Source organism: Pistacia vera, unplaced genomic scaffold (assembly GCF_008641045.1).
Source record: "Pistacia vera cultivar Batoury unplaced genomic scaffold, PisVer_v2 Contig467, whole genome shotgun sequence".
NCBI classification, from domain to species: Eukaryota; Viridiplantae; Streptophyta; class Magnoliopsida; order Sapindales; family Anacardiaceae; genus Pistacia; species Pistacia vera.
Genome location: NW_022196298.1, coordinates 312,913 through 383,342, shown reverse-complemented (window position 1 = coordinate 383,342; position 70,430 = coordinate 312,913). Strand labels below are relative to the sequence as shown.

Sequence of the window (70,430 nt, the reverse complement as noted above, 5' to 3'; positions counted from 1 at the left end):
AGCTACATGGCAGAACTTTTAGTTTGGCAACACATGAATCGTTGGGATAATGCAAGAACACTGTCTTTGACACGTTCAATTGTTGTGCTCTTTACTCGATGGGAGGACAAGACACGTTCAATGTCTTGTTGTATTATATTTAAAAGCAAAAATTTATATCAAATAGAATAACATTGTATAGCTTTATATAGTTGTGTTAAATATTGAAGTCTACGACGTCGTTAAGCCAAGTAAAAACGCTGTCCTTTTACCTATAGTCCAAGTTAATCACAGCCATAAATTAAAGAGGATCCAACGGCTCCAGCTCAATCAGTGGTCAACGGTATAAAAGGGAACCTTTTTCAAGCAATTGGCAAAGTTCGGTATTAGGTTTTTTCTCCTTTTCTCTGTAAATGCGATTGTAACCTGGGTTAGGGTTTGATATTCATTCTAGTTCTTCTCTGTTGGAATCTGTCTAGAGTCTTATTTGAGGGCTGGGTGTTCCTTAAAGCGTATAGGGTACCTATGGTTGTTGAGATTTGCGGGATAAAGAGAAGTGGATGAGTGTTGATTGTGTAGTTGATAGAGAGGGAGAGTTGTTTGTAATCGTATTTTGGAAGTGATTAATCATAGTGCAGCGAACTCCATATTCTGGAGCTCAACGTGGATGTAACTTGTTCTATATTGAACAAGCGAACCACGGTAAATTGTGTGTGGTGTGATTTTGTTCTTGTAGTTTTGATTGTGATGATGTGTTGATTGAGAAATTAGGATCAGTTTACAACAGTGGTATACGAGCCTTGACTCTAGGGTTTAGAAATTCTGAAATCGAGTCAATTGGGCAAAGTCGCAAAAATTAGGGTTTTGTCAAAAATGGGGGTTTTCGATTTAGGGAATTTCTTGATCTATAGTCATAAATCTTGAATCCTTAGGCGAGAATCTTGAACATCAGAAGTCGTTTCTGTCTCAAAAGGTGGCAAACCAAGAAACAACTAGTCAAGATCAAAGAATAGAACTAGGGTTTGTTGCGGACAGAATGATGAACACTACCACGGTGTAGAATATCCCAGTACGATGGGAAGATGGATTTAATATGTGGAAGAAGAAGATGAAGGCCCTGTTATCACAATAAGGTAGGAATAGCACTGGAGAAAGAGCAACCAAATGGTCCGAGGAAAAGGTGAAAAGAAAAGCGGAGATAGAAGAAGAAGATAACAATCTGATTACATGAATTTATCAGATAGTGTACTACGAAAGGTGGATGGTCTGCACACACTGATAGAGCTCTGGGGTAAACTTAAAACTTTTATGCTTTACAGTCTGCTCCTAATTTAGCATTTTTGAAAAGTGCTTTGTTTTCTACAAAATGGATGCCTCTAAGTCATTAGAAGAAAACCTAGATGAATTTCTTAAAATGACATGTGTTAAAAGGAACTGATCAGAATTAGGGGATTCGAGTCGCAATGATTTTAAAATTTGTTACTTGATGAAACTTGTAGTAAAAAGCATTGGAGTATACTGGAACAGTCCCTAGTGTTGATCTGATAATAGCTGTTTAAAATCCAGAGAACTTAAGTGAAGATACAAAAAAGAAATGGGAATAATTTTTGTAAAAGGCAAACAAGAAACTGGAAATTTTGGTAAAGAACGGAAAAATTGTCCAACAAAACTTAGGGCCAAAGAATAGGAAGAAAGAAGGAAAGCCTACAATAATAAACCTAGTACGAGACTAGAAAGTGTCCACAGTAAAAAACCTGGACACATCAAAAAGAATTGTTATGATGGATTAGGAAGCAAAAACAGACCAATATTGAAAGCAACATAGCGTCCTCTAGTAATAGCATTGAAATATTGAAGCCTTACTGTGTCTAGTTCTGAAATGCTAATGAGTGGGTACTAGACTCAGGGTGTCTTTTCATGTGAGTCCTAACAAAACCTGTCTAGAATCTAACAAATGGTGAACCTGAAACTGTGTTTAGTGGCAACAATCACTCGTGTAAGGTCCAAGGTGTTGGTAATATCACCATTAGACTTAAAAGTGGCAAACTTTTAATGTTAACCAAAGTAAGGTATATACCAGAACTTTAAGCATAACCTGATATCATTAGGCACACTGGATGAAGTGTGGTGTAGCTATAGGGCTCAAAATGGTGCACTGTCTACAAAAATAATCAAGTTCTTTTGAAGGTGTTAAGAGAATGGTTGTACATATTGTGTGGGCAATATCATTAATTGAATGTTAACTCTGCTTTTATATTACTAACATTTCAACTGCAGAAAAATGGCATCTGAGATGGGCCCTATAGGCCAAATTGGTATGAGCTATCTCAAACAGCAGGGTTTTGGTAATGACAATGTGTAGTTCGGTTTTTGTGAAACTTGTTGTCATGGGCAAACAGTACAGGCTGAGTTTCCCAAAAGGAACTCACATGTCTGTGGGTTGTTTGGAATACCTTCATGCTGACCTTTGGGGTCCTGAAAAGTCAAAACACATGGAGGGAATAGTTATTTCTAGCTATAGTGGATGATTTCAGTAGGAAGGTGTGGGTTTACCTATTTAGATCTAAGGATGAGGCACTAAGTAAGTTTAAGGGCTGGAAGACTGTAGTAGAAAACCAACTAGAGAAAAAAGTGAAAGCACTCAGAATTGACAATGGGTTGGAGTTCTGTAACACTGAGTTTGACACATACTTTAGAGACCAGGGAATTATGAGACATAAGACAGTTAGGAGGACACCTCAGCAAAATGGAGTTGCTGAAAGGATGAATAGGACACTGTTAGAGAAGGTCGGATGCCTCATATTCACTGCTGGGCTACCTACGTCCTTTTTGGGGGAGGCTTTAACCACTGCTGCTATTTAGTAAATAGGACTCCCTCTAATGCAACTGGTTTTATATGTCCTGAAGAAAGATGGTCAGGAGAGAAAACCATCTATTAACCATTTAAGAGTATTCGGATGTGCTGCCTAGCACATACCACAGATGGGAAATTAGAACCAAGGTCCCTAAAATATGTATTTTTAGGATATCAAGAAGGGACAAAGGGATTAGGCTGTGGGAGAGAGGGGCTCCAAGGATTAAGGTCATATCAGTAGAGATGTTGTATTTAACGAGTGTGTGTTTCCTTGCAGGGTTACTAACACTAATGTAAGTACCTCAAGCCACCAAGTGGAGAATCCATAGCAGACCAAAGTACTCAGTTAAGATGGAGTCAACCAACTAACAGGAATCTGAAATCAACACTGATGGACCAAAATCAACCTGTGCACACTACCATTGATACTGAACATGATGGTGAAGATGAGAATGAGGAGAACAATAAGAATGCCCAACAGAGGACATGGCCCAATACAACTTGCTAGGGACAAAACAATGAGGGAAATAAGACCACTTCCAAGGTTCAACTATGCTGACTTATCTACACAGCACTACTTGCTGGTATAGAGATATAGAGGATAGAGCCTGAGTCCTATGAAGATGCCATAAAATCAAAGGATAGTAAAAATGGTCACTGCCATGAATGAGGAGATGGACTCTCTAAGGAATAATAAGACTTGGACTCTGGTTCCAAAACCCAAAGACACAAAGCAGTGGAATGCAAGTGGTTATACAAGCTAAATGAGGGCATCAACAAAACTGACCCACCAAGGTATAAGGCCAGATTGTGGCCAGGCTACACTCAGAGGGCAGGTATAGACTTCACTGAAATTTTTTCCCGGTTGTTAAATTCAAAACTATAAGTTTGATGTTATCTTAGTAGCTCATCATAATTTAGAATAGAGAGTTAGACGTAAAAACGCATTTTTGCATGGGGAATTAGAAGAACAGATATATGGTCAGCCCATGGGATTTAAGGATAAATAGTTTCCTAATCATGTATGTCTGCTAATAAATCATTTATGACAAACAATTACCTGGCAAGGTACAAGAGGTTTGACTATTCATAGTAGGGATAGGGTTTACTAGAAGTGAGCATGATAACTGTTTATTTTGCACAGTGGATACAAATCTGTACATCTGTTACTATACGTTGATGACATGCTTTTAATAGTAAGTCCAAGGCACATATGTGAGTTGAAGGGAAAATTACATGCTGAATTTGAAATGAAGGATCTAGGCTTTGCAAAGAAAATATTAGGAATGCATAGAAAGAAACAGAAAAACTTGCCGTCTAAAACTCCACCAGATGTCTTATCGCAGAACTAGTGCTTAGATTTGGACTAAATGATCTTGAATATGCCTCAATGCAACTAGCTAACCATTTCATCTTAGTAAAGCCCAAAGCCCAAAACAGAATCTGAAAGACTAAAAATGGAATCCATACCCTATGCAAATGCTATTGGCTGTTATGTATTCCATGATTAGTACAATACCTGATTTATAATCTCAATATCACTGTAAGTAGGTTTATGTCAAATCCTAGATGTGAACATTGGAATGCTTTAAAATGGCTTCTAAGATACATTAAAAGCACTGTGCATGTTGGTTTAAATTTTTAAAAGAAACTCCTACTTGATCTGGTTGGTGTGGTAAACTCGGATTTTGCAGTGATAAAGACTCCCGGAAGTCTACAACAGCGTACCATTTTCTTGGGAGGTAACTGTATCAATTGGAAGTCCCAATTACAGCCACTGGTAGCAAGTCCACAACTGAAGTAGAATATGTGGTTGTAACCGATGCATTCAAAGAAGCAATATGGCTTCAAGGGTTCCTGAAATAGGCCCAGCTGCTGGATGGAACTGTGACTGTCTATTCAGACAGTCAGAATGCTATTCATTTGGGAAAGAACCGTGTACCATGAGAGGACCAAACACGTAGATGTTCAGTATCATTTTCTAAGGGATATGATCTCAAAAGGGAGGTGAAACTGATGAAAATCCAAACTGAAAACAACCCTGCGACATGGGAACCAAGGTTGTAAACACTTGTAAAGTTCAAGCACTGGTTGAACTATTGCATGTGGAATAACCAATTAGAGCCAAGAAGGAAATGGAAATGCTTGCTGCACAACAGGAGAACATTGCTGGGAAGACAGCCACAGACTTAAGGTGGAGATTGTTAAATATTGAAGTCTGGGACATCGTTTAAGCAAGTAAAAACCTATCGTTTTTGCCTATTAGTCCAAGTTAAATCACAGCCATCAAATTAAAGAGGATCCAATGACTCCAGCTCAATCAGTGGTCCACAGTATAAAAGGGAACCTTTTTCATGCATTGGCAATAGTTCGCGTATTAGGTTTTTTCTCCTTTTCTCTGTAAATGCGATTGTAACCTGGGTTAGGGTTGATATTTCGGTTCTTCTCTATGTGAATCTGTCTAGAGTCTTATTTTGAGGGCTGGGTGTTCCTTAAAGGGTATAGGGTACTCTAGTGGTTGTTGAGAATTACGGGATAAAGAGAAGTGGATGAGTGTGTGATTGTGTAGTTGATAGAGAGGGAGAGTTGTTTGTAATCTATATTTTGGAAGTGATTAATCATAGTGCAGCGAGCTCCATATTCTGGAGCTCAACGTGGATGTAACTTGTTCTATATTGAACAAGCGAACCACGGTAGATTGTTTGTTGTGTGATTTCTTATTCTTGCTTGTTTTGATCTGTGATTGATGTGTTGATTTGAGAAATTAGGATCAGTTTACAACAAGTTGATCAAGTATAAAAGGAACAGAGAGACATATAAAAGTTTAATATAAAAGATATTCAATAAATTTAGATGAAAGATTTATTAAGAAAAGATTGTAACCACTATTGGTGGCTTGATGGTAAAAGAACAAGTAGGAGGATCTAATATGACCTCCCAAGTAGGAGGATCTAACATGATGTCCCAAGTTCGAGTTCCCTTGATAGTAAAAGAGCTAGAGAAAGATCTAACATGGTCTCCGAATTCGAGTCCTCACGACCCCTAATGAGGGTGACTGATGCTTGATTTCTACAACATGCATAAATAGCTAGTATACTAGTCGCACAAGTAATAGAGTGATGAGTAGAGTATCGTTCCCACGAGGATAGTGTTACTAAGTACCGATTTCCCTAGTTTAAGTCTTAATTGAAGAAACAACAAATTTGATTGATGGAAAATTAACAACTAAATACAAATCAACAAAATATAAATGAATGATTATGAAATTAAAGCAAAACCCAACAACTTAACTAATTAAACAATGGTAAAAAAATGCTAGGGTGTTGATTTCACCTAGATACGCTAACCCAAATCATAGAATCTATTACCCAAGTTCTAATTCCTTGATTGAAAATCGAATTCCCTAAGTTGTAAAACATACATTCTCAGGCTATATTTCCCTACTTATCCCTATTAAGCTTCTGCACCCAACAAATTGAAGATTAATAGTTCAAAGTCTTTTAAGCTTTATGGAATTCTATCTGGATTTCATAGATCGCTAAACCTATCTCTAGCGTTTGCTTAATCTACGGTATTTATCCCAAGAGGCACAATCACAAATCACTTCTCAGTCTCATTGTGAACAAAACACATTTGAAAGATGATCAAGCATCCAAAAGTCATTAAGCAAAGAGATAAACACTCAATCATGAAATTAAAACTCAAAGTAAATCAATTCATATAAATTTGAATCATTGTATCAAGGCTACATCAAACCCTAGCTAAACAACTCAGTTCATACACAAAAAAGAAATAAAACAACAAAAACCAACTGAATCAAGATTCATAATTGAAAAACAAGCAAAAGATGGAGAAATCTTCTCTAATTTGAAGCCAAAATCTTCAATAATCTTCTCCTTCCATGAGCTGCCTCCCAAATGACGAACCAAGACCCTTTTCTCTTCCTTTTCACTCTAATTTATACCTCTTTCACTTAAGGACGAAGCCTTAGCAAGCCAAAATGCGTCGTTTTATTTTTACATCTGATGCAAGTTTCGTCGTGGCGAAGCTTTTTCCTCGCCGCGGCGAAGACTTTCGGGCCAAATTTGAGCATGATAGATTCTGAATCTGGAAAAGTGTTAAACATATGAATTGTAGCCCTTTGAATTATATTTATGTTAGTTTAAGAATCAGCACAATCAAAGGTCTACAGATCAAGTTATAGCAGAAATATTGAAGCACGTCTAAAGACGTTTTTTCTTCAGTTCCCAACGTACTTTTCACGACTTCAAGCCAAGTGTTCACCCTTGTCCAGTCAGAATTAGGAGAAACCCAAAACATGAAAGTTGTAGCTCTTCTTCTTAGCTTTCCAAAGCTTCTAAATTCAAGTCATTCCAAGTTTCTAAGCTCAAGTTACACAATTTACGCTCAAAACTATCATTTATGCTCAAAATCATCTTTTAGGCCTGTAAAGACAAATTAATAGAATTAGGTAGCAATTATGGCCCAAATTGTATGAAAAGTATCCTAAATCCTATCAAAATTCAATGCAAAATCATAGGGTAAAATATGATTATTAGTGACCACTGAAGTTCTTACTCGATCAGTAATTCTAGTGTCTAGCGGGATTAGTTGTGGTGCGCGCAAGCTGGGAGACACCCCGATCATTAAAAAAAATATATTTTAATTAATTAAGTACTTCTAAAATAGCTTAACATGTTTATATAATTATTGACTGAAAACAACAACAAAAATGGCTAGATTATTTATGTTGTTTGTTGACATTTGGTCTCTTGAATATTTAGTCATCACTTACACCAAAAGAACAAAGAAGAACCCAATTCTTATAAAATATATGCACGTTTTCTTAGCATTAGAGTTTTGAAACCCTCCAGATACCAAAAGAACAAAGAAGAACCCAATTCTTATAAAATATATGCACGTTTTCTTAGCATTAGAGTTTCGAAGCCCTCCAGATATACATCTGAAGTTTGGATTGGCCAAAAATTGCGACAAACCATTAACGATTTACACTACACCATTACCATCAAAATATAGATTGCCCAAAATGTTGATATGAAAATTTGTACCAACCAGAGTGATCAGATTGACCTTGACAGAATCGGAACCGATGTGTACGTGATTTAAGGTAAATCAGCAATGTAAATTGAATATGCGGTAAAGTAAAGAACACAAACAAATTTTAGTGGTTCGGCAAGTTAAAACTTAAGCCTACGTCCACTGTTTCTCTTATTTCTTTTTAGAAAGCTTACAAGAGAAATATAAATATGCCTAGAAAAAGTTGCTAACCCCTCTCTCATAGTTTGAGGGGATATTTATACAAGTTTTAGTAAAAGGAAAGACAGATAAGTTCGGGATTGCGATCAGATTGGTATGCAATCCCGTGATCTTTGTGATTAAGCGTTGAGATTGCGCTGTCAATGGTATTGATCTTATCCCTTCCGAAATATCCAAGATTGAAACTTATCTTTGATCTATCAAACAGTTGTTAGGATCGGACGCTGTGACGAACTTCAATTGGATTGAGCTTACTCTAGATCGTACTGATTCTGGGTTGAGCTTACTCTGGATCTTATTGATTCTGGGTCGAGCTTGCTCTAGATCGTACTGATTCTGGGTCGAGCTTGCTTTGGGTTGAACTACATCTCTATGAGCTTCTTAGATCTGCGAGCTTTCTGGCAAAATCACACACAACATCTACCTTTTAGTGTTCGGAGGTCGTGTCGAGCTTTAAAGTTGAAGTTGCTTGATTTGCTACTCAGATCAAATTCTTTCGTTGATTCAACTCGTACATAGGTCGCTGAGATTATCTGACCTTCATCACTTGACCTTAGCTTCATCCGACGTGACTGAGACTTAGCCTCTCGTTGTAATGCTATCGAATTTGAATTTTGAAATGAAGGGCACATGGGTAATTTCTGAGCTGGCATGTCGCATTAAATGGGCTAACTTTTTATAGTCACTTTTCATCGCGCATGGATTATTATAGTTGGCCACGAGCAGAACCAAAGCGACATGCGTTGCTACTCGCAGAGTCGAAGCGATGTGTGCTAGCAATTATCATTACTCGATCCGACGGTTGATCGCCCCTCACAGATCGTCATCACGTGTAACAATTGGGCAATCAAGATTGCTCGGTGAATTGAGGGCTGAGATTTATCGTGAATCAATGGCTTAGATCAACTCTCCCTATTTTGGCTTCCTGCTTGCCACTATAAAACGGGTTGTTTGCCCTTATTTTTATTCGTGCCAAAAATCTTGAGAACCTTCATTTTCACTTTCTCCTTTTCTTTTCTGTTAGCATTTGCGTCTTGATTTCATGGCGACTTTCTGGCTAGCCTTCCAATCACTTGCATATCAGTAAGCATCCTTTACACTCACTGTCTTTGGTTTCTTCAATTTTTTGTTATTGGGGTGGCCATTATCAAGGCCAAGTTAGTTCTTTTGGGTCAAACCCCTCTAACCTTGGGTTTTAAGAGCATCTTGATGAGCGGCCATCGGAATCCTTCGTCGAAATTCTCTGTTAGTTTTGGGAATCTTGATAGCTTGCTCGAGTCTTTGGGTTTAGTTTGTGCGAGCTTTCTCAATGCCTAAACTGGAGGCAAGTGTGGATAGGTCGCCCATTATCTGACATTTGACAGTTGTTTCTTCATGTTTCAAGTATCCACAAGCGAGCTAGTCAAGCATGTATTCCCGCGATTTTAGCATTAAGAGGATGTTTTATGAGGGCTTCCCAACAGCTTCAGTTGGTAGTGGAAAACGAGCTTGGGATGAGCTCGTTATTGAGGCTCTAGAGCGGACTACGAGCAGTGGGGCTGAAAACTCACTAAACCTAAGCGAGGAAACCCCTGACGTGAGCCCCCCAAGACAATCTAGGTTTAGAAAAGATCCGACCTCATCGTCAATCTAGGCAATTGTTATAGGAAAAGATTCATCAATTGTAATTCTCATTTAATAAGAGAAACAGTGGACATAGGCTTAAGATTCAAACTTGTCGAACCACTTTAAAAATTGCCTCTTGTCATCACCCATTTTTGCTATTTAATTATTCCATTATTGATTTCATTAAATCATCACACATCTGTTACGATTCCGTCAGGGTCAATCAGATCATTTTGATTGATGCAAATTTTCGTATCAACAAAAAGCATAACCAAAGGTGCTGTCCCATTTAGCAAAAAAAAATTTAGGGTTGGAATTCAACAATCTCCACCAATTGTTTTAAAAAAAATATATATTTTTAATAAATTACTTAACTTTAAAGTTAAAATTGATGACATTAATCCTCATGAGATACAATATAATAACAAAAATTCTTATGAGGTTTTTAAAATAACAGAAGTTCCCCTTGTCGTTAATATTATGATGAGTTAGTGAATATTACCTACCAACTCTACTACTTTTTATTTTAACACTTAAAATTGAAGGTTTTTGCTATTATAACATGTCTCAAGAGATTGATATTAATAATTCTTAAAGTTTAAGGTAAAATTAGTTTTTTTTTTTAATAGTTATTTAAATTTAAATCAATACTTCTTTCAAAGTTAATTGAAAAATCAATATAAGTTTATATAATATGATACTGCATCAATCACCATATAATATCTTGTAATAGATATAATATTATATGATACAATACAATGTTATATAATAGTATAATACCATATAATATAGTAGAATACGATATAGCGAACTTAGCCTAAATATTAAGATAGCGCTGTGATTTTTAGTTTAATTGAAGATATGGTTATGGCATTGATAATTAATCAATTAATTAAATTTCCTAGTATTAATTCTATGAAAGTATTAATCAAATAATTAATATATAATGACTTGATATTATCACACCACCAACATATAAACATTTCCCTGTATAAAAAAATTTTAAGATTTTAAACTACAAGCTCTCTTTGATTTGAAATTCGTGTATATCCTCGTTAACTTCACATAAAATTTGCATGCCTAATCATAACACATCCTCCTCGATTAGTAAAACAGGTGGAGATACATGTTGAATATCATTGTTATACATTTGGGTCGGATCTAGTTGCGGTCTTTGAACATCTGGTCCTTCTCATTTAGTTCAGCTTGAAGCCTTGAACCGAGTCCGGGGTCGACCCATTTCTTCAGAACAAGTCAAGTCCACTTATTGTCTTTCTAGCTAGTGGCCTGATAGGTTAAAATCCTTGAGTGACTGCTACGTGGTTAAACTTTAAGATGTAACATTTTCATCCTTGAGGTTTGGTCTCACTATCCTGTAGTCTTATAGAATTTTTTAGTAACATTTTGGTCTTTGTCAATAACATTTTGACCCCGGCATCATTAGCAAATCTCAGGGACCAAAACGTTGCTAAAAAGTTTTGCAATACTAAAATTATTTAAGCCCAAAGTTATGAATGAAATTGTTATACATTAACTATATGACAAAAAATGAAAAGATTATTGTACAAAAACCAACTCAATAAATAATTATAAAATGTGAATGAATGACATGTCAATAAAATAAATATGTTATATAAGTTTGTATATAAGAGTGATTTTTTCGTTTGTATATGTAGTGGCTTTCTAAACTTAAACTTATTACTCTACGAGTTGGTAATTAATAATAAATAAATGGTTAAATTTAAGTTTCAAAAACTATCAACCGAATAATGCTTTTCAGGTTTAACTCACCCTCAAAGTTTTGAAAATTAGTCAATAACAACCCTAAGACGAAGCCATCACATAATGGTATAAAATGATTTACCCCTCAATTGTGCATGTTAGGTTTTAGACTAGAAAAATCAAATCAAGGAATAGGAAATTATATTTAACAAATCAACCCTTGAGTGATCGAGTAGTCGAATAGACACTCTTATATGTATTACTTAAGAGGTCATGAGTTCAATTTCCCTCGATTGTCAATAGAGATATCCAACAAAGCATGATCCAACCGTTAACTTCAGGGTCACAAGAGATTAATTAGATGCGTGCAAGTTGACCCGAACACTCCTGGTAAAAAAAAAAAATATTAGATTTAATAAAAAAATCAAATTAGTAGACCAAAAGGGCAATTGGATTTACAAAATTTCAAAACACAAAACCCATCCTTCTCTGTAGATTGGAAGTTTTGCCACCCTTGATGTTTTTTGAAAACACAAAACCTAAAGTATCGGAAAAATAAAAGTTCTCGAAACGAAAACCTAAAGTTCACATATCATATTTTTTTCCAAAAATATTGTTTTATACCCATTCTTTTTTATAAGAAAACCAAAATTTCAAAAGATATTAAAAATTAGTTAAAAATTACACTTGTTAACAGAATCCGTTAGTTTGATGTTAAAAACGTATAATAGCTCACATTGAACATGTTAAGATCAATTCTTGGAAGAAAAGGATGAGATGTTGATTATTGGAAGAGATGGGATTGAGATTTTATTGTTGGAAGATAAGGGGTTGACATGTAAAAGGACTTTCACAAATTCATTATGAAATTCTTATTCAACCCTTAAAGTAATGTGAATTTTTTTTAACCTTCTGTCTTTAATTTGTTTTAAACCGCGTCGCACTAAAATGGTTTTTGATTAATTTTCAAAACCTTAAAGCGCTGTTTGGTTGGGAATAATCTTATATTACTTGATTATCACGTTTGATTGTCAAGTAATATAAGATTCCAATAATCTTCTATAACCACTAGTAATTACTGTGGGTAATATAAGAGATAATCTGATTATCTCCATTTTCTTAGATATTGTAATCTTAATTTTGTTACAATTTTACCTTTAACAATTAAATTTTTTGGACAAAAATACCCTTGTTTTGAAAAAAAATTAAAGGACTATTTATCCTTATATACAAAAGTTCTAGGACATAAATACCCCTCGACTTTAAAAAAATTACCCAAAGGTGGTGGCAAGATCTGGCCACCACCATTAATTGCTGGCTCGCCGACCACCACTATCGGCGGCAGGTTACCAACGCTGGAATGGAGTACGACCAACCGGTTTTGGTCGACCATTTCCAGCCAATCACCATAGATCTAGTTGAAAACAACTAGATCTATTCTAGTCATTTCTGGCCAGATCTACGGCTTCTGGCTAGATCTATGGCTTTTGGCCATTAACAACAACCAGTTGTGGTCGTCAACATCCAGAACTATGGTTGTCAACATCCAGAACTCTGGCTGTTAACGACAGCCCGTTCTGGCCAGATCCATTATGGATTTGGCAAGAAACGACCATATCGGCACACAACCAACCAGATTTGGCTGGTCGTGTGTTGTTACGACCACTGTTGGCGATGGTGGCAAGCGATTGGCAGTGACTTGGGGTGGGTAGGGATGTTTTTGTTAAGTTTTAAACTTTTTTGGTTACTTGGGTGTTTTTGATAAATCTGAAATATAGGGGGTAAAAAGAATTATTCAAAAGATAATATTATATTAATATTTAAAAATGAGGGCAATTTACTAATTTACATACCCACAAATTTATTCATCTTAACCAAATATATTAATATAATATACCCACTAATTTATTCTAACAAACCAAACACATTTATCTAAACATTCACAGTAATCTTTAAGGTAATATATTTTTTTATTAATATAATATTCCCAGTAATATAGTATTCGCTGAACCAAATGCATCCTAAAAGAAGAGAGTTTTTGAAGAATATAGCCAAACCTAACGTCCATTGACAATTTTTGAGATTTAAACAAAAAAAAAAAAAAAAAAAAAGAACCAGAGTATGAAAATAAAAATCAATAATGTTAGATGTACAAACAAGTCTTACAAAGAGTTCTATATAAACTAATGTGACAGAAAATAGATGAAAAAGTGAATATGATAAGTTTATATTTATTTTTTCATTCATTTTCTATCACATCAGTTTTTATAGATTTATTTGTAAGACTTGTTTGTATGTATAGTATTACTCAATAATAGTATACTAGACCACACTACTAGCACAAAGTAACATTTAGGTTGGACAATAAATAAAAAAAGGAAAATAATTTTATAAGTACAAACAAAAATACATAATTTTAAACCCCAAAGATTGGTTTGGTGGTCAAGGAAGCTTGTTTATTTTATTGAGTTTTTAAGTTTAAATCTTAGAATCATTTACTATAATAATATTGTGGTTAATTAGGTCTATTTATTGGATTTGTCGGAATTGAATGGACAAACTAATCGGGACACCCGGATTTTTTTTTGAGTAATGCTATCCTTATTTACTCTCCCTACTCATTTTTGTAAATGTAAAGTATAGTACACGTATCATAAGTATAGTATAGGTATCATATATTATTTTAACAAAGGTGGATAGAAGAAGTGACTAAAGCTAGGATTTTTTTTTTTTTTTTCCCCCTGAGAAGTACTTAATTTTGACTTGTGCACTCTCTGGTAGCACTGGCACTGGCTGCTGCTACTACTAAAACCCTAATAACTAATCCAACAGCTGAAAAGACGACGGATAGTCGATATATCACGTCTCAAATTCTGCTACTCTCTAAATGCATCATCACGCTCACAATAACTCACTCAAGGTTTCACTTTGATCATCATCAGCATCATCATCCACCGACTCCGATTCTCAATTCAATTTGAATTCGGATCTATCCATTTCGCAAAATGGCGGATTCTTCCGACTCTCTCATTTCCATCGCCGCCTCCGTCACCACTTCCTCCACCAAACGACGCTGCCGCATCTTCCGCCATGAACTTCCTTCTATTCTTGAAAACAACACAGGTCACGCTAAACTACATAGTTTTATCCAATTCACTTCGTTTATTGTATTTCTTTATGCATTGCATAGATGATGATTTTTGTTGATTCTTCTTAGTTCATTAGGAATTTGAATGATGGAATTTTTTTTATTAAATATTTACGATTGTACGTATATTATATGTTTAAACCTATGATTATTAATGTAACTGTCGTTTTTAATTTTAATGAAATGATAATGTACACATTTCTTGAAGGATTGCTATTACATTCCGACTCTTGAACCAATTTTGTGAAATTAAGGGAAGCTAAGAGAGGTTTATGATGAATTTTGTGAAACATAGGGGGTTTGATTAGTGGAATGGCTATATATCTCATTTTCTTAGGGTTGTCGGGGCCTCGGAATTAAACTGCTGCCCTTGAATTTTGGAAATATTGTGAAAGTTGCGGAGGTTTCTGTCGAATTTAAGCAGAGGCTTATGATGGTTTTAGATTCAAGGGGAGGTTTTAGCTAATTTCTCAAATTAGGGGGTTTCCTGTTATTAGGCCAAACCTTGGGGAAGGTTTCTTAAAGTTCACTTGTTATATTGTTTAGTTAAGAATTCTTTACTGTTATCTCATCCTTAAGTTTATAGTTTTTTATTTATTTTAGAACTATGTACAAGATGAATTGGGCATCACAAAATGCATTTCAGTTTCAAACTCAATATCGTAAAATACTTATATAATCGGGTTTAGAGCAGCATATATCATGCTTTTTGGTAAGAAATATTGGTTGCAACATTAAATTATATCCTTTATGAAGCACACCAAATGACGCTTGATAGGTGTGTGTCTAGTTATTGAAAGTAGTAACCGCGTAGTATTTGGCGTTAAGAAATTGGGAATCCATTGTATGATTAAATAAGATGTTTTTGGTGTTCAGTTTTTTATTATAAATTGATTTGGGTCATTGAGGGATGCATTAAGTGGATAGAATAGCAATTTGTAGCAATCAGATTCCGTTTAACAGCAGTCTTTGAGGGTTTCCTTGTTGGTAACTACTATAGGATGAGAAGCATTTAAATAAAATTCCAATTCCAGTCAAGTTGATGAAGTTATTTGTATGAGGTGTTCATTAATTTATTTTACATTTTTTTAGCATCAAAGTCAAATTAAATTGTGTCTTTGTACATTATTGGTTGGCTAGAAAAAGGAAATATAAAAGCCTTTCAGCTTAATTATGGAGTTCGGATGTGTGTTTATTTTTTTGCATGGTTCTAAAATGTTGAGAATTTTGAACCCTGCAGAAATGTCTCCTGAGCTTGCCTCGTCGTTGGTGGATGTAATTTTTAAAACATTTTCTGTATATGATGATCGTGGTTCGAGGGCAGCTGTAGATGACATGATTGAAAAGGATTTAGGTGATGTTATATTTATGAAAACTTTTGCGGCGGCTCTTGTTCAGGCCATGGAAAAGCTTTCAAAGTTCCAATCACATGTGGGCTGCTACAGACTCCTCAAGTGGTCGTGTCTTCTCTTAACCAAGAGTCAATTTGCCACCGTTTCTAAGAATGCTTTGTGTAGAGTGGCTGCAGCACAGGCATCCTTAATTCATATTGTGATGCAGAGATCTTTTCGTGAACGAAGAGCATGCAAGCAAGCGTTTTTTAATTTATTTTCTCAGGTGGAGCCAATGTAGCCCTTGCTGGTGTTTAGAATGAAACTCAGTAGCCTGCTGACAGTTTCTGATTAAATTTTGAGCATTCCATGTTTGTTGTTTTTCCAGGCACCAGACATCTTCAAAATTTATACAGAGGAATTAAAGGATGCGCGAATCCCATACAAAGATAGTCCTGAGTTAATATGGTTGTTGCTGGAGTTTTCTTATACATCACCTTCTCTGTTTGAAAAATACAAGGTGAGAATTGTTCAATTTTCATTTTGCCCACTTGGATATATTATTTATTGTTGCATGGGGCTCCTATTTTACATTCATTAAACTGAGTTCATTTCTGCTGAATATTTTATACGTTTTTTTGCCTTGGACAGCCGGTATTTCTTGATATATATGTTAAAGCAGTTCTAAGTGCCAAAGAAAAGCCGACAAAGGGTCTTAGTGAATCTTTTCAACCACTTGTTATGCATATGTCTCATGAGGATTTTCAGAGTATTGTGGTTTCATCTTCTGTAAAGATGCTAAAACGCAACCCGGAAATTGTGATGGAATCAGTTGGAATCCTTCTGAAGTCTGTCAACCTTGATTTAAGTAAGTATGCAACCGAAATCCTGTCAGTGGTATTGTCTCAGGTTCGACATGCAGATGAAGGTAGAAGGGTTGGGGCATTGGCTGTAGTAGGGTGCTTGAGCCAAAAGTCTAGCAATCCAGATGCTATAGAAGCTATGTTCAATGCTATTAAAGCGGTTATTGGAGGTTTGTCTAAATTCTTTATTCTTGCCTTTCTATAGTATTTGCAACATTTTCTTCACATGTATGAAACTTTTAGATTTGTTTAATGAATGTATAAATCTATGCTGAGATCCTTTAATCTTAAAAAATTATTCTGAACAGGCTCAGAAGGGAGACTTCAATTTCCGTACCAACGGATTGGCATGATCAATGCACTTCAGGAATTGTCTAATGCTCCTGAAGGGAAATATCTCAACAGTCTGTCACATACCATTTGCAACTTCCTTTTATCCTTTTACAAGACCGAAGGTATCCTGTTATGTTCTGATCTCTTATTATGTTGATTTTTTCCCCTAGAAACTTCTGCTTCTATATGCTGGTAGATATTGGAAGTTTTCATTAAGACTTTATGAATTTGCATCTGTCATGGCTTCTCATAATCTTGTCTTTTTGATTCTTCTGGCTATTTATCTCCTATATTTTATTTCTTCCAGGAAATGAAGAGGTAAAGCTTGCAATTTTGTCAGCCATGGCTTCTTGGGCAGCACGATCTGCTGCAAATCTTCACCCGGATCTAGTTCCTTTTATTGCTTCTGGCCTCAAGGAGAAGGAAGCTTTAAGAAGGGGGCATCTTCGATGTCTACGAGTCATATGCAAAAATAATGATGCTATTTTGCTGGTAAGTTGGTTAGTGAAGTGTATCCTTTTTTGTTTTCAATTTTAATCCTTGTCTTGGATGTTCTTTAGATCTATCAAATTAAGTCATGTTATAAAATTTACATGTCAGATATCATCATTGCTGGGGCCACTCCTTCAACTTGTCAAAACTGGTTTTACTAAAGCAGTGCAGCGTTTGGATGGTATTTATGCTTTGCTCATAGTTGGGAAGATTGCAGCTGCTGATATCAAAGCAGGTGTTTGTTGAAGTAGTTAAGAGTTATTGATGTAAATTTACAATTTTCATCATTGTCCAGTCTTTTTAGTTACTAGCTTTTCTTATTATTTTCTTCAAGTTAATCTTTTTGCGCCTCTTTTCTCAGAGGAGACTTTAACAAGGGAAAAGATCTGGTCTTTGATATCTCAAAATGAACCCTCGCTTGTGCCTACTTCAATGGTAGGAACACTGTTTTTAGTATATAATATATGTTTAATCAATTCTAGTTTTTAGATTTTATATTTGTTTATTTGCAGGCTTCAAAATTGTCAGTTGAGGATTGCATGGCATGTCTTGATCTTCTTGAGTTGTTACTGGTGGAACATTCACACAGGTTATTCACTTACAAAGTTTGATATTTCCATGATGCATGTTAATATAGATTATGAATGAACTCTAATTTGTTGCCTTGTTTCATCTGCAGAGTGTTGGAAACTTTCTCTGTGAAATTACTATTACAGGTAATAAAATGGTATAAAGTTCATCTTGGATTCCTTTTCTGCATAGAATCTATGATTCAGTGATGTTATATTATTGCAGCTAATACTCCTTTTCATATGCCATCCGAGTTGGGATGTCCGAAAGATGGCTCATGATGCTACCAGAAAGATAGTTACTACAACTCCACAATTATCTGAAGCTCTTTTACTTGAATTTTCAAATTTTCTTTCAGTGGTTGGAGAGAAGATTATTATTTCAAAAACAAGGTACAATTTATATATGATTAGTGCATTTGACCTTGGGTGCTTTTGTAGTCTAAGAATTTAACTTTATATATCCTTAATATGTTGTGAAATGTCTGTAAATTCCCTCAGTTTCTTCTTTTATTTTTGTCGTTTCAAATGTCAATTATATCAATTTTGTATTATCTCTGTATGTAATTAAATATTATGTGAGTTTATCTATGGTGTATTTTGTTATTTTGTTTCATAATTTTTTTTTATTTTTTTTTTATTTTTTTGGTGCTAGGAAACAAATATACTATATTAAAATTAAATGTATACAAGGATGGACAATTTGTCCACCAAGAAAAGGATGTCCCTTGAATCCTAAAGGCTTGAAAAACTATATAAGATGATGAATACATCTCCATTTCCAAACTCATCAAAGCTAAAATCACCAGATGCCTCTACAAAATTTGCACAAAAATCTTGAATGTAATTGCTATCAATCTGAGAATTTATTCATTCTAATTTTGAATTTGACGTAAAATAGAATTAATGATTATCGACAAACCTGTCCATAATCATGATTCAATTTTATCTTTCTTCTTTATTTTATTTTATTTTTCAAGCTTTACTCTCAGTAGTATTCATTAATTGACATCTCAACTGGTCCTTAAATAACAAATCTGAATGATTTTAACAAACTAATTGATTTTGGGGATGTGATACTGTTACTACATCTTCATTGATGTGTGCGTGGGCGTGTGCGTACACACACACTCTTATATATATATATATATTATCTGTTGTTATGTTTGTCCTTGTCGATGCATTTTGTTCTGGTCACATGGTTTAATAAATCATTTTCCAGTCTGGCTGAGGGGATCTAAAAATATATATCAATAGTGATGCAGATAATTCATTGGATATGCAAGTTCCATTCCTTCCATCTGTCGAGGTTTTGGTGAAGGCATTACTGGTGATATCCTCGGTGGCTCTAGCTGCAGCTCCAAGTGTTTCGTCACTTGTTATATTCTGCTCTCATCATCCATGCCTTGTTGGCACCGCAAAAAGAGATGCAATTTGGAAGGTATTTTTTATTCTACTCTTTACCTTTAGTGGCGTTTCTCTTCTAAGTAATTTCGTGGTATTTTTCTATCTGCATAAACTCATCCTCAATTTTAATGAGGTATATGTTCCAATATATTTAATTTGATGGAGAGGGAGGCAGAGTGGTAAGTTAAGATTCATATAATTCCAAGGAAGGTTTTGTGTTTTTAGGTGGATGCAAAGATGTCTGTTATGTTTTTGAATTTTAAATTCCTGCCTTTTGGGGTTTGATTACTCATTGACCTTTCTTGTACTTGCTTATTTTGCTTGAGAGAGAGCGTTGTGTTTGTTGGTGGGTACTATGAGATATGGCATGTTTATGATGGGTCTTGACTACTCATCAACCTCTTTTGGAGTAACTGAATTTGCTGTAGTGAGAGAAAGAGAGATTTATGTGTTGCTGGGTATTAGACATCAGGCACTTTATGCATGTTAACTCTCGATGTTTTGGGCTTTGATTACTCATTTGACTAATTCAATTTTCCTTTTCTGGTATTTTGCAGAGGCTTCATAAATGTTTGCAAACACGTGGGTTTAATGTCATTGATATTGTTTCTGCTGATGTTGGGAATTTGTGCAAGGTAATTCCTAGCATCTGTGTTCTAATAGATTTTTTATTTATTTATTTTTATATATCTAGCATTCTGGTAACACATTTTCTGTGAGTTTATTTGTTCGATTTTGCACTATTGTAACTTTTTGATGGTCTCCATGTGGGTTTTGCACAATTTTCTGGACAACTTGTTCTCTCTTTTGTAATTATATTATACTTGGTAAAGATTTTCNCACATTTTCTGTGAGTTTATTTGTTCGATTTTGCACTATTGTAACTTTTTGATGGTCTCCATGTGGGTTTTGCACAATTTTCTGGACAACTTGTTCTCTCTTTTGTAATTATATTATACTTGGTAAAGATTTTCTTTGCATTCTTATTATTAGAAAACTTGTAAATGAGGAATTAAGACTTAGATTTCGTCACTCTAATGGTGCTTAAGGGTTTTTTTTTTTTTATGTGGACCAATCTTATGACATAGGAATAATTTGGTCATATGTAATTTAGAGAGATCATGCACATGTTTTAACTCAATTCTGTATAAACATATGATTTCATCAGTAATTCAGCGTGTCTCCTGGTCTTGATGTTTTTATCATGTTCACAAGATTGTTCTCTGTCATTTGTTTGAGTGTGCTGTTTCCTTGCTTGAATTTTCGGATCTATTTCTTGTGATTTGTGTGAGCATCATTAATTTGTCTACTATATCAAGCTTCTGAATCTAAGTTTTGTTCATTCTATAATATGCTGCTTAACTTTCATGGGTCGTGTTGTGCAGGATCTACTTGGAGCAATGGGGTTGATGAGTGCCAGTCCCTTTGAACAACAAGCGGCAATATATTCTTTAACAACTTTGATGTCTATAACACCTAAAGACACTTATGTAGAATTTGAAAAGGTTTATTGCTTTTGTATTTCTTACTTTACACTAATTCTTCACTAAATGTGGCTGCTGCTATTGCACTTGTTTGGTTATGAGGGCTGATGGATCCTACTTGTTCCCTTGCAGCATCTGAGAAATCTTCCAGACTTTTATTTACATGATAGTCTTTCAGAGAATGACATTCAGGTTATTTTTTTGTGCTCACCTGCTCAATTTATACCCAATCTCTTGATTAATTTAACAGTAATCCTTTTGTTATTTATTCTTTTTGCAAAAAACTTCTTGTAAATACTGCATTGTTAAAATGTTTGATTGGTGATATATCAGAGGCAACATTTCTCATACTTTGCATACTGAGAATTGAAAGAATGAACCATTAAGCCTCTGACCTGAGATGTTGAGGTACTTAACTTGAAAAGTAACTTTTGACGCCTTTGAGATAAAAAGAATCATTTGTTATCATATGCTTTTATGATAAAGTACCTCTGGACATTTGAACTTTAGAAAGTGAGTTCATCTTTTGGTTATAGAGGGTCTTTTGATATAAGCTTCTGATGTCCTTAACTGTGGGGAGTGAACCCCTTTCTTTTTCCTCATTGAGGAAGGACTTTTGGTTAACTGTATAAGTGATTGTATTCAGTATTGCTTTGTTATGGTTTATTTTTCTTTTCAATAAACCTGGAATTCCCCCAATCCACTGCTGAACCCTTAATGTTTATAATTTCTTTTAAGCATTATTTATTGTTTGATCACATTTGAATAGTTCATGTGAGCAATACTGCTTTAAGAAATATGGATATATTTGAACTTCTTTTTCCTTATCTTGTTGATGTTTGGAAATAGTCCACTAGAGTGCATACAGGCTATTTCTCTCCACCTCTTTGTCAGGACGTGGATGTAGGTGACATTAGACCAACATTATGGCAATTGATTTACTGAAACATTCTAGTGTTTATTTATCTGTTCTGTGGCTTAGAATTAAAGTTCATTGCTTTTGTAGTTAATCTGTATAAAGTATAAACTCTTGGATGATTTTTGAGTCCATGAGATGGTAAAATGCGGCTGATGACTTTTTCAAGCAGATCTTAGTTTCTGACAGACTTCAGTTTGGAATATGTACTGTCTATGAACAGTGTGATTCTTAAATTTTTATATTTCCTATTTTTGTCTTCCCTTCCAAGCAGATCCTGTTCTTTTTCTATCCTGAAATTCATTATTCATTGAAAGATGATTTAAAAGAAAAATATCCTATTACTGCTATATCCTGCAGCTCTTTGATTTGCTAATTTTGGTAACCTTCCCTCTTTTCCTACTGTTCAGGTTTTCCGTACTCCTGAGGGAATGCTTTCAACTGAGCTAGGTGTTTATGTTGCAGAAGCTGTTTCTGCTAAGAACACTAAACAAGCAAAAGGCCGTTTCCGGGTATATGAAGACCAAGATGACATGGTATTTCTGGATTTTTGTGGTGCTATCTCTCTCTCTTTTTTTTTTTCCTTCTGTGGCACTTCTTTTGTCCTTTTTTTTGGGTGTCATGTTCAAGGAATTTTATCAGTAATTTTTGATGATTTTCTCTGTTGTGTTTCCAGGACCAAGTCAATTCCAATCATTCTACAAAGAGAGAACCAGCTAGTAGAGAAGTGGCTGGTATGGGTAAAAAGGATACTGGGAAGTCAACGAAAAAAATTGGTATGTTATTAAATCCTTTTTCACTTTATAGTTTGGTGTCTGCAGTATTAGCTCATTTTTCTAAGATGGTTATTTGTGGTTTACTTTGTTCATGTAGATAAAGGAAAGACAGCAAAAGAAGAGGCACGGGATTTGTTGCTTAAGGAGGAGGCATCTATACGTGAGAAAGTCCTAGAAATACAGAAGAATTTATCGTTGATTCTGATGGCCCTTGGGGAGATGGCCATTGCCAATCCTGTGTTTGCACACAGTCAATTACCTTCTCTGGTTTGCATTCCACAACCAACCTCCTGTCATTTCCTATCCCTTTTTGTCATAATTTTAGTAGCCTTCTTTCAAGAAATATTTCATATTTACTTTTTCATATTTTCTATATGCACTAGATAATTTTGAAAGGAGTGTCATGTCTGTGCAGTTGAGATGCAACGGCACTCCCATAAATGATCAGAAACTTTGCCTCTACTTCTGTAATCTGCTGTGTCATCTTTGTCCAACATCCTTTGAAAATCTTGTTCGCCATTTAATTCCCTTGGATAATGACAGTATTCACCCATGCTTTAGCTGCAATAGTTGCTTACTGTTTGATGCATATATTGGGTCTGCTGAAATGGTGAGNGTGAGAAAGTCCTAGAAATACAGAAGAATTTATCGTTGATTCTGATGGCCCTTGGGGAGATGGCCATTGCCAATCCTGTGTTTGCACACAGTCAATTACCTTCTCTGGTTTGCATTCCACAACCAACCTCCTGTCATTTCCTATACCTTTTTGTCATAATTTTAGTAGCCTTCTTTCAAGAAATATTTCATATTTACTTTTTCATATTTTCTATATGCACTAGATAATTTTGAAAGGAGTGTCATGTCTGTGCAGTTGAGATGCAACGGCACTCCCATAAATGATCAGAAACTTTGCCTCTACTTCTGTAATCTGCTCTGTCATCTTTTGTCCAACATCCTTTGAAAATCTTGTTTGCCATTTAATTCCCTTGGATAATGACAGTATTGACCCATGCTTTAGCTGCAATAGTTGCTTACTGTTTGATGCATATATTGGGTCTGCTGAAATGGTGAGATCAAAACTTCACCTGAAAATTGAAACAGAGAAGGAAGTGAATTTAACAGATAGCATAGGCTGTATTTGTCTGATGTCTGCAGAATGATTGAGAAGCAGTAATGTGTTAGAAATTTTTCCTTTTAAGGACTCTTATAGCGACTTCAGTTGGGCATATTCTAATTGCAATGGATATTGCTAAAGGCTGGTGAAAGGCATGGTATCCTTTCTATAAGGCTTGCTGGTTCTTTGATGAAGTTCATGAACTATGTGAAAATGTGCTCATTTAATATTGCTCTTGGACATGTTTATGTATCATCCAATATGTGCAGATGCCTTTAAATGTATATAACTTAGTTTAATCTAGGTCAGTGGTTAGGCTTTTTTGTTCTGTGAGGTTAGCATTGCTCTTGTTTGTTTCTCTGGTATAATCGGCCTTTGATTGATTCAAATTTCAATTTGGTTTAGTTGAAAATTCTTAGGTTGATCTTTGTTCGTTAAGGGTGTGTTAGATTCTCTACAGAAAAATTTCTGTATTTTTATTTATTTTATTTTTGGTGGATATAAATCCTTATTTATTACATTTTAACAGGTCAAGTATGTTGATCCTTTGCTAAGGTCACCCATAGTTAGTGATGCAGCCTATGAAGCCTTAGTGAAACTCTCTAGATGCACAGCTATGCCTCTTTGTAATTGGGCCCTTGACATTGCTACTGCTTTACGTCTCATTGTCTCCGAGGAAGTTCGCATTCATTTTGATCTTATTGCATTGGTGGGTGAAGGGGAAGGCAAAGAGAAACCATTATTGGGACTCTTTGAAAGGATAGTAAATGGATTAACCGCTTCTTGTAAATCTGGGCCTCTTCCTGTGGACTCCTTTACTTTTGTCTTCCCGGTAGGTTTCTCTTTTGTTATCTTTGACTTAAGTCAATGGTGCTTCTCTTTCTCTAACTAATCTGTCTTGGAATTTTTTCCAGATAATGGAGCGAATTTTATTGTCCTCCAGGAAGACAGGACTTCATGATGGTGTGCTTCAGATTCTTTACATGCATATGGATCCTCTTTTGCCTATTCCTAGGCTTCGGATGATATCAGTACATATCCAGACCTTCATTCCAGCAACACACATATGTTGCAAATATGTTTTATGTCTCACAAATAAATTTATCATTTTTCTCGCATTACATTCTCTCATTTTATTTCTTGCTTGCTAAATCTTTCCTTCTATTCTTCAGGTGCTTTATCATGTTCTAGGTGTTGTACCTGCTTATCAAGCATCTGTCGGATCAGCACTGAATGAACTGTGTCTTGGTCTACGACCAGATGAAGTGGCAGCTGTATGTGCTTCATGTTTCTGCTTGAATTACTTCAGTTATGTCCTTCAGTAATTCTTGTTAAGCCATCTCTTGTATTTATTGTTACAGGCTCTATATGGAGTGTATGCAAAAGATGTTCATGTGAGAATGGCCTGCTTAAATGCAGTGAAATGCATTCCAGCTGTGTCTAGCCGATCTCTTCCTCAAAATGTTGAGATTTCAACAAGCATATGGCTGGCTCTCCACGATCCAGAAAAGGTTTAGCCTTCTAACTATGTACTTCTTAAGTGAAGTGAATTTGAGTTTATGTTTTCCTTAGATTTGCATGACTGCATCCAGTTGTCTCGTCTAATAATTAAGAATTAAAATTTAAATCTGTGCTTAGAAGTTTGTTCATAATAATTTATTTTTTAATTGAAAATATATTGGTTCACTTCGGTCATCATTTTCTTTGCCAGCTTTTCTGTGGATTTCTGTTGGTACATTGGTAGTTGTGTCAGATTCTAATGATTTTGTTTTTTGTTTAGTGTTTTTTTCTGTTATTGGTATGCTGAGGGACTCATAGGTGAGAATGACAGAATTCTGAAATTAATGCTTAAAAGAAATTATAAACATTAAGGGTTCAGCAGTGGATTGGGGGAATTCCAGGTTTATTGAAAAGAAAAATAAACCATAACAAAGCAATACTGAATACAATCACTTATACAGTTAACCAAAAGTCCTTCCTCAATGAGGAAAAAGAAAGGGGTTCACTCCCCACAGTTAAGGACATCAGAAGCTTATATCAAAAGACCCTCTATAACCAAAAGATGAACTCACTTTCTAAAGTTCAAATGTCCAGAGGTACTTTATCATAAAAGCATATGATAACAAATGATTCTTTTTATCTCAAAGGCGTCAAAAGTTACTTTTCATGCTTGGATGGTTATAATTATAGTGGCTAAATGGGTAAATCAGAGAATTTAGTAGGCATAATGATTTCATACTGATATGAAGAATAAATTGTATACCAAATATGTTGCAATTATAAAAATCATATAGGGACAAGACAAGTTTTTGGCATCTCTTTCTTCTGTCTCAAAAGATTTGAGGGCACCTTTTTTCTTTATCCATCTTAATTGTTTAGGTAGTTCAATGATCTGTTTTTTTAGGATTTATCCATCCCATAGTGTCTCTTATTTTTGGGTTTATTTTTGCACAGGCTCATGATACTCTCTGTAAAGCTTAGCCCCTTTTAGATGGGTTATTTTTGTAGCAGTGGATTTTTGACATTAATATACGTTTCTATGGTTCCTATCAAAAAAAAAAAAAAAACAATTAACATTCATGTAAAAATGTTACCCTTCCTATCCAACAGAAAAAATAACACTAAACATTCATATATTAGTTAACTATTAGTCTACTGTGCATTTCTGAATTAAAATGAAAATGTAAGCATTTCAATATTATTTTCTAAAGTAATTTTTTCTTCCTGCGGGAGTTAGTGTGGGGCATACCACTTGTTCCAACATTAAGGATATGCTGTTTATGCTATGTTGTAGACATCCTTTGGTGGTTAAATGTATGGGCAGTTAAGTTTAATGGTTCAGATAAGCTGCATGTTTGTCCTACCCAAGTTACCGAGTGTTGCTTGTATATTTCAAAGATGAGATTTACTTTGCTCTCTTAATCAGATAGCTGTTGCTGTAACTCTACTTACGTTTCTTTGCTGTAACAATAATAATTATTGTAATAGCTTGTCTGCCTATTGAAGAGTCATCCACTCTAAAATTTTCAATGTCTTCAGTCAGTTGCAGAAGCAGCAGAGGATATATGGGACCGCTATGGGTATGACTTTGGAACTGATTATTCTGGACTTTTCAAAGCACTTTCTCATATTAATCAAAATGTCCGCTTGGCTGCTGCGGAGGCATTAGCTGCTGCTTTGGATGAACATCCAGATTCTATACAGGTTAATTTTCTTCTTCACTTCTGTCCTCATTTGGTGATGGCATATTTCTAATGATATTACAATAATTTCAGGAATCACTTTCAACATTATTTTCTTTGTACGTCCGTGATGCTGGTTTAGGTGAGGACAGCATTGATTCTGGTTGGCTAGGCAGACAAGGCATAGCTCTGGCTTTACATTCTGCTGCTGATGTTCTGAGAACAAAAGACCTTCCTGTTGTTATGACATTCCTAATATCACGAGCGCTTGTAAGATTTTCTTACTGTTCTATTATGAATTTTGGTACTGATGTTTAAAATTTAGATAGCCTTGTTAATTGGACCTGGCATTGTTGTAGCAAAAGTGTTGAAAAGTTAATATTTTCTTTGTTTTATTTGTTGGTAGACTGTCTTAGCTTTCTGAGATATTACTGATTTTCTATATACTAATTTTTTAGAGCTGTTCATTATATATTTTTATAGAAAATTTGTGTAGGCCTTTAGCTTGTTCCAAACTTTTGTCGACTGCCTTTCAACTTTCCTATTCCTTTTCAACAATATTTTCCTTCTTGTATTAATTTTAAACTAGAATTAATTAACTATGGATTTTTATTCTAAGGTATCACTTCAAGGATTGTTAATGTGACCTAAAATAAAAAGATTAAATGGCAGTGTTACCCAGTTTTGAATGCTTTTGTATCTCAGGCTGATCCTAATGCTGATGTTCGAGGAAGAATGCTTAATGCTGGTATCATGATTATTGATAAGCACGGGAAGGATAATGTTTCTTTGTTATTTCCAATTTTTGAAAACTACTTAAACAAGAAGGTTAGTCTCTTTTATAAGTTGCACTTTCTTTTTGATTGAAATGTTTCTTAGATCTATTTTTGTTTAGAATGGCTGAAATACTATGTGGCCTTCATATTTGCAAGTTTCTATGGAACCTGCAGTATCTTAGATATTTCTTGTTCTTGCGTAGGCATCAGATGAAGAAAAATATGATCTGGTTCGCGAGGGTGTAGTAATTTTTACTGGAGCCCTAGCAAAACATTTGGAGAAGGTACCAATTTGAGCATATACAACATTTTTGTCTTTATTTATTTATTTATTTTTTTGAGTGGATATGCATTTGATATTCATTTTTGACTCTCCTTTCTTTGTAACAGGATGATCCTAAAGTTCATGCTGTTGTAGAGAAGTTGTTGGATGTATTAAACACTCCATCAGAAGCTGTTCAGCGGGCAGTCTCATCATGCCTGTCTCCATTAATGCAATCAATGCAAGTATGTAAGATGTTGCTTGGATAGGATTTTAGTTTGTGTTCTTATTTATTGTTAGGCATATCTGCATGGTCTGTTAGATGTTTTACAGATTAATTATGCCTTTGACCATTTCTGGGTTTTTAATGGAGACTAAAAGTTGCTTTTAAATTAATGTTACAATTTCTTGCATAGGATGATGCACCAGCACTTGTTTCTGGGCTGTTGGATCAGCTAATGAAAAGCGACAAATATGGAGAACGTCGTGGAGGAGCATTTGGACTTGCTGGAGTGGTTAAGGGATTAGGACTTTCTTCCCTGAAGAAGTATGGCATTGTGGCTGTACTAAGAGAAGGTTTTGCAGACAGGTATTATTGGCCCCTAGTTTTACCAATACTTTGCATTATCATATATTGTGGTGACTTTGTTGAATAAAAATTTAAGGGTAGTGCTAATTCTGCTTGTAAGGATTCTAGTGACTTTAAGCCCTCCCTTCCCACTCTCCAATTCCCCAAAAGAGAAAATGTTTGTGCGTGTCTCTATTCTAAGGGAGGGGGACCATAAGCTTGCATCTCTATTTATGTTCCAAATCCGAATCCAATGTGGCAACTCAAGTGCTACTGAAAATGAATTTAGTTGCATGTGGATCTTTTGGAAGCACTATACCTCATCAACGCATTACAAGAGGTTGGTGCAGCTTTCTGTTGAAAGGGCTTTTATACCTTAACAAATTAGTCAATTATTAGAGTATTAACACAAACTGTCCCCTTCATTGACTATAAAAAGTATGAAGCTAGTTGGTACTGTAACTTGCAATGGGTGATCTGGCTATTTTATCAGATATTCAGTGGATTGGTTTTTTTTTCTTTTTCTTTTTTGGGGGGGGGGGGGGGGGGGGGGGGGGGGGGGTGCGTGGTGTTGGCGGCGGCTAGGAAACAAGAAAATCTATGTTAAGACTAAAAGAAGATACCAAAAAAAAAGGGGAGAACCTAACCAGAACAATAAGGTGTGGCCCGCATATGGACTTGAGAGATGTCATTTACTGTACCAAAATCAATAAATTAAACTAAATCCTACAAAAAAACCCCAATCAACAGAGCATAAACCATCCTGCTACAATATTGAAGCTTCCCAATTATGATGAATGGAGAAGAATGATACTCAAACTCTAAAGAGATAGAAGCCCAAAATTGTTTTTGTTGTTGGTTTTCTTTCTTCTGCTATTGTTCTCATGATAGTTTGTCATTCGTTTGTATCATAAGAGACTGAAGCTTTTGTGCAGCTAAATCCATCGAATGTTCAACATTAGTTGATCTTATTTTTCCTGTGAACCACAGGAATTCTGCGAAGCATCGTGAAGGGTCTTTACTGGCTTTTGAGTGCCTTTGTGAAATGCTTGGGAGATTGTTTGAACCGTACGTAAACAATATTTATGAGCATTTTTGTCTCTGTATAATTTATTCTTAATGAACTACTTTATCTGGTCCTTTTCCCCACTTCTGATCCAGGTATGTGATCCAAATGCTACCATTGCTTTTGGTTTCTTTCTCCGATCAAGTTGTTGCTGTCCGTGAAGCTGCTGATAGTGCTGCTCGTGCAATGATGTCTCAACTGAGTGCCCAGGGGGTGAAGCTTGTCCTGCCATCACTATTAAAGGTTTTAATTCTAGTATAATGCTCTATCTAATTTCCTTTATTGTAGTTTCCATAATTTCCATCAGGTTTGCTAGAGATAAAGATGCTCTGCCTAATTTTTTGTGTTCAGTTTTTCAAAATCTTGGTCATCTTTTCATGATAGGCTTCTTGATGCTGCAAAATTTTCCTCATATCATAAATGTAAAAAGTATCATGCATTGTCATCTTTTCTTGTTCAAGTGCATAGTTTATTTGTTACATGTTCTGTATTCTTCGGTATGCTTGGGATGATACTCCTTGCTTTTCTTTTTCTTTTTGGGAGTAAAATAAAAACTAGTTTGGCTTGTCGGATCTACCTTTTATTGGAACAGAGCAGCAGTTAAGACTGCCCTTGGATATAAATAGTTCTCTCTTGCAGATGTCTGCATTTTCTTAAAATCCACTTAAGTTCTTTTATGGAAGAATTTTTTTAATTTTGTCTTTTGGTGATTTAATCTGGTAGGATCAAGATAAAATCAAAAAATCTTATCAAGTTTTGCATTCCAGAGTTAACTCTTCCTCGTGAGAGTTTAAGTTCAGATTTAGATCTGTACCTCGGAATGTACATATTTATATAATAATACAGATAAAGTATGGTTGACCAAGATTTATAATTATGAGAAGGAAAGCTTTCTACAATGCAATTTTTGCATTTTCCCGGTGAAAGGTCTCATGGTTCTGTATCGCAAAAATTTGTTGCCCTATCTTATCCTGCATTCTTCTACATTTTCTTTTGCCCCAATACCGCTTAGGGTCTTGAAGACAAAGCTTGGCGCACAAAACAAAGCAGTGTACAACTACTTGGTGCTATGGCTTACTGTGCTCCTCAACAACTATCTCAGTGCCTTCCAAAGATCGTGCCAAAATTGACTGAGGTTCAACTGAATAACTCATCATTTTGCTTCCCTGTTTTATTGGGTCTTTGTCTGCTTCTTATATTGTCTGACAGTGATTTTTATTCTGACTTCAGGTTTTAACTGATACACATCCCAAAGTCCAGTCAGCTGGGCAGACAGCACTTCAGCAGGTATAATTGCTTTATGATAATAAATACTGTTTTTTCTTGTTACTATTTGATTTTAATATGTTTTATTATTATTCTTAGGTTGGGAGTGTGATAAAGAATCCTGAAATAGCTTCTCTTGTCCCTACTCTTTTGATGGGTCTTACTGACCCCAATGACCACACAAGATATTCTCTTGATATACTCCTCCATGTAAGGTTTTGTGGATAAAAATGTAATTTTCCCGTTATAGTTTGCTTGTCTTGTTTTTTCCCCTAACTGTTTTGTTGTGTTTTGCAGACAACTTTTGTAAATTCAGTAGATGCACCTTCTCTTGCTCTATTGGTGCCTATTGTACATAGAGGTCTAAGGGAGAGAAGCGCTGAAACCAAAAGAAAGCTGCACAAATAGTTGGAAATATGTGTTCATTGGTAACTGAACCAAGGATTGATTCCCTATATAGGTTGCTCCTTCCGAAGTGAAAAAGGTAATTTTTAATATTACTGGTTTTTATATACTTTTTACTGGATTTTTTTACATCTTTTTCACTTTCTCATGATCCCCTATATGAACATTTTCTCATGATTTTTATATTGAAAATAAAACAGGTCTTGTGGATCCAATTCCAGAAGTTAGATCTGTTGCAGCGAGGGCCCTTGGATCCCTTATAAGAGGAATGGGAGAAGAAACTTTCCAGACCTTGTACCATGGTTGTTAGATACTCTAAAATCTGTAATAGTAATGTTGAGCGCTCTGGAGCTGCTCAAGGACTGAGTGAGGTTAAATTATCCTTTATATATTTCACTTTTATCCTTATATATTAAAAGATCTTTAATTTAGTCCATAATGGATAATTCCTCATGTCATATCTTCTGGTTTCAAGTTATGCCTGCTGTGAAAGTATTCAAAATTTGTTATGTTTTTTTTTCTTTTGGGCTGCCTCTATAATCAATTTTCTTCTTCATAGTACTTATTTATTGTTGCTTTGTGTTGTTTAATCTATGCAGAAGGATTAACTTTATCTCTTTACTTGAAATTTTCCATAAGGGCTAATTGTTAGGCTCTTCTAGTTCATATAGCTTTTGCCGTAGTTTAATTTTTTCTTTGGGACCTTTTTTGTATTTGTTGTTCTTATTATGCTGCTTTTAAGTGTGGGGGTTTTCACTGCTATTTATTATTTAGTGTATAAAAATTAGATTTTTATTGCATTTGTATGGTTAATGTATTAATTACTGTATTCATTGTATAATGCAATTGTTGATACATTATGCGTATAAGGCAGTCAATGAATCGTTTAAAAATGGCAGTACTATATATATCTATATATGCACGAAACCATTTGTTTTCTAGTATCTGTTATAGGTACCCAGCAAGGGTTTCTTTTCTCATTGCTATAAGTAAACTCTGTAAAATTTTAGGGATGACATTTCCTTCTGTGATTTCAATTTGGTTGCGGTTGCTTAAGCATTCTCTGTCTATCTATCTGCAGGTGTTAGCTGCACTCGCGCACCATATACTTTGAACATATTCTTCCAGATATTATTCGAAACTGCTCCCATCAGAGAGCTTCTGTACGTGATGGATATCTAACACTTTTCAAGGTGAAACCTCATGTTGTCTGACTGTTCATTTTTTCTTTTACAGGTTGCTTTGGCTAGGCTCCATATAACTGTTCCCTATTTTATGGAAATTTGTTTCTAGTATCTGCCAAGATCATTAGGTGTGCAATTCCAGAACTACTTGCAGCAGTGCTGCCTGCGATCTTAGATGGTAAATACATTTTTCTTTGGTGTGGAGTATATACTCATCTCAATTTGGACTTTCTTTGAGGATTGTTGTTAAGTTTTAATGTAATTCTTTTTATTTTTTATACAGGTCTTGCCGATGAGAATGAATCTGTGCGTGATGCAGCATTGGGTGCTGGACATATCCTTGTGGAGCACTATGCAACAACGTACCACACTTCATTTAAAATGACTATTTATGTGCTTAGCATTGATTCATGTTTGGCATGTCTTTCCTTGTGTTGTCTCTGAATTTATTTTTAATACTGAAAATATATTGAAAAGGATGAAGCAAATTGTATTACAAAAATGTTCAAGAAGGAAGGTTAATTAATAAATTATTTTTTCTACTTTTTATGTATGAAATCTGCCATGATTTGCTGTCTTCCTGAATGGTTTTAATGTTAAAATGTTAAATTATCTTCAAGCACTCATATCTACTTCTTTGGTCTCAGGTCATTACCTTTGCTCCTTCCGGCTGTAGAGGATGGTATTTTCAATGATAGTTGGCGTATCCGACAAAGCTCTGTGGAACTGTTGGGAGATCTCTTGTTTAAGGTTAATATTTCTTAATTTCTTTCCTAGTCCAAATAATTCTTATGCTTTAGCTATATCTTACTTATATATATTGTCTAGGTTGCTGGGACTTCTGGAAAAGCTTTACTTGAGGGTGGCAGTGATGATGAAGGTGCTAGTACTGAAGCACATGGACGTGCTATCATTGAGGTGCTTGGAAGGGAAAAGCGTAATGAAGTTCTTGCTGCTCTGTATATGGTTCGGACTGATGTCAGTATTTCAGTGCGTCAGGTATGATATATTAGTTTCTCAGTTTTGTGGACATGTAATTTTTTTTAGACAACCATGAATGTTAGAGTTGAAATGATCCGTCCTCTTGTCAGGCTGCATTACATGTGTGGAAAACTATAGTGGCGAATACTCCAAAAACTCTCAAGGAAATAATGCCAGTTTTGATGAATACACTAATTTCTTCTCTTGCATCCTCATCCTCTGAGAGGCGGCAGGTTCGTATGTGTATTTTTAATCTATTTCTAGGGTACTTTTGTAAATTTCTCAAATAAAAAAATCATGGTGATAATATAGGTTGCTGGACGATCGTTGGGAGAGCTTGTTAGGAAGCTTGGGGAAAGAGTACTTCCTTTGATCATACCAATTCTATCCCGAGGGCTGAAGGACCCTAATGCTAGCAGAAGACAAGTAATTTTTGTTCTTCCAGTAATATGGTTTTTATTTTCCCTGATATTGTGTGTAAGCTTTTATATCATGAGGTTGTGAATGGATGAAATATTCAGATATAGTTATGACATGTTATACTATGGTATGCTTTGAGTTCCTGTATTCCACTATTATTTAATGTCATGACTTAGTCTTAGCTTTGTTAATGTTTTATTTTTTTTACTTCTAATTAGGATTTGGTCTAGATGTAAATATGTTTGCTGTCACTTACACTCTCATATACAATAGACCTTTTTCGGGAATGAACTTTCTTTTGTATGTCCATTCAAAGTGATAATATTTATAATGTTCAAATAGTTTACTTAAAGTCTTGCCATCCTTGACTATGGATTTAGGTATTTGATTTAATAAAGAACAAATTACTGGGGTTCCAAATCATCTTGATAATTCTGTTCAGAATTTTTATTGATATTTGGCTCATTATCTAATCTTTTAGATTATCAGCCAGCAGGTAAATTTGAATGAGAAACCGGAAGAGAGATGAGAGGGTTATAGATGGGAAACGAGCTTGCCTTTTCTGGCAGTGGAATGTGTTTGATATCTTTTTATTGATTGTCATTTTATATTAAGTTTTTAGCTATAGCAACGGAGGTAGCCTTGTAGTAATGTCAAACACGTAAACAAAATCCAAGTCCTAGTGTCTGCAATGATAGATCTTGATATATGGTAACAGGTTTTCATATTTTTATCCCCATTCTAGTTCACCTTTTCATATATCGTTTTTGTTGTGTAAGACTAGGATGTTGCTGGGTCTGCATCATCAATGCTCTTAACTTAAGGAGGCCTTGCTTTCAACCCTTTTCCCCTCTTTTCTTTGTTATGTTCCCTCATTACAGATGATGTTGAAGTATTTGTGTTTCAAGACTTGCTAGGAATCTTAGCTTGGTATTTCTGTTGTTTGACACACTCTCATATCCAAATGACTGTCAGGGGGTATGCATTGGTCTGAGTGAAGTGATGGCCAGTGCTGGTAAGAATCAGTTGGTGAGTTTCATGGATGAGCTCATCCCTACTATCAGGACAGCCCTATGTGATAGGTTTGTTATTTTGTATTTGTTCCTTTATTAATTCTACTTGAGATTTTCTTTATTTTGATTGGACGAGACATTCTTTTTTTTTTTTTTTTTTTTTAATTTCTCTTAACAGCGAACCTGAGGTTCGTGAGTCGGCAGGCTTAGCATTTAGCACTCTTTTCAAGGTTCTCTTTCTATTCTCGGGTTCCCTTTGAATTTTATCTTTTAAATATGATTTTCTGAAGATAATATAACTCATAAATATGTTGACATAGAGTGCCGGAATGCAAGCAATTGATGAAATAGTCCCAACTCTTCTACATGCTTTGGAGGATGATGAAACCTCTGATACTGCCCTAGATGGCCTGAAGCAAATATTAAGGTAACATTTTGTTCAGTATATTATTATTGTCACTCACTGTTCTTCTGTTACGTTTTTGTACATTTTCCTGTCCTAAATTGTTATTATTAATATTTTTTTTTTTTTTTACAATTTTAGTGTCAGGACTGCTGCTGTTTTACCTCATATTTTGCCCAAGCTTGTCCATCCTCCATTATCGTATGTGTCTCTTTTATCTTGTCACTTTTTTAAGATTCAGTTTCTGAGTTCAACTGAATAACTCATCATTTTGCTTCCCTGTTTTATTGGGTCTTTGTCTGCTTCTTATATGGTCTGCAGTGATTTATTCTGACTTCAGGTTTTAACCGATACACATCCCAAAGTCCAGTCAGCTGGGCAGACAGCACTTCAGCAGGTATAATTGCTTTATGATAATAATACTGTTTTTTCTTGTTACTATTTGATTTTAATATGTTTTATTATTATTCTTAGGTTGGGAGTGTGATAAGAATCCTGAAATAGCTTCTCTTGTCCCTACTCTTTTGATGGGTCTTACTGACCCCAATGACCACACAAAGATATTCTCTTGATATACTCCTCCATGTAAGGTTTGTGGATAAAATGTAATTTCCCGTTATAGTTTGCTTGTCTTGTTTTTTCCCATAATGTTTGTTGTGTTTTGCAGACAACTTTTGTAAATTCAGTAGATGCACCTTCTCTTGCTCTATTGGTGCCTATTGTACATAGAGGTCTAAGGGAGAGAAGCGCTGAAACCAAAAGAAAGCTGCACAAATAGTTGGAAATATGTGTCATTGGTAACTGAACCAAGGATTGATTCCCTATATAGGTTGCTCCTTCCGAAGTGAAAAAGGTAATTTTTAATATTACTGGTTTTTATATACTTTTTACTGGATTTTTTTACATCTTTTTCACTTTCTCATGATCCCCTATTGAACATTTTCTCATGATTTTTAATTGAAAAAAAACAGGTCTTGTGGATCCAATTCCAGAAGTTAGATCTGTTGCAGCGAGGGCCCTTGGATCCCTTATAAGAGGAATGGGAGAAGAAACTTTCCAGACCTTGTACCATGGTTGTTAGATACTCTAAAATCTGTAATAGTAATGTTGAGCGCTCTGGAGCTGCTCAAGGACTGAGTGAGGTTAATTACCTTTATATATTTCACTTTTATCCTTATATATTAAAAGATCTTTAATTTAGTCCATAATGGATAATTCCTCATGTCATATCTTCTGGTTTCAAGTTATGCCTGCTGTGAAAGTATCAAAATTTTGTTATGTTTTTTTTTCTTTTGGGCTGCCTCTATAATCAATTTTCTTCTTCATAGTACTTATTTATTGTTGCTTTGTGTTGTTAATCTATGCAGAAGGATTAACTGATCTCTTTACTATGAAATTTTCCATTAAGGGCTAAGTTATGCTCTTCTAGTTCATAAGCTTTTGCCGAGTTTAATTTTTTCTTTGGGACCTTTTTTGTATTTGTTGTTCTTATTATGCTGCTTTTAAGTGTGGGGTTTTCACTGCTATTTATTAGTTTAGTGTATAAAAATTAGATTTTTATTGCATTTGTATGGTTAATGTATTAATTACTGTATTCATTGTAATAATGCAATTGTTGATACATTATGCGTATAAGGCAGTCAATGAATCGTTTAAAATGGCAGTACTATATATATCTATATATGCACGAAACCATTTGTTTTCTAGTATCTGTTATAGGTACCCAGCAAGGGTTTCTTTTCTTATTGCTATAGTAAACTCTGTAAAATTTTAGGGATGACATTTCCTTCTGTGATTTCAATTTGGTTGCGGTTGCTTAAGCATTCTCTGTCTATCTATCTTGCAGGTGTTAGCTGCACTCGCGCACCATATACTTTGAACATATTCTCCAGATATTATTCGAAACTGCTCCCATCAGAGAGCTTCTGTACGTGATGGATATCTAACACTTTTCAAGGTGAAACCTCATGTTGTCTGACTGTTCATTTTTTCTTTTACATGGTTGCTTTGGCTAGGCTCCATATAACTGTTCCCTATTTTATGGAAATTGTTTCTAGTATCTGCCAAGATCATTAGGTGTGCAATTCCAGAACTACTTGCAGCAGTGCTGCCTGCGATCTTAGATGGTAAATACATTTTTCTTTGGTGTGGAGTATATACTCATCTCAATTTGGACTTTCTTTGAGGATTGTTGTTAAGTTTTAATGTAATTCTTTTTATTTTTTAACAGGTCTTGCCGATGAGAATGAATCTGTGCGTGATGCAGCATTGGGTGCTGGACATATCCTTGTGGAGCACTATGCAACAACGTACACACACTCATTTAAAATGACTATTTATGTGCTTAGCATTGATTCATGTTTGGCATGTCTTCCTGTGTTGTCTCTGAATTTTTTTTAATACTGAAAATATATTGAAAAGGATGAAGCAAATTGTATTACAAAAATGTTCAAGAAGGAAGGTTAATTAATAATTATTTTTTCTACTTTTTTTATGAAATCTGCCATGATTTGTCTGGTTCGCGAGGGTGTAGTAATTTTTACTGGAGCCCTAGCAAAACATTTGGAGAAGGTACCAATTTGAGCATATACAACATTTTTGTCTTTATTTATTTATTTATTTTTTTGAGTGGATATGCATTTGATATTCATTTTTGACTCTCCTTTCTTTGTAACAGGATGATCCTAAAGTTCATGCTGTTGTAGAGAAGTTGTTGGATGTATTAAACACTCCATCAGAAGCTGTTCAGCGGGCAGTCTCATCATGCCTGTCTCCATTAATGCAATCAATGCAAGTATGTAAGATGTTGCTTGGATAGGATTTTAGTTTGTGTTCTTATTTATTGTTAGGCATTTCTGCATGGTCTGTTAGATGTTTTACAGATTAATTATGCCTTTGACCATTTCTGGGTTTTTAATGGAGATTAAAAGTTGCTTTTAAATTAATGTTACAATTTCTTGCATAGGATGATGCACCAGCACTCGTTTCTGGGCTGTTGGATCAGCTAATGAAAAGCGACAAATATGGAGAACGTCGTGGAGCAGCATTTGGACTTGCTGGAGTGGTTAAGGGATTAGGACTTTCTTCCCTGAAGAAGTATGGCATTGTGGCTGTACTAAGAGAAGGTTTTGCAGACAGGTATTATTGGCCCCTAGTTTTACCAATACTTTGCATTATCATAAATTTTGGTGACTTTGTTGAATAAAAATTTAAGGTAGTGCTAACTCAGCTTGTAAGGATTCTAGTGACTTTAAGCCCTCCCTTCCCACTCTCCAAATCCCCAAAAGAGAAAATGTTTGTGCGTGTCTCTATTTTAAGGGAGGGGGACTATAAGCTTGCATCTCTATTTATGTTCCAAATCTGAATCCAATGTGGCAACTCAAGTGCTACTGAAAATGAGTTTAGTTGCATGTGGATCTTTTGGAAGCACTATACCTCATCAACGCATTACAAGAGGTTGGTGCAGCTTTCTGTTGAAAGGGCTTTTATACCTTAACAAATTAGTCAATTATTAGAGTATTAACACAAACTGTCCCCTTCATTGACTATAAAAAGTATGAAGCTAGTTGGTACTGTAACTTGCAATGGGTGATCTGGCTATTTTATCAGATATTCAGTGGATTGGTTTTTTTTTCTTTTTCTTTTTTGGGGGGGGGGGGGGGNGAAGGGTCTTTACTGGCTTTTGAGTGCCTTTGTGAAATGCTTGGGAGATTGTTTGAACCGTACGTAAACAATATTTATGAGCATTTTTGTCTCTGTATAATTTATTCTTAATGAACTAGTTTATCTGGTCCTTTTCACCACTTCTGATCCAGGTATGTGATCCAAATGCTACCATTGCTTTTGGTTTCTTTCTCCGATCAAGTTGTTGCTGTTCGTGAAGCTGCTGATAGTGCTGCTCGTGCAATGATGTCTCAACTTAGTGCCCAGGGGGTGAAGCTTGTCCTGCCATCACTATTAAAGGTTTTAATTCTAGTATAATGCTCTATCTAATTTCCTTTATTGTAGTTTCCATAATTTCCATCAGGTTTGCTAGAGATAAAGATGCTCTGCCTAATTTTTTGTGTTCAGTTTTTCAAAATCTTGGTCATCTTTTCATGATAGGCTTCTTGATGCTGCAAAATTTTCCTCATATCATAAATGTAAAAAGTATCATGCATTTTCATCTTTTCTTGTCCAAGTACATAGTGTATTTGTTACACGTTCTGTATTCTTCGGTATGCTTGGGATGATACTCCTTGTTTTTCTTTTTCTTTTTGGGAGTAAAATAAAAACTAGTTTGGCTTGTCGGATCTACCTTTTATTGGAACAGAGCAGCAGTTAAGACTGCCCTTGGATATAAATAGTTCTCTCTTGCAGATGTCTGCATTTTCTTAAAATCCACTTAAGTTCTTTTATGGAAGAATTTTTTTAATTTTGTCTTTTGGTGATTTAATCTGGTAGGATCAAGATAAAAACAAAAAATCTTATCAAGTTTTGCATTCTAGAGTTAACTCTTCCACGCGAGAGTTTAAGTTCAGATTTAGATCTGTACCTCAGAATGTACATATTTATATAATAATACAGATAAAGTATGGTTGACCAAGATTTATAATTATGAGAAGGAAATCTTTCTACAATGCAATTTTTGCATTTTCCCGGTGAAAGGTCTCATGGTTCTGTATCGCAAAAATTTGTTGCCCTATCTTATCCTGCATTCGTCTACATTTTCTTTTGCCCCAATACCGCTTAGGGTCTTGAAGACAAAGCTTGGCGCACAAAACAAAGCAGTGTACAACTACTTGGTGCTATGGCTTACTGTGCTCCTCAACAACTATCTCAGTGCCTTCCAAAGATCGTGCCAAAATTGACTGAGGTTCAACTGAATAACTCATCATTTTGCTTCCCTGTTTTATTGGGTCTTTGTCTGCTTCTTATATTGTCTGACAGTGATTTTTATTCTGACTTCAGGTTTTAACAGATACACATCCCAAAGTCCAGTCAGCTGGGCAGACAGCACTTCAGCAGGTATAATTGCTTTATGATATTAAATACTGTTTTTTCTTGTTACTATTTGATTTTAATATGTTTTATTATTATTCTTAGGTTGGGAGTGTGATAAAGAATCCTGAAATAGCTTCTCTTGTCCCTACTCTTTTGATGGGTCTTACTGACCCCAATGACCACACAAGATATTCTCTTGATATACTCCTCCATGTAAGGTTTTGTGGATAAAAATGTAATTTTCCCGTTATAGTTTGCTTGTCTTGTTTTTTGCCATAAATGTTTGTTGTGTTTTGCAGACAACTTTTGTAAATTCAGTAGATGCACCTTCTCTTGCTCTATTGGTGCCTATTGTACATAGAGGTCTAAGGGAGAGAAGCGCTGAAACCAAAAAGAAAGCTGCACAAATAGTTGGAAATATGTGTTCATTGGTTACTGAACCAAAGGATATGATTCCCTATATAGGGTTGCTCCTTCCTGAAGTGAAAAAGGTAATTTTTTATATTACTGGAGTTTTATATACTTTTTACTGGATTTTTTTACATCTTTTTCACTTTCTCATGATTCCCTATATGAACATTTTCTCATGATTTTTCTATTGAAAATAAAAACAGGTGCTTGTGGATCCAATTCCAGAAGTTAGATCTGTTGCAGCGAGGGCCCTTGGATCCCTTATAAGAGGAATGGGAGAAGAAAACTTTCCAGACCTTGTACCATGGTTGTTAGATACTCTAAAATCTGATAATAGTAATGTTGAGCGCTCTGGAGCTGCTCAAGGACTGAGTGAGGTTAGAATTATCCGTTATATATTTCACTTTTATCCATTATGATATTAAAAGATCTTTAATTTAGTCCATAATGGATCATTCCTCATGGTCATATCTTCTGGTTTCAAGTTATGCCCTGCTGTGAAAGTATTCAAAAGTTTGTTATGTTTTCTTTTTCTTTTGGGCTGCCTCTATAATCAATTTTCTTCTTCATAGTACTTATTTATTGTTGCTTTGTGTTGTTTAATCTATGCAGAAGGATTAACTTTAATGCTCTTTTACGGTCTGAAATTTTCCATTTAAGGGGCTAATTGTTATGCTCTTTCTAGTTCATATAGCTTTTGCCGTAGTTTAATTTTTTTCTTTGGGACCTTTTTTAATTTTTTGTTTCTTATTATTGCTGCTTTTAAGAGTGTGGTGGTTTTCACTGCTATTTTATTATTTGTGTATAAAAATTAGATTTTTATTGCATTTGTATGGTTAATGTATTAAATACTGTATTCATTGTAATAATGCAATTGTTGATACATTATGCTGTAATAAGGCAGTCAATGAATCGTTTAAAATGGCAGTACTATATATATCTATATAATGCACGAAACCATTTGTTTTCTAGTATCTGTTATAGGTACCCAGCAAGGTGTTTCTTTTCATTGCTATAAAGTAAACTCTGTAAAATTTTAGGGATGACATTTCCTTCTGTGATTTCAATTTGGTTGCGGTTGCTTAAGCATTCTCTATCTATCTATCTCGCAGGTGTTAGCTGCACTTGGCACCATATACTTTGAACATATTCTTCCAGATATTATTCGAAACTGCTCCCATCAGAGAGCTTCTGTACGTGATGGATATCTAACACTTTTCAAGGTGAAACCTCATGTTGTCTGACTGTTCATTTTTTCTTTTACATGTTTGCTTTGGCTAGGCTCCATATAACTGTTCCCTATTTTATGGAAATTTGTTTCTAGTATCTGCCAAGATCATTAGGTGTGCAATTCCAGAACTACTTGCAGCAAGTGCTGCCTGCGATCTTAGATGGTAAATACATTTTTCTTTGGTGTGGAGTATATACTCATCTCAATTTGGACTTTCTTTGAGGATTGTTGTTAAGTTTTAATGTAATTCTTTTTATTTTTATACAGGTCTTGCCGATGAGAATGAATCTGTGCGTGATGCAGCATTGGGTGCTGGACATATCCTTGTGGAGCACTATGCAACAACGTACACACACTTCATTTAAAATGACTATTTATTTGCTTAGTATTGATTCATGTTTGGCATGTCTTCCTGGTGTGTCTCTGAATTTATTTTTAATACTGAAAATATATTGAAAAGGATGAAGCAAATTGTATTACAAAAATGTTCAAGAAGGAAGGTTAATTAATAAATTATTTTTTCTACTTTTTATGTATGAAATCTGCCATGATTTGCTGTCTTCCTGAATGGTTTTAATGTTAAAATGTTAAATTATCTTCAAGCACTCATATCTACTTCTTTGGTCTCAGGTCATTACCTTTGCTCCTTCCGGCTGTAGAGGATGGTATTTTCAATGATAGTTGGCGTATCCGACAAAGCTCTGTGGAACTTTTGGGAGATCTCTTGTTTAAGGTTAATATTTCTTAATTTCTTTCCTAGTCCAAATAATTCTTATGCTTTAGCTATATCTTACTTATATATATTGTCTAGGTTGCTGGGACTTCTGGAAAAGCTTTACTTGAGGGTGGCAGTGATGATGAAGGTGCTAGTACTGAAGCACATGGACGTGCTATCATTGAGGTGCTTGGAAGGGAAAAGCGTAATGAAGTTCTTGCTGCTCTGTATATGGTTCGGACTGATGTCAGTATTTCAGTGCGTCAGGTATGATATATTAGTTTCTCAGTTTTGTGGACATGTAATTTTTTTTAGACAACCATGAATGTTAGAGTTGAAATGATCCGTCCTCTTGTCAGGCTGCATTACATGTGTGGAAAACTATAGTGGCGAATACTCCAAAAACTCTCAAGGAAATAATGCCAGTTTTGATGAATACACTAATTTCTTCTCTTGCATCCTCATCCTCTGAGAGGCGGCAGGTTCGTATGTGTATTTTTAATCTATTTCTAGGGTACTTTTGTAAATTTCTCAAATAAAAAAATCATGGTGATAATATAGGTTGCTGGACGATCGTTGGGAGAGCTTGTTAGGAAGCTTGGGGAAAGAGTACTTCCTTTGATCATACCAATTCTATCCCGAGGGCTGAAGGACCCTAATGCTAGCAGAAGACAAGTAATTTTTGTTCTTCCAGTAATATGGTTTTTATTTTCCCTGATATTGTGTGTAAGCTTTTATATCATGAGGTTGTGAATGGATGAAATATTCAGATATAGTTATGACATGTTATACTATGGTATGCTTTGAGTTCCTGTATTCCACTATTATTTAATGTCATGACTTAGTCTTAGCTTTGTTAATGTTTTATTTTTTTTACTTCTAATTAGGATTTGGTCTAGATGTAAATATGTTTGCTGTCACTTACACTCTCATATACAATAGACCTTTTTCGGGAATGAACTTTCTTTTGTATGTCCATTCAAAGTGATAATATTTATAATGTTCAAATAGTTTACTTAAAGTCTTGCCATCCTTGACTATGGATTTAGGTATTTGATTTAATAAAGAACAAATTACTGGGGTTCCAAATCATCTTGATAATTCTGTTCAGAATTTTTATTGATATTTGGCTCATTATCTAATCTTTTAGATTATCAGCCAGCAGGTAAATTTGAATGAGAAACCGGAAGAGAGATGAGAGGGTTATAGATGGGAAACGAGCTTGCCTTTTCTGGCAGTGGAATGTGTTTGATATCTTTTTATTGATTGTCATTTTATATTAAGTTTTTAGCTATAGCAACGGAGGTAGCCTTGTAGTAATGTCAAACACGTAAACAAAATCCAAGTCCTAGTGTCTGCAATGATAGATCTTGATATATGGTAACAGGTTTTCATATTTTTATCCCCATTCTAGTTCACCTTTTCATATATCGTTTTTGTTGTGTAAGACTAGGATGTTGCTGGGTCTGCATCATCAATGCTCTTAACTTAAGGAGGCCTTGCTTTCAACCCTTTTCCCCTCTTTTCTTTGTTATGTTCCCTCATTACAGATGATGTTGAAGTATTTGTGTTTCAAGACTTGCTAGGAATCTTAGCTTGGTATTTCTGTTGTTTGACACACTCTCATATCCAAATGACTGTCAGGGGGTATGCATTGGTCTGAGTGAAGTGATGGCCAGTGCTGGTAAGAATCAGTTGGTGAGTTTCATGGATGAGCTCATCCCTACTATCAGGACAGCCCTATGTGATAGGTTTGTTATTTTGTATTTGTTCCTTTATTAATTCCACTTGAGATTTTCTTTATTTTTATTGGACGAGACATTCTGATTTTTTTTTTTTTTTTAATTGATCTTAACAGCGAACCTGAGGTTCGTGAGTCGGCAGGCTTAGCATTTAGCACTCTTTTCAAGGTTCTCTTTCTATTCTCAGGTTCCCTTTGAATTTTATCTTTTAAATATGATTTTCTGAAGATAATATAACTCATAAATATGTTGACATAGAGTGCCGGAATGCAAGCAATTGATGAAATAGTCCCAACTCTTCTACATGCTTTGGAGGATGATGAAACCTCTGATACTGCCCTAGATGGCCTGAAGCAAATATTAAGGTAACATTTTGTTCAGTATATTATTATTGTCACTCACTGTTCTTCTGTTACGTTTTTGTACATTTTCCTATCCTAAATTGTTATTATTAATATTTTTTTTTTTTTTACAATTTTAGTGTCAGGACTGCTGCTGTTTTACCTCATATTTTGCCCAAGCTTGTCCATCCTCCATTATCGTATGTGTCTCTTTTATCTTGTCACGTTTTTAAGATTCAGTTTAGAGCGAATGCTTTCTTACTAAAAGTTTGGACATTTATCCAGAGCCTTTAATGCACATGCTCTTGGAGCTTTAGCAGAGGTTGCCGGTCCTGGCCTTAATTTTCACCTTGGCACTATTCTTCCTGCTTTACTCTCTGCCATGGGTGGTGAAGATTCGGTAATTGTTTTTTTTTTTTTTAATTGTACTTTGTTTTCCTGACTACCTGTGTTAATTGGCTTCACATGCCTTCTTTTTATACAGTATATATATGGCTTCCTGTCATTTTCATGCAGCTCATTTGGCCTATTAAAGCAGAATAATGTTATATATACAACCTCTTCACAAAACTTCATTCATAAAACTCATGTCATAATGTGTTTGGAGGAATGAAAACTGAAAATAAATAGAATATTTAAAGCAGATGATGTAATAATCATGCTTTAGTACCATATTAGTTTTATTATTCTTAAGAGTAATTATACTGCTTTTTCCTTATGTTAAATTGTTTACTGCTATTTTGTATTTAGGAGGTTCAAACTTTGGCCAAGGAAGCTGCAGAAACAGTAGCCTTTGTTATAGATGAGGAAGGCATTGAATCTTTGATATCAGAGCTTCTTAAAGGTGTTGGGGACAGTCAGGTATGCTTGATTACTAGTGGATGTCTTTGATGTGCTCATCATATCTTTTATCTTTCTCAGTTTCACTCACTTTATATTTGTAACTTGTATGATTTCAGGCTTCAATTAGAAGAAGTTCTGCATATATGATAGGATACTTCTACAAAAACAGCAAATTATATTTGGTTGATGAAGCTCCAAATATGATATCTACATTGATTATTTTGCTTAGTGATCCAGACTCAGCTACTGTTGGGGTATATTTAAATATGTTATGTGTGTTCCGTCGTTTGATCCTCAATATTGTAGATTGGATCTTATGCTCTGTTCACCAGGTTGCGTGGGAGGCTTTGTCAAGGGTTGTTGGTTCAGTTCCCAAAGAGGTGCTGCCTTCATATATAAAGCTAGTACGTGATGCTGTATCTACATCCAGAGATAAAGAGCGCAGAAAAAAGAAGGTGTGTGTTTCTTTGCAGATAAACTGATGATGGTATATGATCCATTGTAATTCGTTCTCACGTATTTAGATGTTTATTTGTTTAATGTGAACTGATCTGAAAATGATTTATTATTTCAAATTGCAGGGAGGGCCAATTCTCATTCCTGGGTTCTGTCTCCCAAAAGCTCTTAAGCCATTGCTTCCAATATTTCTTCAAGTATTTCTTTTCTTACTTATTTTCTTGGCATTCAATTAAAATATTTTGTGATTATCTTCTATAGTTCTTTTCCCCAGTGAATTATCCTTATGTCTGAGTCTTTTTAGCTTCTGTTTCTCCTGTATCATTCTATGTCTCCACTTTTACAAGTAAATGAGCTTCCGGTAATTTCATTGAACAATCTATTCTTAAGTAGTTAAATAATGAGAAATTTAACAGAGTACAGTATGTGGTTGTCAGTCCCTCTTGCTGTTCCGTTCTTATAGAAAGTATTTTGGCTTTTAGGGGTAATAAGAAAGCAACAGTATTGTCAGATTTTGTGGTTTTGACAGTTTTTTGGGTCATTTGGCTGGATAGAAACAAAAGAAATTTGAAGATTATGGAGGGGAAGGTCCTCTCCTGTGGGACAAAGTTAAATTTAGGGCATTATTTTGTGTATCTATTTCTTCAGAATTTAGAGATTTTCCCTTTTTCTTCATTCACTTTAATTAGGGAGCAGCAATCTCCCAACTTGATCTTTTCTTATGATTGTTTTCCGGTGGCTACTTTTGTAATTAGTTTTCAAACATTGGGATTTGTTATGTCACTGGGGGCTAACCTTCCACCCCCAGTACTGTAGTATTACATAGCCCATTTTGCTCCTAGATTCTTTGGTAGGTTAGAGGTCTCTTCTTTTTTATCTCTTAGTGGATAACTAGTTTATCAACATGCGTACTTTTTGATTTATTTCGTTGATGATATAATTTGTTTCCTATCAACAATGAAAAAAAAGAAAAAAGAAAAGTGGTCATCATTCAGTAGTTTGTCTCTAGTGCCAAGTTGATTGCTTAAGGATCTGTGAACTAAGTGTTATTGTTTGCGGGCCCTGAGAAATTTTCAATTCTAGATTTTATGTTGTCACTTGAGTCACTTTTCTTAGGAGGCTTTATCCCACTGGTTTCTCCTGTTCGTTTTAAAAACAAAATCAGTAACAGATTAATAGTTATAGTAACATCACCAAAATATTTCTTTTGGATGTCTCAACTACAATGCCATTTTTTCATGGTTCTTTTTTATGCATTTTAATTATCATAAAAGGTATTTTTAGAATGGAAAGAACGTGAACTAAATGCACAGGTGTGGAGTTTATCTTATTTCAGAATGCTGTTTCCATTTTCTATAAGTTCGGTCTGATATTTTATTGCACATGTAGGGTCTAATAAGTGGGTCCGTTGAATTAAGAGAGCAGGCAGCACTGGGTCTTGGGGAGCTTATTGAAGTGACTAGTGAACCAGCACTGAAGGAGTTTGTTATTCCTATAACAGGGTATATGCTGTGGTTATTTAGTAATTGTTGTCTATGTTTTAAATGTTAGTAAAGTTGATATATTTATTGGTGGATTCAAATTGGGTAAAGCACTATTCTTAATAGAAAAAATTGCCTTGTTTGTGAGTTCCAGTTTTTCCTGTTCACTCCCTCATTAATGGATTGAGTGTTCAGGTCTCTTGGATGCATTTTTCCTATTTTCTCGAGTTCTGGAATTTCTTTGTAAAGTTTCTTTTCTGTGGTTCAAAGTCTATTTTTCGAAACTCATGACTGTTACATTTTTTTTTGTGTGTTCACGTGAAGTTTAAAAATCTTTAAAAATGAATCTTTGTTCTAAATGTTTTATTTTCATTTACGCACTCAAATTCATTCATCTGTTTGTGCTGTTTTAGAAGTTAGGAGAATAGACCACTGAATAAATTGCTTTATAAGCTAGGTGTTCCTTAACACAATTTCTGATGCCTGTGTGAACTACAGTTCAGTGTTCTATAAAATCTGACATTCTGTTGTATTTGTTGATGCAGGCCTCTTATCCGAATTATTGGTGATCGGTTCCCGTGGCAGGTGAAGAGTGCCATTTTGTCTACCTTAACCATCATAATAAGAAAGGGTGGGATGGCACTTAAGCCTTTTCTTCCCCAGCTTCAAACAACATTTATCAAGTGTCTACAGGATAATACCAGGTTAGTATTGAGGATTTCTTTAGTACACACAATTCATTTAATGGCTTGAAGGAATATCGGTGTACTCAAGATGAAAGTCCTCTTTTGATGATTGTGATTATTTTCTTTAGTGGAAGGATTATTACTCACTACAAATAAGTGTATAAAATTTTACACCTCTACTGGTTTTTTGATTCTCTGTAGTTACCCAGTTAGAAATTGTATCTTCGTACTCTTTTACTAATTGAATAACAAGTTTATAGTTTCTTATAGAAAAAAGGATGTTTGGGATTATTTTACTTCATTATGTATATGCTTATATATATGAGAATAACAATAACAATAATGATAACTTACATTTAGCTTTATATGCTGCATTATGTGTTATTGGCATTCATTTTAGTTAGCTCGAACACTTATGTATGTGTGCAGGACTGTTCGTTCAAGTGCTGCTCTTGCACTTGGAAAGCTTAGTGCTCTCAGTACCAGGGTTGATCCTTTAGTTGGTGACCTTCTGACAAGTTTGCAGGTGATGCTTGTTATTTTGAATTATTGCATTAAGTTGGTCCGAAACTGGTTTACATAATTGTTTTAAGATTTGATTGATTAGGAATCCGATGCTGGGATTAGGGAGGCCATTTTGACTGCTTTAAAAGGTGTACTGAAGCATGCTGGGAAGATTGTGAGCAGTACTGTTAGATCTCGTGTCTATGTTATCCTGAAGGATTTAATTCATCACGATGATGACCAAGTTCGAATATCTGCTGCAATCATTTTGGGCATCATGTCACAGGTTTGGTGAAGTTATTTTAAGGAACTTGCTGCACTTGTGTCATTTAATTTTCATGTTGGGAGGGAAACTTCGCCCATAGTATGAATACTTCGCTTATGTTGGGTGCTGTTGTTTGTCAAACAACTGGGGGCATTCTATCAGTGCCACCATGCCAACCGCCATATACACCATTTTGCCAGCACAATGAAGCTTTCTGTTAGATTCTTTTTGAGTTGATTAAAAATGTCATTAACTAGTATATATTTTCTAAAGCATTGTTAGAGAGGGTGTTCTAGTCATGGTCTGTTGAATTGATGGATACTTCTTATTGTCTTTCATTCCTGTAATATCTACAATTTACATTTTTCTTCTACATGTCTCTCCACATCTTGTTTAATGTTTGTCGACTTTAGTATTGATTTAAGAATTTGTCCTTAGTGTACCTATTGATTTAGTATTCTTGTTCTCTGTTGTTGAATTGTGTTCTTATAATGATATTTCAGTACATGGAAGATGCTGAGCTGGCTGACCTCATTCAGGAACTCTTTAATTTAGCTTCTTCTCCTGGCTGGGCTCCTAGACATGGCTCTGTACTGGCATTCTCTGCCTTGCTTAGGCACAATCCTTCTGCAGTTTTTATGTCTCCAGTTTTCCCATCAATTGTAGACCGTCTCAAAAGCTCCTTGAAAGATGAGAAGGTAATCTGACTCGGGAAAGCTATGCCACTTTTTTTTTTTTTATTTCTTTTTCTTTTGGGCCAAGTTCTGACACTTCCACGAAAATAGTTTCCGCTTCGTGAAGCTTCAACCAAGGCTTTAGGGAGGCTTTTACTTCATCAAATTCAAAGTGACCATTCTAACTCCAAGGCAATTGCTGATATTCTTTCATCGGCAGTGTTAGCATTGCATGATGACTCCAGTGAAGTTCGTCGAAGGGCATTGTCTGCTCTAAAATCTGTTGCAAAAGTATGTACATGATGTTTTGCTGCTTTGGCGCTATCATACTAAGATTGCTCACTAGTGTACTGATTGATTGGTATAAGAAATTTGGAATTACTGTGGCATATATTTTGCAGGCAAATCCGTCAGCAGTAGCGGCGAATGTGACAATATTTGGTCCTGCACTTGCTGAATGTTTGAAGGACGGAAGTACTCCAGTGAGACTGGCTGCTGAAAGATGCGCCTTGCATTGCTTTCAGTTGACAAAGGGTATGTCTCATTTCTGTCACTTTTCATCTGGTGGCTTGTCCTTGGGTGGCTGAGTTTTAATTAGTAAATAGTTATTCAAAATAACATTTTATGTGCAAGAGGGCGTGATGTAGGGAAAGGATTTGACTTACTGGAATAGGATATGTAGACTTAAGCTGGATATTGGCTAATTCAAAGAACAAAAGAGATAAGTAAAAGAAATATGCAGAGCATTTAGAGAAGACAAGTAGTTGAGAGAGAGAGGAGAGAGAGCTAGGTACTCATTTACTGATAATAAACTAGTTGGAGCTTCTTCTTGAGAAAAATTCAAGTCTTGCCTCATCTGGGCTATTACGTGCCCCAAGTTCTGAAAGTTCTTTTCTCTTACTGATCCAATGATGCTTAATTAAAACTTAGTGGTACTGCTATTTTGATGTTGCACTTGCAGGGACAGAATATGTTCAAGCTGCCCAAAAATTTATTACAGGTTTGGATGCCAGACGATTATCAAAATTTTCTGAGCACAGGTATTTCATTGAACATCTTTTTTATTTTTATTTTTTGGTTGTTAGTTATTAAGTATTTTGTCCTCTCCTGAATTTAAATAAGTTATAGGAATTCCTTTTACCTACTTTATTCCAATCATACTTTCGCACACAACCATGCAAGATAATTTACCATCTAAGGGTTGTTTTGGATGGTGGTTTAACTTCTCTTGGGCCCATCTACTTGGGATATTACACCACACAAATTTCCCGATATTAAGAATGTAGAGTCTAGTAGTAGTCCCCAGCTTATAGCCATAGGAAAACATAAAAAAGGTCAGGATATATATAGTGTACAACGTACTTCTGTTCAATCATAATACTCGTAAAACCCTTGTCTGTTGTGGTGAAGAATATCTTTATTTCCACATTGGTTTTGAACTTCTGGGTATGCCTTAAGTTTGTTTTACATTTGCCGTTTGCTGGATATGCAAATGCAGTGATGACAGTGACGACAGTGAAGATGACTCGGCAAGTGGCTGAAAATGTTGGTGGTCACCGATCCATTTTAATTTTGAAGTTCTTCAAGAGTGGAAGTATAATCTGATGATGAGGGAAGTCTATGGCCGAATTTTTTATGGCGTCTGTGTTTGTTCATAGGAGATACAGATATACACACAAAGAGAGGTCCAAACCCAAAATTGTCTCATCCGAATTTTGTTTATTGTCATTTGTAATTGGGTAATCAATTAGCCAACAGGGTATCATATACTGGTCTGAAGACCATATATTCTCTCATCACAATTTTGTATGAATTTTGGCAACTGCTAATGCAAATAGAAAGCTAATTTGTAAAGCTTTCATTTGTAATTAGAAAACTAGTAATTGTTTGTCCATAAGATTGTCATATAATTTATAGTCATCTGTTAAATTATGAGAGTTATATTTCTGTGTCAAATGGTTTACATGATCTGTATTTACATTCCGAGTAGATNCTCTTTAATTTAGCTTCTTCTCCTGGCTGGGCTCCTAGACATGGCTCTGTACTGGCATTCTCTGCCTTGCTTAGGCACAATCCTTCTGCAGTTTTTATGTCTCCAGTTTTCCCATCAATTGTAGACCGTCTCAAAAGCTCCTTGAAAGATGAGAAGGTAATCTGACTCGGGAAAGCTATGCCACTTTTTTTTTTTTTATTTCTTTTTCTTTTGGGCCAAGTTCTGACACTTCCACGAAAATAGTTTCCGCTTCGTGAAGCTTCAACCAAGGCATTAGGGAGGCTTTTACTTCATCAAATTCAAAGTGACCATTCTAACCCCAAGGCAATTGCTGATATTCTTTCATCGGCAGTGTTAGCATTGCATGATGACTCCAGTGAAGTTCGTCGAAGGGCATTGTCTGCTCTAAAATCTGTTGCAAAAGTATGTACATGATGTTTTGCTGCTTTGGCGCTATCATACTAAGATTGCTCACTAGTGTACTGATTGATTGGTATAAGAAATTTGGAATTACTGTGGCATATATTTTGCAGGCAAATCCGTCAGCAGTAGCGGCGAATGTGACAATATTTGGTCCTGCACTTGCTGAATGTTTGAAGGACGGAAGTACTCCAGTGAGACTGGCTGCTGAAAGATGCGCCTTGCATTGCTTTCAGTTGACAAAGGGTATGTCTCATTTCTGTCACTTTTCATCTGGTGGCTTGTCCTTGGGTGGCTGAGTTTTAATTAGTAAATAGTTATTCAAAATAACATTTTATGTGCAAGAGGGCGTGATGTAGGGAAAGGATTTGACTTACTGGAATAGGATATGTAGACTTAAGCTGGATATTGGCTAATTCAAAGAACAAAAGAGATAAGTAAAAGAAATATGCAGAGCATTTAGAGAAGACAAGTAGTTGAGAGAGAGAGGAGAGAGAGCTAGGTACTCATTTACTGATAATAAACTAGTTGGAGCTTCTTCTTGAGAAAAATTCAAGTCTTGCCTCATCTGGGCTATTACGTGCCCCAAGTTCTGAAAGTTCTTTTCTCTTACTGATCCAATGATGCTTAATTAAAACTTAGTGGTACTGCTATTTTGATGTTGCACTTGCAGGGACAGAATATGTTCAAGCTGCCCAAAAATTTATTACAGGTTTGGATGCCAGACGATTATCAAAATTTTCTGAGCACAGGTATTTCATTGAACATCTTTTTTATTTTTATTTTTTGGTTGTTAGTTATTAAGTATTTTGTCCTCTCCTGAATTTAAATAAGTTATAGGAATTCCTTTTACCTACTTTATTCCAATCATACTTTCGCACACAACCATGCAAGATAATTTACCATCTAAGGGTTGTTTTGGATGGTGGTTTAACTTCTCTTGGGCCCATCTACTTGGGATATTACACCACACAAATTTCCCGATATTAAGAATGTAGAGTCTAGTAGTAGTCCCCAGCTTATAGCCATAGGAAAACATAAAAAAGGTCAGGATATATATAGTGTACAACGTACTTCTGTTCAATCATAATACTCGTAAAACCCTTGTCTGTTGTGGTGAAGAATATCTTTATTTCCACATTGGTTTTGAACTTCTGGGTATGCCTTAAGTTTGTTTTACATTTGCCGTTTGCTGGATATGCAAATGCAGTGATGACAGTGACGACAGTGAAGATGACTCGGCAAGTGGCTGAAAATGTTGGTGGTCACCGATCCATTTTAATTTTGAAGTTCTTCAAGAGTGGAAGTATAATCTGATGATGAGGGAAGTCTATGGCCGAATTTTTTATGGCGTCTGTGTTTGTTCATAGGAGATACAGATATACACACAAAGAGAGGTCCAAACCCAAAATTGTCTCATCCGAATTTTGTTTATTGTCATTTGTAATTGGGTAATCAATTAGCCAACAGGGTATCATATACTGGTCTGAAGACCATATATTCTCTCATCACAATTTTGTATGAATTTTGGCAACTGCTAATGCAAATAGAAAGCTAATTTGTAAAGCTTTCATTTGTAATTAGAAAACTAGTAATTGTTTGTCATATAATTTATAGTCATCTGTTAAATTATGAGAGTTATATTTCTGTGTCAAATGGTTTACATGATCTGTATTTACATTCCGAGTAGATCGACCCTTTTTTAATTCAAGTTGTTGATGAATGTGCACAGTTAGTAATTGAATGCTTTATATTATTCACTAATTAATATGACCACGAAATTTTTATTTTTTATTTTTTTGATGAATGGGGTGTTTAGGTTCGTTTACATATACTTCAACTAATTTTTTAGAATTCTGGAACTACTGATCGAGTAAAAGTTACCTTTACATCACTCTTTACACTATTTTTCTTACACCATGATCATTTTACTAATAATAATTTTATTATAATATTAAAATTTTAAAATAATTAAAATTTTATGTGGATATGGTATATGTCATATCATGATGTAATGAAAATGGTATAAAAAGTGGTGTAAAGATAATATTACTCAAAAGTTTTAGTAGTTACCTTGTTAGCAATAATGCAATATGACCACAAATTTATAGTTTGGGCTTTGGAGTGGTGACTTTTGATTTTGAAACTATTGTTCATAATAAAGCGCACGGATCTTTAATTGATTAATAAGTATTAGTATTATTCCATAATACATTTTCTAAAAGGCTGAAAATCATTTATTAAAATGCAATTAGGACAATTATTAAGTAAATCCCTTTCAACGTATCTGTCAATACTTTTGTGTTCATAAGTATTATTTTTAAGGTTATTCTGGTAAATTTACAGTCAGACATCTAGTTTGGTCTTTGGTGTTGCTATAATAAATTTTCGATAGCAAGTCACCCCTTTTCACGCCAACTTCACTTAAAAGCGAGTTCTTCCCTCAATTACTAAAATACCCCTCTTGACTTATTTCTCGTGTGCCCAATTATGCATATATCTGTATTTGCCGCAATAATTTACATATTGTGTTTGGTCAAAGTAGGATCTGATTTTAGCAATGAAGTGAAATTAGAAAAATATGGTGACCCTATTTTCTTTTTTTGTGACGGAAATGTCTAGGTCAATTTGTCTACACTTCAACTAATCATCCGAGATCTTGAAGTTGACGACGAGGTAAATCCTTCAGTGATCACCCATATTAACGCTTGTAGAGACTCAAATTCAGGAGTTCATGCAACCTCTATTTACTTTTTTACTGGATTTTAATATTATAAGGTAGTATTAACTATGCATGAGGTTTCTTTAAGGAAGAATTTTATATTTTAGGATAATTCTTTAATGAATTTTAATTATGTAAAATGAATTTAGGCATGTCTGACTCTCTTTTTATTTATTTGATAATGAAAAGCTAGTAGCTAAGCCAGAGCCTGGAGACATAAATAAACCCATAGAGTAGAGGACCATTATTAATCAAATTTATTATTTTCTCAAGAGAGGTGACTTAATTAATTTATTTATTCATCAATTCTGATCCTTTAATTCGGTGTTCCACCTAGAAATAGAGGCATTTATTATGTGTTTTTCTCTACTCTTCTCCAAATTAATTAATTATATTAACTCAAGTAGTTGTTATTTTATTTTGATTCATTTATTATGTTTCATTCTTATATATGTAGATATAACCTATGAGCTGGGCTCCACTGTTTGGGTGTCAACACCTATTTCAGCGAACAAAATCCACGCGTAATTATATTAAAACACTGATTAGCTTAAATTATTTTAACAATATATGTATGATCTTTTTTTTGAAATTGAGATGTCCGATCTAACTTCTGTACTCGACTATTCCCTAGAAAAGTTACTATAACAACCCACCGCCGTGACTCTTCGATTAATCATGGGCAAATGTATTATCTTTACACTAACGGAAAATCAAACCTGGGATCTACAGGATATCTGTGCATTTCCTGGTTTGCTCTTATCAGCTTTATGAAACTTGGTTTCCCTAAAATGGATCACCAGGATTCTAATTAGATATTAGATGATGCAAAATGATAGATTAAGTTTAGTAATTAGCTTACTACTTAATAAATATGCTATAGGGTCTGAGCTTTGTTGGTTAGTTTTACAGATGATTAATAATAGGGTTAATTTACATTTAGGATGATCTTGCTCCTGAATTTGGCATAAACAAATTACTTCCTCATTATTATGCATTAAAGAAGAGAGTAAGATACATAAATTATTAATTTCGTAACAGTAAGTTGCTATTAATCTAATGGAATGGAATCACCATTGTTCTAGACTGTCATATATATATATATATATAAGCTTTGATATTGTTTAATTATTGATACAGGATGATGAAAGTCATTTGATGAAGTTTAATTAATTTGGGTCAAAATCCGAGTTCCAGGTTGGGAAAGTTAAAGGCCTGGCTGACAGCCAAAATTCTCTTGAATTAATGAGCAAATTCAGTATTCGAGATCGAGATTCGAGAATAGAAGCTTACCGATTTCATTAATTTAATTTCAATAAAATTCATATGTAACAAAAAACTTCTTATACACAATATATAATACAACAAATAATATGATAATTAATAAATAAAAGAATCAATATAATGACATTTTATATAAATCTTTTATAAATGATTTTGTATTAATAATAATACTCAATTAATTATTTAGCATATGATTTTGGTATCTCCTATAATTAATTTATTAATATATGATTTGAATTAATTAGACTTATGTTATGATGCGCACTCACATGGAGAATAGTGCATTGTAGCACACATTAAGGAATTGCTTGCAATTCAATGCTTCAATGACAATAATAATAATAATAATAATAATAATTAATTAATATAAGCAGCATGGAAGCCTCCCCAACACGTTGAAATTTCAACACTATTAATTACCCTCTTTCTTCCTTGGGTTTCATCACCTCCAACTCCAAATTCTAGATAAACTAATTAAACTATGCTTCAAGACCTTAATTTCATCCAAAAATGTACTTAATTAATATTATATAAAATGAAACAAATAAATCATTTTTTTTATTCATAGCAAAATTAAGTTTTTTGAAATTAATTTTACAAAAACTCTTATGATAACCACTATTGGATAGTCGAGTAGTCAATTAAGACTCTTGGGTGTATTACTTAAGAGGTCTTGAGTTCGATCCACCTTGATTATTAATAGGCGTGATCACTGGAAACTTATCTGATCATTAACTTCATGACTCTAGGAGATTAGTTGAAATATACACAAATTGGTTTGAACACTCCTGAACGTAAGGAAAAAAAAAAAAAAAATTCACAAAAACTCAACAAACCAACATTAACACTACACTACGATAATATATAGTAAAGTATAAATATAAATTAGAACAAAATTTATGTTAAACATATATATATATATATGGTGGCATATCGTATTCATATTCGGATATAATGTAGCGAAATTAGGTATGAAGCAATAGGAATGAAAGGCCACGTGGCAGTTGGCCAGGTTAGAAAGTATACCAATTGAGTACTACTTGGAGTTGAAAAAAAGTTGCAAAGAAACGCGCCATGGAATAGATGGAGAGGCTGAGAAGCAAAGAAAACTAAAAGAAAAACAAAAAAAAAAAAAGAAAGTAATAGGGGTATATATCTACACTACATGTGTGTGAGTTTTCAAGAAAAAGAAAAGTATTAATGGCAAAGTTGTATGGTGGCAGATACAACATTGAAGAAGGGCAATAAAAGGGGCCAATGCTAATTAGTTGGGTAGTTCTGAGAGGTTTTAATTCATATACAATACTTACTGCTTTGCTTTCTTTCTTTTTATCCTTCTTCTCTGTGTGTTTGAATCCAAATGCATTATTTCTAGGCAATGATGATCTCTTGATGCTGATGCTGATAAAGTAGGTTATTTATCATCCTTCACCAACCTTCATTTTCAGCATTTATTTTAGAGAGAGTGTGTGTAAAGAGTCCTTTTCCTCTCTTGTTTTTTGAGGGTTGGTAATGGTTCTGCACTGAATGAAAAAATGGGTGGTGTTCTTCTTCCTTTTTTTCTTCTAGCTCTATTTTCTCTCCATAGATTTGGGGTTGTTTCTGGTTTAGATTCCAGTCAAGTTAGTACTTTGAGGCTTGAAAGAATTCAAAAGCATTTACACAAGATTAACAAGCCTCCTGTCTTCACCATAGAGGTATATATTTTCACTTCTCATCACTTTTCTCAAGAACAAGAATTTATTAAGCATGCAAGAGTCTCTTTAATCTTTATTTGTTTTTTTGTTTCATGTTTACAGAGCCCAGATGGAGATATCATAGATTGTGTCCATAAAAGAAAACAGCCAGCTCTCGATCACCCTCTTTTAAAAAACCACAAGATCCAGGTATCTATTCATCAACTATAACATAGACTAGCATTCTTTAATGTCTTGTTATTATTATATTATAATATTTCTTAATGTAACAGAAAGTGCCACCGTCAATGCCTGCTGGTATGAAAACCATGAAGAAAGAAGGAGGTGGAGGAGAAGAAGAAGAAGAGTTAACAAGAGACTCAAAGAGCAATAACACAAGTAAAAATGCAGTAGTACTGAAAGGTGCATGGCAAATGTGGCACAGAAATGGGACAAGGTGCCCAAGGGGAACAGTTCCAATTCGTCGGAGCTCAGTCGATGATGTGTTGAGAGCCAAGTCGTTGTTTGATTTCGGGAAGAAGAAACAACAACGTAAATTTGGTCTTGCTGGAAGAAGAGCCGATGCGCCAGATGNACTAGCATTCTTTAATGTCTTGTTATTATTATATTATAATATTTCTTAATGTAACAGAAAGTGCCACCGTCAATGCCTGCTGGTATGAAAACCATGAAGAAAGAAGGAGGGGGAGGAGAAGAAGAAGAAGAGTTAACAAGAGACTCAAAGAGCAATAACACAAGTAAAAATGCAGAAGTAGTACTGAAAGGTGCATGGCAAATGTGGCACAGAAATGGGACAAGGTGCCCAAGGGGAACAGTTCCAATTCGTCGGAGCTCAGTCGATGATGTGTTGAGAGCCAAGTCGTTGTTTGATTTCGGGAAGAAGAAACAACAACGTAAATTTGGTCTTGCTGGAAGAAGAGCCGATGCTCCAGATGTCGTGAGCGGCAATGGCCATGAGGTTCGCCATCCCTCAACCCTTATCTCTTCTTCTTCTTCATTATTCATTTATGTTTGAAAAGTAGTTATCGACATCTGTCACATTCATTATCCCCATCACCTCTCGATCTGTCTTTTCTTCTTACCCTAACCTGAAACTCTGGAAGAGATAATTGACTTCATGAACTAGGGTTTCCAATTTAGATTAACGATATTTCATGTAATTACAAGAAATAGATTCTAGAATCTGAAAAAGTAAAACCCTAATTAAAGATCATATATGAAATTTAAATCAGACCGTTGATTATTCTCCTGGTTAAGGGCCCACATATTTTTAATTGCTTAAGATTGCGTATTACTTTACTTCTTCCTCAGTCCCCCACCCCACCAAAGTAATCAGCAAAATCAACCCATTTATTATATGCTTATCAAAATAATTAATAAGGTCCACATGATCTTAAAATCTTCTCGGGAATTGTGTTTCCACCTTTGTTTTTTTCCATATTTTCTATATCAAAATCTGATTGAATTGTAACTTAAATTAGCATGCGATCGCCTACACTGGAACATCACAAGAGGTGTATGGGGCCCGAGCTACCATAAACGTGTGGGACCCGTCAATCCAAGTGGTCAACGAGTTCAGTCTATCACAAATTTGGGTTCTTTCGGGATCATTCGACGGCTCAGATCTCAACAGCATAGAAGCTGGATGGCAGGTACTTCCTTCCATTTCCTGTCCCCGCATGCACAGTAACCAATACTTTTGATTTTAATTTTTAATTTTCTAAAGTTTGGATTATTGTACTAGTCAGGTCAGTCCGGAGCTTTATGGTGACAGCAGGCCGAGATTGTTCACGTATTGGACTGTAAGTTTCTCTAATCTAGGTTTAATTATAATTAATAATGTAAATTATCCTTCTTCCACGAGCAACTGCACGTGGTCTGGGTCCAGAAGGTTAAAGTCAAACTTAATCTAGGGTTGACAATCTCCCTCTTATTCAGGAATTATTATATAATTATTAACTTGATAATTAAAATATTTGATTATTTTTGTATTTAATTTAATCCCATCTCAAAATTCTGCTTTAATGATGATAACCTAATTAACTTGTAAGCAAAATCTTACTAAAACATAATCTAATAATTAAACAAACACCTGCCCGCTAAAGGGTTAATTATTGTTGCCGATTCTTAAACCTTAATTTCCTACCAAAACCATGTCTTTTAAAGAGTAAACGACTATTTTAACTCAAAAAATTTTAAAATACTACTTTTTCACCTAAAGTTAATATTTCATTACTATTTAAAGTTGATTTTAACGGCGAAAATTCTTTCTGTCATAATCATTTGAACCTTCAGTCTCCTTTCTATAAAACCTCTCTCACTCGTGTACCTGATTTCTCATTAATTGTCAGTCATCACGAAATTAGGGTTTTATGCTCTTAACTGATTTCGATGATGAATCTTCAATTGGTCACCACTTAGATCTATTGGCCTCTACGTTATAAAACCCATCTTACCTTGATTCTTGGTAACTCGTGAATGTTGTCTAAGAAAATGAAGTGTATTTTGAGTATTAACTAGAATATAAACTTTGGGTGAGAAGACGGTATTTCGAAACTTTTAGAGTGAAAAAGTGTCATCAAAGCAAACCTTGGGTGGGAAAAAGTCGTTTACTAAATCATTTACAATATTACAGATGCTAGGGTTTTGTTAACCAAGGCTCTATTGATTTTTCTTTAAATATTTTTGGATCATTCATGGTATTTAAAACCAAAAATAAATATTGCTCTACTTGTCATCTTCATATGAAAGTGTATGAGAATTTGATATTAATCAATCTGGTGGGTGGCATTTAATTACATTGATGAGGTCCATGGATTGAGTTTCTAATTCTCCCTTTTATTGTCGGCATAATTTTGTACTACAATAAAGACTCACAACAAATATCATTAAATAATACATTGCAAATTTACAGAGCGATTCATATCAAGCTACAGGATGCTACAATCTTCTTTGCGCTGGATTCATTCAAACAAACAGTAGAGTAGCCATTGGAGCTGCCATTTCTCCTGTTTCTTCCTATGCCTCCAACCAATACGACATTACCATCCTCATTTGGAAGGTACGTGTTTCTATTTTCTTAACATTGTGTACTTAAATTACATTAAAATACTGACCCATATGTCAACTCTTTTTCTTGATTCAGGACGAGAAAGGAAATTGGGGGATGGGATTTGTGATAAACACTTGTGGGATACTGGCCGCTGAGCTATTTACACACTTAGCGGACCATGCCAATGGTGGAGTGGGGCGGCGAGGTGGTGAACTCACGAGTCAACGGCGAGCCCACGTCCACCAAATGGGGTCAGGCCATTTTGCTGAAGATGGGTCGGAAAGCAAGCTATTTCAGGAACCTGGAGATTGGATTCTGATAACAGCCTCACCTCCGCACAAGGCATCTCAACTCTAGCTGAAAACACAAACTGTTACAACATCAAGAGCTCACACACAACGAATGGGGCACACATTTTTATATGGAGGGCCTGGAAGAAATCCACAATGCCCATAATCATCATTATTGTCTTCGTAAAAAAAAAAAAAAAAAAAAAAAAAAATTAGTATCAATTAAATTCTTTGATTCTGTAATTATGAAAAATCTTGCTATTTCCATATTTGTTTTTGCTTATTCTACATTTTTGGTTTTGTTAGATGTGAGGGAAGTGTGTAATATTTTTCAAACAAGACTCCTCTGGTATTTTTGCTCAAACAGACATGGAAATAGCAGCATCTCTTATATGCTAATTTAAAACTAATTATCAATTGTATTTGTAGCATCGATTTCTAGCTAGTTACTCATTCTGTCTTGTGAATGTTCATATTTTTTTTTTTTTTTTTTTTTTTTTGGTAAAATTCGGATAATTGGATGGGTTTGAACTTTGAATGTTAATTAAGAAACTTTATTAAATGTTTGGAGCAGCCTGTATTAATGTGGTAATCTCTGCACAGGGAGCGTAGTATCCGGATGGAAAGATTTGAAAGCACAGCATTTAATAGAAAGAGTAGAAGAGTTTTGTAGGGAAGTCTCAGAAGGTGAGAAAAGAAAGGTAGCTGGAGGAAGCATCATATTCAATGTCCATTAAATGGAGGGTGTTGGGAGATGAGCTTCATAATTATTCAAAAGTCCATTCAAAATATGAGCACAAAGACACGGTTTACATGTATGTACAGAGCCAATCATCTGAATATGCTATTGTCTTTAATTGTAGTCTTGTAGATGATGCTTTTTCAGTAAATTAATCATTAACCTCTGGCCTGAAATTTTTTTATCATAAAATTGTTGATTAATTCATGTAATCCCGGATCCTTTCTTTGAGATGATTAACATAATTGATCCTGAGAACCAATGAAGTAATTGTCATCTAATTTGGACCCAGAAGGCAAGCATTCTTCAGTAAAACAAGTCTATTTAGTTGAGGCTAAATTCTTCTTCATAATCGATGTGTGATGTTAACAGTAAAAGTTAGATTACCAAACTTGACGGGCCTCATAGGTTTGGCGTTTTTCCTTTCTAAACCCTTAGCCAATCTCAGTACTTAATAAAGTTGAACATTTGAATCAAGCCTTCAGTGAGTAGCAGAGTGCAAATCTCTCAACCATGAAGGTTGTACCACTTAGTGCAGTCAATTTAAGTAGCAAACAGTATAGATTAGGATGTTTTAAAACTGGAAATGTCAATTTTGGAGGGCTACCATCTATTACTTTTCTTAGATATTGAGAGAGTATTAATGTACAGGAAAGTATTAAATCGATAGTAGGGCCAAACTGTTTTATGCAAGTAATCAGAATCAAACCTCGTGGTATGACTAGCCCCCATTAGTTTTCAAAGAAAGATTTATCACATATACAGAGGACAGAGCACATGCTTTCAGAGTTTGACCGGGAAAGTAAAAAATGACGCAAGTGATCGATTGAGTACTGAAAATGGAGAGCGAAGTGGACCAGAAACTCTGAAATTTACGTGATTCAATAATTGAAGCATGCATGTGGAAATCTACATTCCTCAGAAACAAGGCAACTGAATTTGAAGTAATCTATTTCGGTTCTACTTTTCAAAGTACTGAAATCTAATAATACAGGGATCTAGTCTTTAACAGTAATCAAAGAAGCACAGAAAAATCAGCAGCTTGTGGTGGGACAACAGTGTCTAATGAACAAGAATTTTCTAAGAAAACTTGGCACATTGTTTGTTATATAAAGAAATGCAAAGGCTCAAGATTGATATGCAACGACATCCTCACAATTTTAAGAGAATCATTTAATTCTGCAAATTTGGGCTAATGGCTTTGCTTAGCCTTCTTTTCTTCATAATTTCATGCACCTTTTTAAGGCCTCTATGTCTTTCTCATGCAGAAACAGATACATTGAAACAAGGCCAAAGGCTTCATGACTGGGAGCTTCTGAACTCAACAGGTGGGGTGTTCAGGTTAGGATTTTTAAGCCTCGGGTCGGATTCTGCCCTCTTGGGCACCTTTGCTCCTCGATATATAGGAATATGGTTCAACAGCATACCTGTTTATCCTGTTTGGGTCGCCAATCCGAACGATCCAATTCCTGATTCCTCTGGTGTTTTAACAATGGATAGTGATGGCATTTTGAAGATTGCATACAAAGGAGCCCCTCCTATTGCTATAAGTTCCAATAAAGCAAAGAGAACTTCAGAGAAAAATATCACAGCCACGCTACTAGATTCTGGAAACTTTGTCATCAGAGAGGTTAATTCTGATGGAATGGCTGGAGCAATATTATGGCAGAGTTTTGATTATCCGTCAAACATGCTACTGCCTGAAATGAAACTAGGCATCAATTTCAAGACTGGCCATGAATGGTATCTTTCTTCATGGCTAAGTGATGAATTGCCATCTCCAGGGGCATTCAAACTCGGCCTGGATCCTAATGGTTCCAGCCAATTGATGGTTTGGCGGCGAGAAGAAGTATATTGGAGAAGTGGGGCATGGAAAAATGGAAGTTTTGAGTTGGCACCTCAGATAACAAAGAGAATTAGTGAATATGAGTTCAAGTTTGTAACAAATGAGAATGAAAGTTATTTCTCTTATTCTGTTAAAAATCAATCAGCTGTTTTATCAAGGTGGCAGTTGGAGTCTTTGGGCGAAATTACACAGTTCACTTTGTATAAGCATTCTGGTCTTGTTGATTGGATATTTGAAACTACTAGTCCATGCAACACTGTTGCCAGGAATTCTACTGCTGTTTGCTTAAACGAAAAGCCCTTGAAGTGCAGGAAAAATTCAGACTATTTTGAGCCAAGAAAAGGGGGTATGGATGTAGAAGGCTATCAGGACTATAATGCAAGCTTGGCTCTGAGTGATTGTCATGCCGCGTGCTGGAAAAATTGCTCTTGTATTGCGTACCGTTCTGCATCTCAGAATGGAACTGGATGCCAGTTTTGGACAAAGGAATCAAAATTCATTCCATATGAATATATTGGCAATATTTACGTGCTCACTAGTGCTGAAAAACACTGAAGGTAGGCCTACTACGATCTAACTATAATCAATTTTTAATAATTTATGTGTTTAATCAGCTAATATATACTTGAAATACTTAATGTGCAGGAAAGAAGAAAAACAAACCAAAACGAATTATTGCTGCATAAAGTTGGAAAATAGTATTCTGCAAATATGAGCTTATGTATTGTTAAGCATAATAAATTCTACAGCTATCTGTATGATGGAAGCCGAAGCCGGCAAGTTAAGGACATGAGATATTGTCAGTTAAATATATATGTATGGTAGTTATCTTCTATGCAATTGTATGTTACTGTGGTTATGAAGAATATATGAAGGAAAAAGAAATCAATTAACGGACTAAGTGCATGTATGCTTATCAGATCTCCAATGTTTTTCCATTTATTTGAGCAACTCTTATATATTCAGTCCTATATAGAGAACAATATCCAGAATTCATACAACAATACTTGCTTTCTTATGGTTTACATGCCGAGGTTTGTGTCAATCAAATACAATGAAGGATGTCCATATGACTGTGCGGAGAAAATATTGAAATAATAAAAAAATTTCTTAAGAGTAACATTAGTTTCCTTTGAAATTTAATGGGTGTTCAGAGAACGCCAAAATATGGTATTCACAGTATATAAACATAGTCAGAATTTGCTTCTACAAAGTACCAACATAAAAATAAACCTTGTTCTACCCAGAAAAAGATTGTTTTTAGAAAGTACAAACAGATACCATAAAACATGGACAATCTCCCTGCCTTTGGGATAACTAATTTCCGCCAATTTTTGAGTGTGAAAGATCAACATTTACATGATATATAACATAGGTCTTTGATAAAAAATAAAAACCCTCTTTGAATTCTGGAAGTTCCAAAGTCTAATAGATGTGTAGCAGCAATATGTTAGGTTCGCTGTATATGTAAGGTCATAGAGGAGGAGGATAAGGATACGAGATAGAGAATTTTACCATGGCAGGGCCTCCCAATCTTTCACCTGCAGCAACAGATGCATAGACTCAAAGCCAACTATACCAGGACTGGGACAGGCTAATTTCTGCCATGGGAGCATTCGTGTTCAAATTCTTCAGCCTCAAATCTTCATCTCCTCGTTAAATAGGAATACGGTTAGCTCCGTTTACTTAAACTCCGTCTATAGTTACTTGTGGGTAGAAAATCCAAAAAACATAATTTCTGATGCCTCTGCTGCACTAGGAATAGATAAAGATGGTATATGTGAAAAGCCTTTGAAGTGCGGGGAAAGGTCAGAATTCTTTACGCCAATAAAAGGGTTTATGGATGTGAATGGTGTGAAGATGATAACTATAAACAAGTAGTACTTCATATTGTATCATGGAGGAACATTTTCAGATCCATTGCATCACTGAATTGGTGGAGATAAGTGGCATTTTAAGGAAGACGACACTGTATACCGTGCCTTCAAGCGAATTTTCTTCTCCTTCTACACCCATTTTAATATTTTATAAGGTTTCAATTTTTCTCCATATATCTTCCCACATAATCTCCAGCACATGTTTGATTATGGACATACATTTTCCAAGAGAGGATATTAATATGCCGAAAACTCCCATGAGGTACAGGATTATGTTAAAGAGCTTTACTATTATTTGGAGCCTTGTTTGATATTTTGTATTTGCATATGTATTGGCTTGGCTATAAGTTGTTCTGTCTATATCTGTCTTGAACCACCTGTCACTTAAGCTCTGTGTCATAGAAACCATAAAATTAAGCTATGATCCCTGCGGTCATACACAACGAAATTTCAAAATTTGTGCCGTCAGGCATAAAATAGTATAGGACAATGCCTTCCAAATTCATCTATAGAAGTATATTGGAGGATCATTATGCCATAATTTTTTACTTTTAGGCTGAAGATGTTTAATAGATGTAGTTGAACCTATTGGCATAACAAAGTCTCTCAGAATTCTCAAAAAGATGAATTTGAGGAAAAGGTCCATCAACATTCAAGGAACCGCTCTGCATAAGGGATACCAGAGAAAATAAGTGGATATTATCAGGTTAAACATCGGTCGTTTGTTCACGATGAAACTCTGATACTTACATAAAACAAAAAAATGGTACATTGACTTTGAGTAAGGCTTGTTAAGATACTTAAAGAAAAATACAATATTAGTCCAATTCTTGATTTTCAGCATAAACGTAATGGTTAATTACATCAAATGAAATTTCCATATAGGTTTGAGGTTTCATTTGTTATAACCATTACATTTCTAGTAAAAAAATTGTGAAGAGCGGAGTCTGCCAGCAGGTCTCTAGTAAAAGATTTTGAGTCTATATGTTGGAAAGATAATCAAACTGCCCCACCATCACTTAAGAACACTCTTTTAAGCGAAAAATATTTTATTAACCACTTCATATTGTGAAATATAAACGTCCGTTACCAAAATTTGGCTAATGGCTTGCGTTAGCTTTCTTTTCCTGATCATGTCATACCTGTTAGGGTCTAAAAATCTTTCACTTGCGGAAAGAGATACCCTCAAATTAGGCTAGCAGCTCCAGGACTGGGAGTATCTAATTTCAGTAGAAGAGGTGTTCAAGTTGGGATTCTTTAGTCCTGATTCGGACTTTGGTTCCTTGGCTCCTCGTTACATAGGAATATGGTTCAACAAAATTCCAATATTTCCAGTGTGGGTGGCCAACCCGGAAAATCTAGTTCCTGATTCCTCTGGTGTTCTGACAATAGATAGCGATGGCACATTGACGACTGCATACAAGGGAGGGACACCAAAAGCTCTAAATTCCACTAAAGCAACTAAAACTTCAGAGAGGAATATGACTGCCACCCTACTCGATTCCGGTAACCCTGTAGTTAGAGAAGTTGATTCTGATGGAATAGCACTCTAGCAGGACCAATTTTGCGGCAGAGTTTACCTGAAATGAAATTAGGTAAGAGCCTGAAGACCGGACATGAATGATATCTTTCCTCGTGGCCAAGTTACAAGGTGCCTTCTCTAGAGGCTTTCAGACTGGGATTAGATCCTGATGGATCTGACCAGTTGACTGTTTGGAGTCGAGGGGAAGTTTACTGTAGAACTGGGTTGTGGAAAAACGAAAGTTTCCAGTTGGTTACTGGACTGTCGCCAAGAATTCTTGGCGGTGTATATGAATTCAGGTTTGTTAAAAACGAGAACGAAAGTTGTTTTTCTTATTCTGTCAAGAACAGGTCTTTTCAATCTAGCTGGCAGTTGGGGTCTCTGGGTCAAATTTCGCAACTTCTACTGAAATTAGATTGAAAACAGGTCTGTTCAGGAAAATGAATTTTTAACTCGATGGGTGAAATTGACAGTTTGACACCCCTATGCATCAATTATGTAGACAGACAGGGTACTCCTGTCTGACTGAAAGAAAAGCCTGTTAACTGCAGGAATGGTTAAGAAATATTAGTGCAAAGAAGAGGGTATATGTATCAAGAAAACCTTTTGTGTAATGAACCTAATGGAAGCTTGGATTTGAGTGATTGTCAAGAAATGCTGTTGTTTAGTTCTCTTCAAATAACTGGAGCCATAAATAATTTCTCACTATCTAGTAAGCTTGAAGGAGGTGATTTTGCACCACTTTATAAGGTATGCTGTATGTACAACAATCTTTTTAATTTTAAGCATAGCAGGAAAAATTATATCTAACAGTAAGAAAATAAAGAAAATGTAGGGAATATTATCAAATGGGCAAACAAATTGCGGCAGAGAGACTTGCAAGAAATTCAGGACGAGGACTAGTAGAGTTCAAGAATGAAATTGAATTAATATCTGAACTTCAACATATGAATCTTGTCAAACTTTTGGGTTGTTGCCTTGAAGGAGAGGAAAAAAGGCTAATCTAGAGTACATGCCTAATAAAAGCTTGGACAATCTCCTTTCTGGCTTGTACTATTTTCTGCATTCTTTTATCTTCCAATAGATGTGTTTTACCTACTAGCTTAACAATATCTACACTTCAACATAATTGCAGGAGTTTCACAGGGACTTCTTTATCTTCATAAATATTCAAGATTAAGAGTGATACATAAGGATCTAAAAGCTAGTAACATTTTACTTGATGATGAGATGAATACCAAAATATTAGATTTCGGGTTAGCTAGAATATTCAGAGTCAGACAGAAGGATTTTGAAGCAAATACAAAAAGGGTCGCTGGAACGCGGTAAGTATAAAAAATAATATGTAGTTTTCACCCGTTACATAGCTCTGTTTAAATACTGATCACCTGTTAGAAACTGTTATGCTTTACTGTTTTTTTCCCCTTTTTGGTTCTAGAATACGTGCTCTTTAAGTGAAATAATTTCTAAGTTTTCTAATGATTTTAAGCAGTGGATACATGTCTCCTCAGTATGCAATGCGAGGCACTTTCTCTGTCAAGTCAAATGTTTATAGTTTTGGAGTGCTGCTGCTGGAGATAATAAGTGGGTAAGGAACAATGCATTTTCTAATACATCAGCCCCCCTTAGCCTTGTTGAACATGCAAGTCAATGAAAATAATGATTCTTATATATATTCAGCTACTCGTAGCTATGTATGTAAAATTGCATCAAGATTGAATATTATTGCAGGCATGGAATTTATGGACAAGAGGTGCCAGTCTTGGACTGAAAGACAGTTGCCAGATTCCCGAAAATGAAGTGATCAGATGTGTGCATATTGGTCTTCTTTGTGTGCAAGAGTGTGCTATGGACATCCCTACCATGTACGATGTTGCTATTATGCTTACAAATGAAACAATGTCTCTACCACATCCAAAACAACCTGGATTTTAATTCGGTCGAAATAGGAATACAGTTGTGTTTGCCTAATCCCAAGTCAGATCATTTCTCTGTATGTAATGTTTCGTTAACTGATGTGTTGAGTATCTTTTTGACTGACTCTAGTGAACCTCTTGGCATTTTGTTTGAAACCTCTGCATACTTAGAAATGAAGTTTTGAGGATTATGCTAATGGGAATCCAATATACTATCTTTTCTTATTACTCTGTTTCACAAGACACCTTCTCTTGATTAGCTGGAAGAAGTCTATGACAAGTTACATCAACATTCAAATGGATAGAGATAATGATTTTTAAGCTATCTAAACTCTCAGATGCATATTAGACAATAAACATGATTAATATAAACTATAGGATGTATAAGTCCTTAGAAATAGAAACTCAACAGACATGATCCAACAACCATTAGAAGTATTAGAAAAAGTAATTTGGCGATTCCGATCTTTGACAATTCAAATTGATTAAAACTGGATGTGTAAGAAGAACATGATTTTCCACTGTTTGACATTTGATTATGTGTCAAATGCCAAGCTTTCCATGCAACAGTGAAAGATCATTTAGTTCATTTCTTTAAGTTCATCTCCTACCGTGCTTGTTTAGAATGTGGACTACAATCAAGATAAAGTCAGCTTTGATTCGGTAGTTTTCTTTGCATATTTTACACAAGACAAGAAAGAAATTAACTCTATTTAGGGGTGAATTCTCCTAAGCTTGAGTATCTAAATCAAAAGGCAGAGGAAAGTTTAAGAAAGAATTCATTACATGAGTATGTATGGAAACTGACCTTGTTCTGCTGGTTGGAAGATCAATGCTTGAACAAACTTGTGATAATAATACTAATGAAACAAAGTAAACGAGTGTTAAAAAGCTTATGGACTTTTGAGTTCTGAGTTGACGAGCCATTGACGCGTAGAGGAAGTTCTTGCTTTATAAAAGCATATTTTCTAGTACCCACTCATGAGTTCTGAGTTGACGAGCCATTGAAGCGTAGAGGAAGTTCTTGCTCTATAAAAGCATATTTTCTACTTTCTAGTACCCACTCAGGAATTTAATCAAACACTTGATTTGATTACCTTTTAAGATAACATTTTTTTCCTTTGACTAAGAGTATGCGACTTTCTCCCACCCAAATAATAATCTGGTGACAATTTTTTGCACTCATAGACTTTTAAAATATCATTTTCACTCATAATTTTTAAAATATTATTTTATTACTAAATTATATTTTATTAGCGAACAAAATGTTACAATTTCACTCAATAAAAGAATCAAACATACCTTAAATTTTATTATGATATTAGAGTTAAGTTTAATTGAGTT

The 70,430-nt window shown here is 35.0% G+C and overlaps 5 protein-coding genes, 2 long non-coding RNA genes and 1 pseudogene across 7 annotated transcripts; all 8 read left to right on the top strand.

Moving 5' to 3' along the window:
- Window positions 1-14,226: 14,226 nt before the first annotated feature.
- LOC116145793 (protein ILITYHIA-like) lies at window positions 14,227-19,865 on the top strand. Its single transcript, XM_031431233.1, has 13 exons — window positions 14,227-14,560; window positions 15,826-16,202; window positions 16,305-16,436; window positions 16,568-16,949; window positions 17,088-17,234; window positions 17,420-17,604; window positions 17,713-17,839; window positions 17,966-18,039; window positions 18,117-18,193; window positions 18,284-18,320; window positions 18,400-18,566; window positions 19,431-19,614; window positions 19,806-19,865. The coding sequence occupies exons 1-13, from the start codon at window positions 14,443-14,445 to the stop codon at window positions 19,863-19,865; spliced, it is 2,067 nt and encodes a 688-aa protein (XP_031287093.1). The 5' UTR covers window positions 14,227-14,442.
- Window positions 19,866-20,134: 269 nt separating this feature from the next.
- LOC116145792 (protein ILITYHIA-like) lies at window positions 20,135-31,398 on the top strand. Its single transcript, XM_031431232.1, has 23 exons — window positions 20,135-20,215; window positions 20,966-21,085; window positions 21,197-21,256; window positions 22,391-22,516; window positions 22,657-22,756; window positions 22,854-22,975; window positions 23,432-23,479; window positions 24,400-24,702; window positions 24,785-24,901; window positions 25,043-25,144; window positions 25,232-25,381; window positions 26,910-27,074; window positions 27,146-27,322; window positions 27,758-27,880; window positions 28,032-28,112; window positions 28,219-28,335; window positions 28,507-28,679; window positions 29,649-29,726; window positions 29,820-29,967; window positions 30,737-30,859; window positions 30,955-31,011; window positions 31,090-31,200; window positions 31,288-31,398. Exons 2-23 carry the CDS (start codon window positions 20,981-20,983, stop codon window positions 31,396-31,398), a joined length of 2,697 nt encoding a protein of 898 aa, XP_031287092.1. The 5' UTR covers window positions 20,135-20,215; window positions 20,966-20,980.
- A 1,342-nt stretch (window positions 31,399-32,740) lies between these two features.
- On the top strand, window positions 32,741-35,900 carry LOC116145791 (protein ILITYHIA-like). The gene is made up of 12 exons (XM_031431231.1): window positions 32,741-32,757; window positions 32,863-32,941; window positions 33,227-33,329; window positions 33,408-33,578; window positions 33,671-33,793; window positions 33,873-33,986; window positions 34,956-35,062; window positions 35,172-35,223; window positions 35,314-35,420; window positions 35,538-35,601; window positions 35,737-35,793; window positions 35,871-35,900. Exons 4-12 carry the CDS (start codon window positions 33,543-33,545, stop codon window positions 35,898-35,900), a joined length of 690 nt encoding a protein of 229 aa, XP_031287091.1. The 5' UTR covers window positions 32,741-32,757; window positions 32,863-32,941; window positions 33,227-33,329; window positions 33,408-33,542.
- A 2,009-nt stretch (window positions 35,901-37,909) lies between these two features.
- Window positions 37,910-38,532, top strand: LOC116145767. The gene is made up of 3 exons (XR_004130426.1): window positions 37,910-37,967; window positions 38,074-38,190; window positions 38,362-38,532. It is a non-coding gene; the product is annotated as an uncharacterized LOC116145767 (long non-coding RNA).
- A 533-nt stretch (window positions 38,533-39,065) lies between these two features.
- Window positions 39,066-51,669, top strand: LOC116145765 (protein ILITYHIA-like). The gene is made up of 32 exons (XM_031431208.1): window positions 39,066-39,118; window positions 39,212-39,359; window positions 40,129-40,251; window positions 40,347-40,403; window positions 40,482-40,592; window positions 40,679-40,870; window positions 40,994-41,167; window positions 41,903-42,013; window positions 42,115-42,184; window positions 42,289-42,367; window positions 42,652-42,754; window positions 42,833-43,003; window positions 43,096-43,218; window positions 43,298-43,411; window positions 44,381-44,487; window positions 44,595-44,646; window positions 44,737-44,843; window positions 44,960-45,019; window positions 45,105-45,219; window positions 45,570-45,680; window positions 45,779-45,916; window positions 45,995-46,117; window positions 46,244-46,315; window positions 47,508-47,620; window positions 48,145-48,303; window positions 48,715-48,811; window positions 48,893-49,075; window positions 49,558-49,752; window positions 49,840-50,019; window positions 50,130-50,262; window positions 50,690-50,768; window positions 51,227-51,669. Exons 1-32 carry the CDS (start codon window positions 39,096-39,098, stop codon window positions 51,267-51,269), a joined length of 3,666 nt encoding a protein of 1,221 aa, XP_031287068.1. The 5' UTR covers window positions 39,066-39,095; the 3' UTR covers window positions 51,270-51,669.
- Window positions 51,670-52,040: 371 nt separating this feature from the next.
- Window positions 52,041-53,739, top strand: LOC116145766. The gene is made up of 4 exons (XR_004130425.1): window positions 52,041-52,144; window positions 52,255-52,387; window positions 52,815-52,893; window positions 53,352-53,739. It is a non-coding gene; the product is annotated as an uncharacterized LOC116145766 (long non-coding RNA).
- Window positions 53,740-57,349: 3,610 nt separating this feature from the next.
- Window positions 57,350-61,352, top strand: LOC116145789 (annotated as a pseudogene).
- A 1,726-nt stretch (window positions 61,353-63,078) lies between these two features.
- LOC116145741 (G-type lectin S-receptor-like serine/threonine-protein kinase CES101) lies at window positions 63,079-64,661 on the top strand. Its single transcript, XM_031431187.1, has 2 exons — window positions 63,079-64,328; window positions 64,417-64,661. The coding sequence occupies exon 1, from the start codon at window positions 63,121-63,123 to the stop codon at window positions 64,324-64,326; it is 1,206 nt and encodes a 401-aa protein (XP_031287047.1). The 5' UTR covers window positions 63,079-63,120; the 3' UTR covers window positions 64,327-64,328; window positions 64,417-64,661.
- The last annotated feature ends 5,769 nt before the right edge of the window (window positions 64,662-70,430 follow it).

Bases quoted from the DNA above. Each gene is read 5' to 3' on its own strand.
- LOC116145791 (XM_031431231.1), top strand. From the start codon at position 33,543: ATGGTTCGGACTGATGTCAGTATTTCAGTGCGTCAG. The intron at 35,063-35,171 runs GTTTGTTATTTT...TTCTCTTAACAG, and splicing joins AGGACAGCCCTATGTGATAG to CGAACCTGAGGTTCGTGAGT. The intron at 35,794-35,870 runs GTATAATTGCTT...TATTATTCTTAG, and splicing joins GGCAGACAGCACTTCAGCAG to GTTGGGAGTGTGATAAGAAT.
- LOC116145792 (XM_031431232.1), top strand. From the start codon at position 20,981: ATGGGGTTGATGAGTGCCAGTCCCTTTGAACAACAAGCGGCAATATAT. The intron at 21,257-22,390 runs GTTATTTTTTTG...CCTACTGTTCAG, and splicing joins TTTCAGAGAATGACATTCAG to GTTTTCCGTACTCCTGAGGG. The intron at 31,201-31,287 runs GTAAGGTTTTGT...TGTGTTTTGCAG, and splicing joins CTCTTGATATACTCCTCCAT to ACAACTTTTGTAAATTCAGT.
- LOC116145793 (XM_031431233.1), top strand. From the start codon at position 14,443: ATGGCGGATTCTTCCGACTCTCTCATTTCCATCGCCGCCTCCGTCACC. The intron at 14,561-15,825 runs GTCACGCTAAAC...TGAACCCTGCAG, and splicing joins TATTCTTGAAAACAACACAG to AAATGTCTCCTGAGCTTGCC. The intron at 18,194-18,283 runs GTTATTCACTTA...TTTCATCTGCAG, and splicing joins CTGGTGGAACATTCACACAG to AGTGTTGGAAACTTTCTCTG.
- LOC116145741 (XM_031431187.1), top strand. From the start codon at position 63,121: ATGGCTTTGCTTAGCCTTCTTTTCTTCATAATTTCATGCACCTTTTTA.
- LOC116145765 (XM_031431208.1), top strand. From the start codon at position 39,096: ATGCTTGGGAGATTGTTTGAACC. The intron at 42,014-42,114 runs GTGAAACCTCAT...ATTTGTTTCTAG, and splicing joins GATATCTAACACTTTTCAAG to TATCTGCCAAGATCATTAGG. The intron at 45,681-45,778 runs GTATGCTTGATT...GTATGATTTCAG, and splicing joins AAGGTGTTGGGGACAGTCAG to GCTTCAATTAGAAGAAGTTC.